The 72,089-nt window shown below is 36.0% G+C and overlaps 1 protein-coding gene and 1 long non-coding RNA gene across 6 annotated transcripts in view; both read left to right on the forward strand.

Moving 5' to 3' along the window:
• The window catches only part of LOC114385425 (probable E3 ubiquitin-protein ligase HERC4), an 11,938-nt gene extending 11,314 nt beyond the window's left edge, over positions 1–624 (forward strand). For all 3 annotated transcript variants that reach the window (XM_028345498.1, XM_028345499.1, XM_028345500.1), the window contains exon 5: positions 1–624. This exon is cut by the window's left edge and continues 946 nt beyond it. In XM_028345498.1, the coding sequence (XP_028201299.1) occupies positions 1–335 (335 nt within the window). In that variant the 3' untranslated portion in view covers positions 336–624.
• Positions 625–4,427: 3,803 nt separating this feature from the next.
• Positions 4,428–19,290, forward strand: LOC114385068. Of its 3 annotated transcripts, XR_003660835.1 has the most exons (4): positions 4,428–4,589; positions 4,664–6,733; positions 14,097–14,179; positions 15,283–15,450. It is a non-coding gene; the product is annotated as an uncharacterized LOC114385068 (long non-coding RNA). The 3 variants fall into 3 exon arrangements; XR_003660834.1 differs by lacking the exons at positions 14,097–14,179; positions 15,283–15,450 and adding an exon at positions 18,738–19,290 and having other exon boundaries at positions 4,429–4,589; XR_003660833.1 differs by lacking the exon at positions 14,097–14,179 and having other exon boundaries at positions 4,429–4,589.
• The last annotated feature ends 52,799 nt before the right edge of the window (positions 19,291–72,089 follow it).

Consider the following 72,089-nt stretch of genomic DNA (forward strand, 5'->3'; position numbering starts at 1 on the left):
AAATAGATGAGAGACTATCTTCAGCATTGAATCAACTGAAGCTGCTTCAAACAAAGCTATCCATAATAGAAAGATATGCCAGTATACTTCATAGTTCCCTATTTGGTGAACCTTTTGATGAGCAAGATGTTCCTGCTTCATTGAAAAATTCAGGTGCATTTGACATTGCAAAGGAATGGGAGAACATGTTAGAGGCAGCAGATGGTACAAAGCTGATTAATTTGGAAATGCTCTACCGAAACATGCATGCTAGTGTGAAAGAAAAGCTAATGAAAAGAAGGATCAAGGCGATTATAGATGAATGCCTACTACAATCTTCACAGGTGAAAAATTAGTACATATAAAAGTAAGAAGTGAACCATTCTGGTCAAAGGATTGCACATACAAATTAATAAGCTAATTGTCTCCAAATTATTGTCTTTATTTTGTGTCCGTGAGAATATTTTTGTAAGCCTCTCGTGTGATTGAGTTCTGTACAGAGTTGAGCACCAACTGGCATTGATTTTTATGCCATAAATGTTTAGTATGCCATATCCATGAGTAGTTGTATCCGTCCTCTTGTTGTAGTATGACTTACTCCCTAATCTCCTTATTCAATTGAAGCTATTCTTGGTTGTTATTTAACTAGTTACCCTACCCAGCAATGCCCAGGTATTATGTGTTTCAAATAATGGTATAATTGTCATACATTAATTAAATAAGAACATCAGAGAAATAAAGAAAAGTTTTGATATACAGGATTGATTATAATAGTACTCTGGAAGTTTAACAAATGAATGAAAAAAAGAAAAATTCAACACACCTGCAACGTAATAATGCCTTTCCTTGTTGCATACAATAACATCAAGTATAGCTCCAATGTTTGTTTGCCAAACTCATAAGGCTGTAAGATGTATTCATAAAAAATAGTCATCAATAGAGTATGTGAAATATTTTTCGTGTAAAAAAAATCAAAATAAAATATTAAGTTGGATAAAAGTGCACTAAACCTTAAACATGTGTAATATTCTTTGAAAAAATTCTTTGTAGATCATATTTCTCGCAGTTGATACTCTTTGATTTTCTTCGTCAATAGCTTCAAACCTGATTTAGTGTAACATATTGACCATGTGATCATTAATTTGGTCTTGGCAAAAGTACTCCACCAACTTGAGACAAAGTTTGTCCATGACTTTTATTTATTTTCATGGTGTAACACACAAGGGAATTGACATCTTGGAATTTGAATGAAGCCAAGCGATCAAATGATATTAAATTTAACCTTGGAATATAATGTTAGAGATAAGTGTTTATGTTTGAATCTATCATGTAACCAATTCCTGTTCTAGTAAAAAAGTATTATTAGAATTTTATTACTATAAAATAGTTTTTCTATAACGTTGTTAAGTCAAAAGATATTTGTTTCTTAAGAGGAATTAGGATTCTTAATTATTTTTGTTAGATGTAAAAAATACAAAGATTAAAAGTTATGTCTTATGTGTCATCAGAACATGTTTTGTGAGTTTGTGTTTGATTTTCCAGACGATAGCAAGCTTAGATCATGATCTGATAGGACATTAAAGACAACATTTAAAGACTCTATTTAATACTTTGCATCTAAGATTTGTTTTACAGATATATTCTCTTGAGATTTTTCGAATCCCATAAAGAATAAAAAAAGCTCATGCTCTTAAATTCGTTAGTCACCATTAAAAAAAGTGTTCTACTATACAAACATGCTCTGACACAAAAGGAAGTGATTTCTTGTTGAAGTGTTCAACATGTTAGCAAAGAATAGTGGTTTTTGAAGAAGTACATGCTAGCAATCAAGCATTAAATGCCCAATGACCACATTTTTCAAACACGAGCTTAAGAGGAGAAATCTATCCATTTAGAGACATTGAACACTTGTTGAAGACATGAAGAACCAACTAAAGCACTCATTCAAATTCTTTTTTGTAAAAATCACTTTATGTAAATTCTTTTGAAGTTTAAAATAGCTCTCAAAATACCTTGATTTTTTTGAGAGAAAAGAGTACGTGCTAAGATTGTTTATCTGTCTGTAATACGATTGAGTGTTAGTCACTGTGCAATCAAACAAATATATCTTCTTCTTTGTGTTTGAGCCTGATTTGGTAGGATAAACAATACTGGTTGTAACAAGCTTGCTATAAAGTTTGAATTAAGGAGTTAAAAGTGACTGTGATAAACACTTGTAACTTGTTAAAGTTAGTAAAACTTAGTGGTTTGTCAAGAAATGGACATAGTCTCGGTAGTTGAGACGAACCAATATAATTTCATGTGTCTTATTTTGTTTATTTTCTCTTATGTGCTTTAAACTGATTCAAGGTTCAAATTTGATTTTTGTAATTAAAAATCTCTATTTATTTGCAAGATTTGAAACTATCTTCTAAATCGTTTTGCAAAAATATGATGTATGCTTTCTTTCATAATTCACTATTAGACAATAATATTGTTGTTTTAGAAAAATGTTTTAAATTTTCTAAAAATCATAATTCAATCCCTTTCTTGTGATATATGTCTCTACAAAGGTTCATGATTAAAATTATGGACTTGTTATCATAATATTGAGAAACAAATCCTTTTAAATTTTAATCTAAATTGGTTTTTTTTATCATATATGATTATTTTGAATAGGACATTAATAATTAAAATAGATTAATATATATATATATATATATATATATATATATATATATAATGATCTTTATTTAGATAAAGATTTATAAATCTCATAAATTCAATAATAATAATAATAATAATGATGATGTAAGAAAATTAAATTAATTCAATATTAATTCTAGTATCTTAGAGTGCATGCAAATAGTAGTAGAACTAGCTAAAATCTTGTGCGATGCACGATTTGTTTGTTATTTACCATATTCATTGTTTTTTTATCTCGCTTTTTTTACCTCACATACTTGTCTATTTTATAGCACTTATGTCAAGTTTATTTAAACTTATTTCTAAAAAAAAGTACTTATTTTCATAACATAAGCAATTTTTATGTTTTTTCAATGTATTTGTGTAAACTGTTTCTACTTAAAATAAGCGGTTTTTTTGCTTAATTTAAAAAGAAAATATTATCCACTTATTAAAAAAGTGTTTATTTTAAAGTTGTTTATTTTAAGTTTTAAAAAATCGACGGCCTGTTATTCTAGTTTAATTTAGTTACTCTTAACCTGCATTTCTTTGTGTTTTTAACACACCAATTTTCGTATTTATATTACATTTATTGACATTAAACATTTTTAGCACATTAAGGATTATATTTATATCAATATATATATAATTTAATTATTATATTTTTTTAGAAATCAATTTATCTAATCTTTATTTCTTATTTATATATATTCATTAAGAATAATCTTTATATTTAATAATCATTATATTTAACATTTATTTAAATGTTCTTTTCTATTGTCAAAAATACATTTAGTTAGTTTACCGTGTAGCACGGACTTATTTATCATAAGATTAAGTCATTTACGAGTGTTCATCGAAAACTTTTATATATATATATAAATTATTTTTTCATTTCTGATTCATTTATTTAAATGTTCTTCTATTCATCACAAATACATTTAGGTATTACCCTATGCTATGCACATTATTCATTTATGATATCAATAAAAAAATAATATATATACAAATAATTTAATGATGATATTTTTAGCAATAAATTTATCTAATATTTATTTTTTGTTTTTATATTCATTGTGAATAATATTTGTATTTAATAATCATTATAATGATTATATTATCATTCAAAAAAATCAGTAATCATTATATTTAACAACTATATTATTAACCACGGTGGATGTAGAACATTTTTTTAAAAAAAAAAACTCTTATCACCGTAAATGAAACTAAAATGAATAAATTAACTCACTTATGCTTCTTTTTTTCATTTATGAGTACTCATTTTATATATATATATATATATATATATATATATATATATATATATATATATCATATCTAACTCATTTATTCAAATGCTCTTTCTATTTATCACAAATCCATCTAGTTAGTATCCCATGTTATGACACCCTTTACCTTAAAAGTTTATTTAATTATTATTGCAAGAAAACAAGTAAAAACATACATAAAAATATATTGACTTTTAAAATTTTTTGCAAGTAAACGGTCCGCATCTTAAATCTCTTCAACATTTATGCATTGAATTAAGTAAACATAAACATAGAGGTTGGCACTCCAAAGGCCATACAAGAATAAAGGAAATTCACTATTAGAAAATATGGATTCATCTTTTGTTTAACATCAATTTTAAAAAAACTAATTTTAAAAAAATACGACGACATTTTTGTAAATAAGATGTTATCGTAAACCTCGCTTATAAAATAATCGATTTTGGTTGGTTAAGAACCAATATTGCCAATGCTATATTTATCCCTCTAACATCGGTGTTTTTTTTTTAATGTTTTGTTTCTAATACCTAATTTTATGTCAATTTCTATTGCCCAAAGCTCTCGTACCCTCACTCTAAAACTCTCGCTATTGTGAACTTTGTTGCTGCGTTTGCCACTCTGTCGTTCCCCTCTCCGTGATGGCACCTTGTGTGACAAGTATGCTTTCCCTTTTTGCTTGTGATTATTTCAGGCTTGAACTCGGAGTTAGAGCTTCAATTGGATCCCTGCAGGGTCTTTTGCTTCCTTCTCATGAGAAATGCAAAATGGGATCTGAGATTTGAGGGGTTTTAATCTGTTTAAAGATATAAGAAGTGCAAAATGAGATTTGAGATCTGAGATCTCTCAAACTCTATTCAAATTTGAGATATGAAACCCGTTTTGGTGTGAAGATGCACTCACAGGGGTGTGATGCGCTGAAGGTGCGGTGCATGAAGGTCGTAGTGAAGACATTAAAGGTATGTGTTGTGACACTCAGATTTGAGATATGAAACCCGTTTTTGTTGTAGATGGAAACCATACTGCTAGAAGATGACAATGTTGCAAAAGCACTTCTTAGCTTTATTTCAGAGTCCTGGGTTCTGACTCCTCAAATTTTATAACAAGGTATGTGTTGCTAAATATTCAAAGTGTTAAAGGTTAAAGCAAAAACTATTGCCATCTTTTATAACAAGGTATGTGTTGCTAAACAAGAAGGACCTCCATTGATTCAGTTCTAGAGAACCCAAAATTTCAAAAACTATTGCCATCTTTTGATGAGTTACTTTGTGCTCTTTCGCTAGAGATAAAGGTGAATACAGATGGGAAAGTTGAAATTTGTTTGGTTGGTGACCCTGTAGTAACTTCTTTAGCATTGCTTGTTGCGTTAGATGCTCTGGATGACATGATTTGCAATCTTAACAAGTGTGAAATCTATGGGAAATATATGTTTCAGTTGCCACTTTTAAAGTTAAATAGAATACATTCTGGTTCAGCAATTGCAAGTTCAAAGGAGTTGCCTTTTGAATTGTGAGTTTGTTTATAGCTGGCTATTTTATGTGTTTACCATACGTATGCCTTATAGCATCCATAAAGTTGTCCCTGTTTTATTAAATTTCATATAACATCAGCATTTGATGGCACTCGAATGTCTAAATGGGAAGAACCAAATGGAGCAAGAGGTATGGTTAACCAAATAAATAACTTACAACATCAAATTATGGTTCAAGCTTAAACATAGTTCTATAGAATTCATTAAGGTGTTGCTATCTTTCACCTACAAATGGAAAAACATGATTTCTACTCTCCCATTAGAAAATAACAAGTTGTTATATGTCACCTACCATATGGTTATACTATATACTAATTGCTGAGCAAAAAAAAATACTATATACTAATTGCCATTCTTAATAAATTATATATTAATGAGATTTTATTGGGGCTTTTTCTTTATTGTAACTCAGTGGATGATTTTTATGCCAACTACATCAAACCAACCATTGTAAATCATATGTTGACTACTTGGCTTGGTATTTTTCTTTGCTATTATTTTTCTGTAGTACCTCAATAAATAGATTGTAAACCAACCGCTTACAATTTATAGCGTTAAGCTGCTAATAGTCAAATGTTAGTAAATTGACTTCTAGTTAGTTTCTCTGCAATGTTATGCAATTCCTTGTTAAAATTCTCGTGATTAGGAGTTTTGCTTTGTTGGTTTTCTTTCTTCAAGGCATAGATTTAATATTAATGAAAAAATTCATAATTATGAAAAGTGTTAGGCACTGAAGCTATAGTCTATTTAAAAGAAATAAGGGGTAGAGAAGGGATGTGAGGGAGGAAGCAATGAAAAATATTTAGTGTGCCCAAATTGACTAAGTGGACTCTAATCATAATAGAATAGATAGACATCTTGCAGTGTGTCAATGGAAATGACACTCGAGGGAAAATGTTGAATGTTTTTCTAGGGGGTTGTGAGAGGAGGAGGAGAATTTTGGGTAAAGTTGGTGGTCATTTTGCCTCGGTAGAGATTGCTTATTGCAATCTGTTAGTTTTGTTTTTTTCCATCTTTCTATTACTACAGGACTTTCCTCTTTTTGTTGGATAAATAATATTTAGATATTTTCATTCCCTATCAAAATGCTAGTGCCAAAAGTGTAATTCCATTTGATTTCTATGTCCACCCTATTCTAAAGGTGCAGACACTTGCTCTCTTGCTGCATAGGTTGTTGGGTCGTGTATTGAACATTTGATAACATGATGTTTGAGCTTGTAGCATATGAGTTGATGTCAGCCAATGATGCACCAGAGAGGGATCCAATGGACTGGTATGGACTTTGGGATGTATGCTGAATTACTCTTGATTCTTTTCTTTGTTGCTATTATTGTTATTATTATTAATTATTTTGTAAGTAGTTGAGTTACTCCGCCTTACCTTATAGTGTTCTCTAATACTAATAAGCTTAACTGCTCCAAATTAAAGTAATGTAACTGCTTCGCTCTCCAGATATGATTAACCATGAAAATTTAGTCTGAATTTAATTTGTAGTCAATTTAAAACTTACTTGATTGTTGTAACTTTATTTTACATTTCAAAAAAGGATTCCAAATGTTTTTTAAACATAATATAGTTTGTTGGTAGTATAAAGCTTATGCCACCGTCTTATCATAATGAAATCCTCAAAATAACATGGAAGCCAAGCCAAACAAATTGTGTCATAAGTGTGTGCCCTGCATTTTCTATGGAAAACTCTATCTCTCTCTCAGGTGGCAGACCGGATATAGCCTCAGAAAACACTTCAGGAAACTCTCTGACAACAGGGAGGTCACACATAAAAACCTTTGTCTCTATTTCCAGGCTAGACAAGATCATGTATACTTGAGTATCTTCCTTTAAAGATGTCACAACTTGGTTGACAGAGATAAACATCATATCCTTACTCACTCTAGAATCATCAAACACCACACTTTTATCAAAATAGTTCAACAAGACATGGTTGGAAGATAACCAGTCCATACCAAGAATAACATCAAACTGACTCAAAGGCAAACAAATCAAATCAATTAAGAATGTTGTACCAGAAATCTCCATAGAACAATTCAAACACACATTAGAAGTTAACACAGAACCACTAGTAGGGGTTTCTACTACTAGATCTTTATTTAAAGAAGACACATAAAGCTTAAGTTTTTCTACACACAAATAGGATATAAAGGAATGGGTTGCACCGAAATCAAACAACACAAGCAAATGAATCCCATTTATGAAACATCTACCTTGGATTAGATCTTTGGATTTTGAAACTTTAGCACCATTAAGGGTAAAGACTCTTCCCGTGGCCTTTGGGTGTCTAGTTTGGTCACTCGGGCCTCCACCATTTTGCTCTTTCTTGGGTTGTGTACAATCTCTTTGAGTGTGTCCCTTTTGTCCACAATTAAAACATGCTATGCCTATATCGGGACATTTGGAGGAGATGTGCCCTGGTTTACCACATCTGTAACAAATGATATGAGTGGAGAAAGTATTGGGTTTGCTACCACTACCGCCTGCAAATCCCCTAGCAGCAGTTCTCTGATTGTCATGGCGGTTACCATATTGCTTAGGAGGAGTCGAATATGGTTTTCCCCGATGTTGAGGCCCATTTTTTTTGTTCCTCATTGGGCATGTACTCCTATAATGGGCCGCCCTGTCTCGGGAGTCTTTATCCCAAATCCGACACATGTTAACCAAAAGTGGGAACTGACGAACACCTTGGTAATTCACAGCTTGCTTCACTTCAGGTCATAAGCCATTAAGAAACTTTACACACTTAGAACTCTCACCATCTCTCCCTTGATAATGGGGAAAGTATCACACCAGCTCCTCAAACTTGGCTGCATATTCAGCCACAGTCATACTTCCTTGCTTAAGCTCCAAGAACTCTGTCTCTTTCTTGTTCCTAACATCCTCGGGAAAGTATTTCTAAAAGTGGGAACTGACGAACACCTTGATAATTCATAGCTTGCTTCACTTTAGGTCGTAAGCCATTCAGAAACTTTACACACTTGGAACTCTCACCATCTCTCCCTTGATAATGGGGAAAGTATCTCACCAGCTCCTCAAACTTGGTTGCATATTCAGCCACAGTCATACTTCCTTGCTTAAGCTCCAAGAACTTCGTCTCTTTCTTGTTCCTAACATCCTCGGGAAAGTATTTCTAAAAGTGGGAACTGACAAACACCTTAATAATTCACAGCTTGCTTCACTTCAAGTCGTAAGTCATTCAGAAACTTTACACACTTGGAACTCTCACCATCTCTCCCTTGATAATGGGGAAAGTATCTCACCAGCTCCTCAAACTTGGCTGCATATTCAGCCAGTCATACTTCCTTGCTTAAGCTCCAAGAACTCCATCTCTTTCTTGTTCCTAACATCCTCGAAAAAGTATTTATCCAAAAACACTCTCTTGAAAATGTTCCAGGTCACATCTTGACCTTCAGCCTCTAGGCATTGGCGAGTATTCTCCCACCAATACTTAGCTTCTTCCACTAGAGTATATGCACCAAAAGCAACCTTTTGCCCCTTCGGACATGCCATAACTCGGAAAATTTTCTCAATTTCCCTTATCCAATTCTGAGCACCATCAGGGTTGTATCCTCCATTGAAAGAAGGAGGGTTGTTTCGTTGGAAGCGATCCAACCCCTGGTACCCAACAGCTCCACCAGCTTCTCTATTCGGATTCCCTATATCCTGAGCTAAGGCTTGAAGGGCATCCACTATCGCACGATCATTCCGTCCAGTCATCACTCCCTATACACACCAGGGAGTTAGACTTGGAAGGAATACACACAAACAAAGAACCACACAACAATTACAACCATCACAAATTCCTACTCAGTTACTCTTGAGAGTTGATGCCTCAAGACATTAACACCCACTTTCCATCATTTGCATTTTCTGATTGCTTGTCATATCATTCCATTGCCCTTCACAAATTATACAGGTGACCAATCTAATAATCCATGACTCAGCATTGAAATTCATGGTATAGCAGACATCAGAAAAACAAATTCAAGGAACATAGGCAAACATGATGAGCATACACAACAATCATTATTCAACACTCATATCCAACAAATATTCGTCATCCACATCCAACAATTACTCATCATCCATCCCTGGACCTATGAATGTATGTATACATGATTTTGATGAAGTCAAAGAAGAATCTAACAAGGCTGCTTCAAATGATAAGCATTTGCTTTAAGAATAATTCAAGATTGCTTCAACAAACAAAATCTTGTTTCAAGATTCACTAAAGACCAAAGTCTTGCCTTAAAACAAAGTGCTTTCAAGACATGCAAGACTCTGGTAATCGATTACCAGGAAGTGTAATCGATTACCAGAAGACAGAGTTGAGAAATAGCTGTTGAAAAAGATTTTGAATTTGAATTTTCAACATGTAATCGATTACCATATATTTGTAATCGATTACCAGCAACGAAACTCCTGAAATTCAAATTCAAAAGTCATGACCCTTCAAATTATAACTGTGTAATCGATTCTACAAACATTGTAATCGATTACCAGTGAAGAGTTTTCAAAAAATCTGTCAACAGTCACATCTTTTAATTAGATTTGTAAATGGTTATTAAAGGCCTATAAATAGGTGACTTAGGCACGAATTTTGGAGAGAGTTTTGCTGGTCCAGAATGTCTTATCCTCTCAAAAGAAAATGAGAGAGATTTCAAGAGAACTTTATTGTCAAATTCTCTCTCAAGAACTCTTGGACAAACACTTGCAAATCCATTAAGAGTTCATCCATGGATCTTCATTGTAATATTCTTTTCTTGAAGAGAGAATTCTTCTTCCATTCTTCTTACTCAATGAAATTGATTAAGGGACTGAGGGTCTCTTGAGTTGTAAGGATTCCTGAACACAAGGGATGAGTTGTCCCTGTGTGTTTCAGAAGTTGTAAAAGATTTTACAAAAATAGTGGAAATCTCAAGTGGGTTGTTTGAGTATTGGACGTAGGCACGGGAAGTGGCTGAACCAGTATAAAACTATGTTTGCATTCTCTCTTCCCTTATCTCATTTATTTTGTTGCAATCAATCTTGTATTTTATGTTTAAAGAACACTATCAAATTGATTGTTGCTTCTTCTGCATTCTAAGCCTATCACTCTTAAGTTATTGAGGCCACAAGGTCCAACAAGACCCAATCAAGACTGCACAGAATGATGCATGCACCTGACTCAACACTCAGATGCAATGTGGTACGTACCAACAACTACCAAGTCTCAAGAAATAGTCTAAGCGTGTTCACACAACACTCTCACTTAGGAAATTGTGCTGAGTTTGTCGAGACCACCCGGGTGTGCACGTAACATCCACCCTCCCATAGGTGATCAGCCTGGGAGCCAAAAGGTGTTCCCTACCAGGTGACTAGCCTCCTAGTACAAAGTACACTTGGTCACAGTTACTCTATTTCTTGTGTCGTATGAGCTATGATCACGGCCAAAAGTAAGTGCCAAAGACCATGGACCAATTAAAGCGCCTAAGCATCCCCTCAGAAATGCTTAGATTCTTTAACCACGCTAGTTACCCACGTCTGGGTCATCCGCTAAAGTCAGTGCACTCTACCCCCCATGACATACACTCCATACAACGTATGATCGTGACCAAAAGCTAGTACCAAAGACCCTGGAAGGTCAGTGCATATTGCCCCCCACGATCGTACACAACATCCAATGTATGAGCGTAGCCAAAAGCTAGTGCCAAAGACCCTGGAAGGTCAGTGCACAGTGCCTCCCACGAACATACACAACATGCATATGCCAATGCATTTCCAACATCAATCAACATTCCATTTCCATGTCATTTTCAACATAAATATCATCTCGTCTCAATGATGTTATTAACAACAACAACCACACACACACACACACACAGGCATTCCATGACCCTAACTATTGTGTTAAAACGATAAGTTTTATAATAAACTCCCCTCACTTATCGTGAGCTACCCCGCGGGTTCCTTTTCGCGTCACTTGAAGATTCCTTTTCGTCCTTGCTCGTCGATTCCACGCAAGCCTCTACGATGCCAAAACGAAGGAGACTTAATATGGATTTCAGAAAATAAAACTAACACCAATGCTCTGGGTCAAACACCCACGTTACTTCGTGAAAGAACTGAGAGCATTTCAGGTTTTACAAAGGGATATCATCTGGAAATTCCGACCACGCCAATGTGATCGGGGTTCATTGTAGGTTACAAAAATAACATGCATTTCATGAAAAGATAACGTTTACAAAGTCTCTTTCTCTAGGATTTTTCAAAGGAAATGTAAAACATGCAATGATGGTTCCAAAGTCAGAAAAGATACAAAGACAAGCTGAAACTAACAATAAACAAGCGTAGAACCATGGTTACCTCGAAGGAAAACGAAAGGTCAGACTAGGGTTTCGTCCTCTATCGAAATCGCGAGCCAAGTTGAAAGATTTCGCTTTGGTTGAAGGGTTCCTCTCAGTGTGGGGTTGCAACGGAGAACAATAGCAGTTTGTGGTGGCTAATGGTGGCTGTGGGTGATGGAGAAAGTGCTTGGGACGTTAGAAATGGCTTTGGAAGAAAGAAAGAAGAAAAAATGGTGTTTTTCCTAAGCTACACGAAAGCAAAGGCTGAAAACGTTCAAGTGAGAAATGGTCTCGGACACGGAAATGTCGCGCACACTCCAGACATCTTCTCGAAGATCCCAACGGTCAGATCGTGGACAAGTGTCTTGTGAAGATGTAGACTAAATTTTGAGAAGATCCAACGGTTAACAAAGGCTGGGAAGCATTTGTACCGAGACAGCTCATGTAGCTTCCTTGAGAAGCTTCATTAAGAGGCTTCCTCAAGAAGCTTCCTTGTGGCTTCTTTGAGAAGCTAGATCCTTATCTACCCACACCCCTTTATTAACTAAATTAACCTCTTTAAAAATAATTATGGATAAAAACAACACAACAAATATAATCAAACATCAAACATATATATATATATATATATATATATATATATATATATATATATATATAATATATATATAAGGATGTTACATTGGTCAGAGCCCGGAGAAAGCCTTACCTTAGGACCAGAAGTGGTACAGCAAACTATTGAGAAAGTTAAGTTAATCCAGGAAAGGATAAGGACTGCTCAGAGTAGGCAGAAAAGTTATCATGATAAGAGGAGGAAAGATCTGATATTCGAGGTTGGTGATCATGTATTCTTGAGAGTCACTCCGTGGACTGGGGTTGGTCGAGCATTGAAATCCCGAAAACTCACACCTCGCTTTATTGGTCCTTTCCAAATTCTTAAGAGAGTTGGCCCTGTGGCATACCAAATTGCATTACCCCGTCTCTTTCTAATCTTCACAATGTCTTTCATGTGTCTCAACTACGTAAGTATATTCATGATCCATCCCATGTAATCTAATGGGATGATGTACAAGTGAAGGAGAATTTGACATATGAAACATTGCCTTTGAGGATCGAGGATAGGCGAATAAAACACCTAAGAGGGAAAGAGATTCCGTTGGTCAAGGTGATCTGGGGAGGTGCATCAAGAGAAGATGCCACGTGGGAATTAGAAAGTCAGATGCGAGAAGCTCATCCATCCTTGTTTGAATAAGGTAAATTTTGAGGACGAAATTTCTAAAAGGGTGGGAGAGTTGTAACACCCTGATATATATATATATATCTCTATATATATTTAGTAATTATGCTTGATGTTTGATTATATTTGTGTGTTATTTTTATCCGTAATTATTTTCAAGGAGGTTAATTTAGTTAATAGAGGGGTGTGGGCAGATAAGGATCTAGCTTCTCAAAGAAGCCTTTTGAGAAAACTTCTCAAAGAAGTTACAAGGAAGCTTCTTGAGAAAGCCTCTTAATGAAGCTTCTCAAGGAAGTCACATGAAGTTGCCTCGGTAAAAATGCTGCCCAGCCTTCGTTAACCGTTGGATCGTCTCGAAATTTGGTCTACAGCTTCACAAGACACTTGTCCACAATCTGACCGTTGGGATCTTTGAGAAGATGTCTGGAGTGTGTGCGAAGCTTCTGTTCCCGAGAGCATTTCTCATTTGAGCGTTTCAGCCTTTGCTTTCGTGTAGCTTAGGAAAAACGCCATTTCTTCTTCTTTCTTTCATCCAAAACCATTTCCAACGTTCCAAGCTCTTTCTCCATCACCCACGACCACCATTAGCCACCAAAAACCGCCATTGTTCTCTGTTGAGACCCACACCGAGAGGAACCCTTCAACCGAAGCGAAATCTTCCAACTTGGCTTGCGATTTTGGTAGAGAACGAAACCCTAATTTGACCTTTCATTTTCCTTCGAGGTAATCATGGTTCTATGCTTGCTCCTTGTTAGTTTCAGCTTGTCTTTACATCTTTTCTGACTTTGGAACTACCATTGCATGTTTTACGTTTTCTCTAAAAAACCCTAGAGCAAAGAGACTTTGTAAAAGTTATCCTTTCATGAAATGCATGTTATTTTTGTAACCTACACTGAACCCCGATCACATTGGCGTGGTGAGAATTTCCAAATGATATCCCTTTGTAAAACCCGAATGCTCTCAGCGCTCTTAAGTAGTGACGTGGGTGTTTGACCCATAGCATTGTTATTAGCTTTGTTTTCTGAAATCCTTATTAAGTCTCATTCTTTTTGGCATGGTAGAGGCTTGCGTGGAACCGACGAGCAAGGACGAAGAAGAAATTTCCAAGTGACGCGACGAGGAACCTGCGGGTAGCTCACGATAGGTGAGGGGAGTTTATTATAAAATTTACCATTTTAACATCATAGTTAGGGTATCTGTCTGTCCCTGTTGCATGTTGAATTTTCTTTCAAGAAAATTATGTTTTTAACTAATGGGTTGCGATAAAATTGTTATTGATATGCATGTTGGTTTTTCAGGAGAACCTATGTTTTTACGAATGGGATGCGATATATATATATATATATATATATATATATATATATATATATATATATATATATATCAATTATTGATATTGTTGTGTTTGTTTGATTTGTGTTGTTTGAAGACCTGTGACTGTGAATCTAAGACATGAAATATATATATATATATATATATATATATATATATATATATATATATATATATATATATATATATATATATATATATATATATATTTGTCTGTCTTTGGCAACATTCATACGTTGTATGGACTGTATGTCATGGGGGGTAGAGTGCACTAACCTTGTCGGATGATCCAGACGTGGGTAACCAGCGTGGTTAGAGAATCTTAGCATTTTTGAAGGGATGCTTAGGCGCTTTAATTGGTCCATGGTCTTTGACACTTACTCTTGGTTGTGATCATAGCTCATACGACACAGGAAATATAATAACTGTGGTCAAGTGTACTTTGTACTGAGGGGACTTGTCATTTGGTAGGCAACACCTTTGGGCTCCCAGGCTGATCACATATGGGAGGGGGGCTGTTACGTGCACAACCGGGTGGTCCCGACGAACTCAACACAGTTCCCTAAGTGAGAGTGTCGTGTGGACACGCTTAGGCTATTTTCTGAGGTTTGGTTGTTGTTGGTACGTACCACGTTGCATCTGAGTGTTTGAGTCGGGTGCATGCATCATTCTGTGCAGTCTTGATTGAGTTCATGGATGAATGATGAGTAATTGTTGGATGTGGATGATGAATATTTGTTGGATATGAGTGTTGAATAATGAATGTTGTGTATGCTCATCATGTTTGCCTATGTTCCTTGCTAGTTGTGGTTATTTGGAATTGGTATTGATTCTTTTTATAATGAACTCACCCTTGCAATTTTGTATCGTGTGGTTGATACCTGTGATGATCACGAACATTGTTCGTGGGAGCAGAATGACAGCAGCAGGGTGCAAGAAGTGAAATTCTGGTGAGGAGTCGCCGAGCCGACGTGATGACGTTGACATCATTTTGGGAGAAAGTTGTGTTTTGTAATCAACTCCTCCATAGTTGGTTTTCAAGTTGTATTTTGTTGGGTTAAAAATGTAAAACTTGGATTTTAATTATACTTATGAACAAATTTAATTTTCGTTATGTGTATGACGTGTACATAGTTACTGTTCTATATAATTATGTATATTCACTTAAGTAATGGTGTGTTGTTGGATGAATGTATGTGAGACGAAATTACTTCTATTTTCATAAGCAAAATTAAGGGAGTTTTTTTTATAAAAATTGAAATTATTGCATGTTAGAGTGTGGATATCGTAGCGACGAGGCGGGTCGTTACAGGGCTCTTTTCTCGAAATAGGCACTATGGTTGTTGTGCCAATCTATGCCAATCATCAGCTTCTACCCTAATTTTGCACAGAACAAGCTTTAAATAGGCTTTGAAATCACGACACTTCGCTTAGCGCCACCTGTAGAAGCAAAGCTTCATGGTGAATCAAAGGTGATTCAAAGGTGTTTTGATGATAACAAAAGATGATGGCAAAGGTGATGACAAAAAGTTCAAAGATCAATGAAGAACAATTCAAGAGTTCAAGATAAGAATCAAGAAGAATTCAAGACTCAAGAAATTCAAGGTTCAAGATCTCAAGAATCAAGAACAAGATTCAAGGCTCAAGATTCAAGAATGAAGAGAAGACTCAATCAAGACAAGTATTAAAAAGTTTTTTCAAAACTTTGAATAGCACATGAGTTTTTGACAAAACCTTTTACCAAAGAGTTTTTACTCTCTGGTAATCGATTACCATATTATTGTAATCGATTACCAGTAGCAAAATGAGTTTGAAAAAGTTTTCAAACTGAATTTACAACGTTCCAATTATTTTCAAAAGACTGTAATCGATTACAATGTTTTGATAATCGATTACCAGTGCCCTTGAACGTTGAAATTCAAATTCAAATGTGAAGAGTCACATCATTTCACTTAAAAGCCTTGTGTAATCGATTACACTAATTTGGTAATTGATTACCAGTGACTGTTTCTGATAAATCAAAAGATGTAACTCTTCAAAAAGGTTTTTGACTTTTTCAAATTGGTTTTAAGTTTTTCTAAAAGTTATAAATCTTCTAAATGGTGTTCTTGACTAGACATGAAGAGTCTATAAAAGCAAGACTTTGTTTTGCATTTCAATAATCTTGAACACATTCATACAATCCTTTACAAGCCTTGAATCTCTTTGAACTTCTTCTTCTTCTTTGTACCAAAAGCTTTCTGAAGTTTTCTGGTTTTCTAAACCTTGAAAACTTGTACCATTCATCTTTTCATTCTCTTCTCCCTTTGCCAAAAAGAATTCGCCAAGGACTAACCGCCTGAATTCTTTTTGTGTCTCTCTTCTCCCTTTTCCAAAAGAACAAAGGACTAACCACCTGATTTCTTTTGTGTCTCCCTTCTCCCTTGTCAAAGAATTCAAAACGACACAGTCTGAGAATTCTTTTGATTCTTCCCATTCCCTAATGCAAAAGTGTTCAAAGGACTAACCGCCTGAGAATTCTTTTGCATCCCCATTCATAAAGTATCAAAGGTTTAACATGAGATCTTTGTCTCAACACATTGGAGGGTACATCCTTTGTGGTACAAGTAGAGGGTACATCTACTTGGGTTTGACTGAGAACAAGAGAAGGTACATCTCTTGTGGATCAGTTCTAATGAAGGGTACATCCACTAGGTTCAAAGAGAACAAGGGAGGGTACATCCCTTGTGGATCTTTGCTTGTAAAAAGATTTTTACAAGGTTGAAAGAAATCTCAAGGACCGCAGGTCACTTGGGGACTAGATGTAGGCACGGGTTGTTGCCGAACTAGTATAAAAACTCTTGTGTGTTTGTTTCCTTCTTCCCTACTCTTTTACTTTCCGCTGTGCATTTAATTTCCGCTTTTACTTTCTGTTAAGTTTCTCTTCTACTCCTCATTCTCTTAACAATTTAGTAAAAACCTTAAAAGAGTAATTTTTAATTAGTAAAGGTTTAGGAATAATTAATTCAATCCCTCCTTCTTAATTATTCTGAGGCCACTCGATCCAACACCACCCTCGCGCTTAGCCTGGCTGAAGGCACCTACTGCGGTTAGCGCACTGATCTTGCGCTTAGCGCGCGACTTTGATGCTAATGCTCTGCCATATTCTCCTTTGCGCTGACGTTGTACTTAGCGATAGATATGCGCTTAGCCCAACTGCTACTTTTTGCAATTCAAAACTTAGCCTCGTTTTCACCTGGAAATGCACAAATTTCATCATTAAATCCAATGAAAATGTTCTAAAGACAACGTTAACCATTAAACAAGATTTATTTACAAAATTTACTCCAAAATGACCATAAATTGGGGAACTCTATAAGCTTTGGAAAATGATTTCTATACAAAAGTTAGTCGTATAAAGCGACTAACAAATATGGAACTGAATCTCATTTTGACATTTTAACTCTTCCCTAAATTCCAATATAGATTTGTGATTTATCCAAAACTATTTGTGTAAACATATATATTATACTTAGAATTATATTTTTAATAGTTTTGTACACTTATTAGTTTTTATGCATATAATAAATATTTTTGTAGAAAGTGTCTAGGTCTATTTTGAATTTGTAGGTTGAGTTCTTTGTGAAATAAAATAAATATTAAAAGAATGCACTTAATGTTTGGATCTATTTTACTCAAAATCGATGTTGTAAAGACACTTTCTACATCAGTTGTAGTCGATGTAGAAAGGTGTTTTCAACATTGGTTTTGAACTGTCATTGAAAGTTGTCCACTTTCGACGACGGTCAATTCAATATCGATGCTAACTTGATGTTAAAAGTCCTCCAAAACCGATGTTGAATACTTTTTTTTGTAGTAGTAAGTAATTTACAAAAATCCATAAAGAAATTTTATAAACATATAACCCTGCCCCAATGTCACAACGATTAAAACACAAGTCCTAACTTAAAATATATCTAAACACATGAAGTTAAGCATGTTCTCTAGCATCATCTTTACTACTTTGATGATCCTTACGTGTGTGTGGCAATCAACCCAAACACATACAACACAAACAGATTGGGGAGTGTGATACATCTCACCATATATGATGTTATAAGAATTAAAGGCAATTTAAAAACATACATCATTATACGTAGCAACTTATTCACTCCATAGTCTCACAATCATATACCTTCTCATAGACACATGCATTACGATCGTTTTAAGCATGTTTTATTTGTCGCCAGTGTATACATTTTCTCAATTATTTTTTTCATTGATGTCTTTACACCTCATATCATGGTTGATTCCCATATCATCGTTTTTAGCATGTTTTATTTGTCGCTAGTGTATTTTACATGTTCAATTTGATTCCCATATGATTGCAGTATTTGTTTCCTTTGGGAGCAGTTGAAGCTGCTTAATTGGCAGGAATGTTCTCTTCTAAGTGTCTCTGAGACCAATCTTTTGTTGAACAAACTTCAAGAGTTGTCTCTGGCAAAGTTGCGACCCCACTACATTGAACCTTGCTTACCCCCTGATGCACTAAGCTCTATAGGTTGGCTCTAGCCACAAATCTTGGTCGAGCCATACTTGATGAATAGTCTTACCAATATTTATATGCTAGTGATGGATAAATAACAATATCATTCGACCATAGTAGGCACGTGGAAGAGGTTGTAAATTGCTTTTCTCCTATAGGTGTCTCTTGTTGTAAATTTGTATGGACATGGGACAGTTGGGGCATTAGTTGTATGTTTATTTTTCATTTAAGTATTAATCATTGTATCAGCGGGAATTTTAACCTAATTAGGTGTGTTTGGAAACACGATGAAACCATGTTCAACAAGAAATTTTTGCGTTCCATGCAAAAATACCGAAGCAATTTGGGTGTTGCTTCTGTGTTGCCTTGCCTTTTAATTAACGCTTTCACAACCACAATTGCTTTTCTTTTCAAGAATCAAGTTTTTAGTAAATCAGGGAGTTTAACTAATTTTACTTTTTCCTATGTCATTGTAAAGCTTGATAAGCATAAGATGGAAATTTACCATTGACTGGAATTGATGTATTTTTTTAAGCAAGAAATTAATTACCCACAAAAAATCTATTGATATCAATTTATCAACGTTTGTCTCTTTGAAGAAATAGCTTTTGCAAGATTTTAATTATTAAAAAACTGCATATGGAGAAGGATACAGTGCCCTTTAAAAGATGATATAAGATAATAAAAAAATCTTTAAATTGCAATTTATCTTTTAATATATATTAACATTATTAATTAAGGTTATTGAATTCAAGAATTTAAGTAAAGTTGTAAAAGTTTTGTAAATTTGATTTGTAAGAGTTTACTTTGAAAAAGATGATGGAATTTACAATCCAATAGGGGGTGTGGGGATTGGTTTTGGAATCAAATCAAACTTAAAATAAAGTTTTGAAAATTTTTCGTTTTCAAATATCATATCATAAAATTTTTATTTAAAACCAATATTTAATTAATCACTCGTATACAATATTCTTTTGTTAAAATTCTTTACAAAATAAATATTTTTAAACTCAGCAAATTGATAAAAAAATGTGAGAGAGATAAGATTACGGAGAAGAGGAACAAGAAGATTTATACTGGTTCACTATTTATTTTTAGAAAAAAGCTATTTTAGTTATCTAATTCAACTTAAATTAGATTTTCATTATGCATTTTGAGTTCTTACAAGTAATCACAATTAATCTCAGTTCCTTCTAAAAAAACAAAAGACTAACACACCTAACCCTAGGGTTCTTTGTGACTAAAAGCCTAAGAGACACCTACCCTTAGCCCAAACTAGAGAATCCTATTCGAGCATGATTTAAGAAGTTCATGCATATGTTGTAACAACATGTAAAAACATATGAAAACTGAGTCCAAGAGACACATAAATTGGTCATTCAAATACGATAACCAATGTTTGATTGAATGGATCTCTTCTTGATCTCCTAAAGATATTAACAACTCACTTTAACTATGAATGCTTGAGAAACGAAGACTAGAGTGAGTGAGTCTCAAAACCTCATCCTAAAACACTCATTTGAATTCATGAAAGTGAGAACACAAGGTGACTATTTATAGACAAAACAATTATAACCGTCTGTAATAGATTAAATTGCTAATGTAATCGATTATCTCGAAGAAGTAATCAATTAAAGTGTTCTTCCCAAAATCTGGAAAACTTTCAAGAACAATGTAATCGATTAAAGTGTTCTTGGTCATTCCTAAGAACACTTTCAAGAACGATGTAATCGATTAAAGCAAGGACTCGTGAAAACCAGACATGGTCTCAAATGAACTGTGTAACTAATTATGGATAATTGGTAATCGATTAAACTATAACCAGGTTATCTCTGCAAGCTTCTCAAAAGACGCACAATCGATTACAAAAACTAGGAATCGATTAAAACAGAGTTTATGCATTATACATATGATGATGCATGATGTGCATATGGATATATTAAGACTAAGATGCAACAACCAATACAAATGTCACTCAATGAGTTGGGCATGTAAAAAGACAAAACTCTTCAAACATCAAGGCTTAATCTTCATGTTGCCCCCTATCTCTAACAATCTCCTTTTTTTGCCTAGATGATGCCAAACTTGAATTGTCATTTAAGTGCATTTGGAGAGTCTTAAGAGTAGAGACTTTTCTTGAGATAAACTTGAAATTATCTAAACACTATTGCCAAGAGATGTGTCAAATCATATCATCATCATCATCATCACAAAGTAGAGTTGTCAAATGACTGAATAAGAATGTATGTATGCAATGCACTACTTCTCCCTAATGCAATGCTTCTCCCCCTTTTGGCATAACAAGGCCAAAAAGTGACAAACACTCATAGAGTAAAAACAGACAAACATAAGATGTGAACTAGGAAAAGATCATAGCATTTCATTCAAGTCATTAACTAGTACAACAAAAAGAAACAACTTAAAAAAAAACATAACAACTACTAAAACCAAAAACTGATATAAGTAATCAATTAAATATGATACTAAAACCTTCCTCTTGGTTGTATCCTTTAGCAACCAATCGGGCCTTGTTCCTAACTATGATGCCTGATTCATCAAGCTTGTTTCAAAGCACCTATTTGGTTCCGATTGGCTTGTGAAAGGCAGATTTAGGGACTAAATCCCACTCTTCATTCCTTTTAACCTAATTTAGTTCTTCATGCATAGCCAACAACCAATGCTCATCATACAAAGCTTCATCTATGTTTTTATGTTCAATTTGAGAAACAAATGTCATGTTATTGCATAAAATCCTAAGTCTAGAGAGAGTAGATACTCCCTTGGATATTTCACCTATTACGTTGTCCAAGGAGAGGTCTCTTGGAGTTCTTCATTCCTTTGGGAGGTCTTTAGGAGGTGTGACAGTGATTTCCTTGTTTTTTGAAGATCCTTAACCTTGGTTTCATCTTTAAGTGCAATGTCCTTATCCTAAAAGCATGCATTTCCATCTTCCAAAGCATTTTCTTGAACAAGAGAGTTAGTTTCATCACACACAACATGTACAGATTCTTCCACACACAATGTTCTCCTATTAAACACGCTATATGCCTTGCTTTACAATGAATAACCAATAAAAATTGCCTCATCGACTTTTGCTTCAAATTTTTCAAGAGATTTTTTTCCATTGTTTAAAACAAAGCATTTATATCCAAAAACCGTTAAATGAGAAATATTTGGTTTTCTTCCTTTGTAAAGATCATAAGGATTTTTCTTTAAAATAGGTCTTATAAGAAGCCTATTGAGAGTATAGTAAACAATACTCCAACATTAGCCCAAAAGTACTTCGGCAGATTTGTTTCATTTAGAAGAGTTTTAGCTCCTTCTTCAAGAGATCTGTTTTATCTCTCCACAACACCATTTTGTTGAGGTGTTCTTAGGGTGAAAAAATTGTGGTGAGTTTGATTTTCTTCACAAAAATTTTCAAAATACACATTTTGAAATTCACCTCTATGATCACTTCTAATTGAAACAATATTAAGATCTTTCTCATTTTGAATAACTTTGGCAAGTTTGCAAAAAACATCATTTTTTGTTCTAAAAAACAAAGTCCAAGTGAACCTAGAATAATGATCAACAATTACTAAGTCATAGTAGTTACCGCCTAAACTCATAGTTCTTGAAGGTCCAAATAAATCCATATGAAGTAGTTCAATGGGCTTTGAAGTACAAACAACGTTTTTACTCTGAAAAGAGTTTTTAATTTGTTTCCCCTTTTGACACACTTCACACAATTTATTTTTCTCAAACTTGAGTTTTGGAATACCAATTACTAAGTCATTTTTCACTAGATGATTGAGACCATTCATGTTTACATGTGCAACCCTACGATGCCGTAGCCAAGAATCATCAATCTTACTTACCAAGCAACTAAGTTCATGAAATGATGCATGTTCAATATTAAGGATGTAGATATTACCTATTCATTTACCTATGTAAACAACCTCACTAGTTTTTGCTTCACAAAATGAGACAACAATTCTTGTTGAATTCAATTTTGAAGCCTTTGTCATATAGTTGACTTATGCTCAATAGGTTGTGCTTAAGTCCATCAACATACATAACATTTTTCATTTAAGTCGTGTGATGATTTTCAATATTTCCTTCTCCCATAATTCTTCCCTTATTGTAGTCTCCAAAAGTGACATATCCACCTTCCCTTAACACAAGGTTAGTAAGTCTAGACTTGTCACCTATCATGTACCTAGAGCAACCATTATCCAAGTACCATAGTGAGTCTCTTGCTTTTATGCATACCTACAAGACAAAATCAATTAGAGAGAAGTGATAACCAATTGAGGTTGGGTCCAATGGGGTTAATTTCCACAATTAAATCTTTAGGAATCCAAACACATTTACCTCTAGGATTATCAAATCTCCTAACATAGCATTTATAAGATGTCTGCTTTCTTTTCATGCAATAATGACAAGTCTTTGCTTTAGGCTTAGGATGCACTATGTTTTTCTTTTTGGAGACCTTGTATGGGTTCACCTTTTAGGAGGAAGCAAACTTGGTTTTCTTAAAAAAGTTAGTTTGCTTGTTATACCTCAAACCAGTCTTATCGGTAGTATGCTTTTCATATTGAGCAAGTGACTAAGATCACTCTTTCCTTTGTTTATTTTCCTAAAAATATCTTTAAGATAGAAAAGCTCAGTTTGCAACTTCATACATTCTTTGTAGTGATCTTTTTTAAACTTTTCAAACTCATTTTGCAAAGATTTGTAATCATTCATATTAAGAAAAGTGAAAGCACAAATACAACCAATGGCTTTATAACTTGAAACAAGTTTTTCATTTTCTTGCCTCAATTTATCAAGCTCACTTTGTGTTGAAACCAATTTAGTGATATGCCATTTTAGATCACTTTTTAGCTTATTGTTTGAAACAACAAGCCTTTGCGCTTCTTCATGCATTTCATTAAATGCTTTTAAAACTTCTTCAAATTCAAAACTTACCTCAGTTTCTTCAATGGTTGAGGAGTCATCCTTTGAATCAGCCATTAAGCACACATTTGCAACTTCTTCTTCACTAGAAGAATTGGAGGATATGAATGCATTGTCTTCCCAAGCTACATAGGCCTTTTTTTTTGTTTTCTAACCTTTCCTTTCTTTTCAAAAAGTTGTTTTCTAAGGTAGATAGGACAGTATGATTTGGTGTGGCCTTGCTTCCCACATTCAAAGCATGTGAAGGCATTGTTGTTGCTTTCCACCTTCTTAGAATGTTTAGAGAATTTTCTGTCTTTGGATCTTTTGAGAAATTTTCCAAATTTCTTCACCATCAAGCTTAAATTCTATACGTATTCATCATCACTAGAGCTTTCTTTGTGATCTTCCTATGTGGAACTAACCTTTAGTGCAATCCCTTTCTTTTTCTTTTTTGTATCTTTTGCAAGATATTATTGAATCAACTCGTGTTCATACGCAAGCAATTTTTTTAAGAGAGTTTCCATCAAAATTAATGCCAAGTCCTTGGATTCCTTGATCACTGTGATCTTTGCTTCCCAAGTTCTTGTAAGATAGTTGAAGATCTTGATGTTTAGCTCATCATCTTCAAACGTTTTTCTGAGACCTAGCAAGTGATTCACTATATGGGTGAATCTTGTTTGAAGTTGTGAAATGGTTTCACCATTCTTCATTCGGAAAGCTTCCTATTCGGATACAAGAGTGTGCTTTCTTGCCATTCTTACACCCGTAGTGCCTTCATGAGTGACTTCAAGCATTTTCCGTATCTTCTTTGCACTTTTGCAACTTGCAGTATGAAAAAATTCATTAGAAGATAAACCAGAAGTTAAAACATTTTTAGCTTTTTGATCATCTTTCATCTCATCATCTTATTTAGGAACCAATTCACCATTGACTTTTTTAGTCGGTATAAATGGCCCTTTAAAAATAGCATTCCATGCACCGAGATCAATTGACTGAACAAACATTTCCATTCTCTTTTGCCAAAACGAAAAAGGCTCGTCCTCAAACAATGGTGTTTGATTGAGAGAAGCACTCTCTTTAAAAGTGATTTGTTTAGAGCTTATTTTAGAAAAACCATGATATTGAGAAACTTTCAAGATATAGCTCTGATACCAACAGGCAACCACAATGCATTGTTGTCGCCCACAATGCATTGTTGTCGCCCCAATTTACAGCGGTGACAACATCAACCAAGTAATTTGTGTCCTTCTCTCCCCTAAGACCACCATCACTGTTAACTTCTTGGTTAACCAATGTTGATCTTTATTGTTGCTCTGAAATAGGTCGTGTCTTTGTCTTCAAGCAGAGTGAATGAAGCCAACAACTCACAATCGCAACAACGATGGCTTTATCTTCAAGTACAGGGGTTGCCAAATAAACGCTTCGTTGTCGTCGGAGGTGTTGTTTTTTTGTTCTTTTCTTTTTCAAATCTGGTTGTGGCTCAATTGGCTAAGGATGATACATGAGATGGAAAGAGAAAAAAGGAAACAAAAACCACTAATGACGGTGCAGGGTGGAGTGCAACATGTTCAATCACCCAAAATTTAATCTTTTCTCTCAAATTACAACCCCAACACACCATCTTTGTTGCACTGTGAGAAATACAAGCTGGGTAATAGGTTCACGTTTGGAGTGGGAGAGCATAGGCAATTTCATGTGGGAAGAGTAAAAGCATTTTCTATAATTGTGATTGCTGATGATGCTTTGTAATTAATTATTGCTTGGATAACCTTGTTTGTTGGAAAACTTATGTAAATTCGTGAGTCCATTGATTGAATTTTTGTATTGCCAAATTGTTTTTTGTCTTTAACTTCATGATCCATGCCTTCACTTCACTGGTATGGCACCACCGTTGTCCTTGTAGAAGTACAGAGGGCGATGAAAAGATGAGGACAATATGCTGGAACTAGGGGTGGGAATAGGTCAGGCCGGCCTACAGGGGCCTATGACCTAGCCTACATAAAACCTGGTCTGAACTGGTCTATTTAATTAAAAGGTTAGGCTCAGGCTTTTTTAAAAACCTATTAAATTAAATAGATCAGGCTTAGGCTTGTTAAAAAGCCTTATAAGCTTGATAAGTCGGCCTATATATATGTATATATATTTATATTATTTTTTGGTACCAATTTATACTTATATTATTTTTTGGGTACAATTATTTTTTTTTGAAACCAACAGACTTTGATTACACATTATTGCTCTATAACTTCCATTCCTATAATCAAGTAAGACTTTAATCACAATTTAGGTGTGAGTCATGTGCCCCTTTATATTACTCATTATTTTTATTGGTTTTCCTATTCTGGTTAACGTTTCCTTTTCCATTAACTTTTATATTACGTTCCTACCCCAAAGCAAACAAATATAAAAAGGCTTTTAAGAAGGCTATCAGGCCAGGCTAAGCTTTTAAAAAGGTCAGGCCGAGCCAAAATAAAAGTCTTTGATAGGCTATAGGCCAGGCTCAGGCCTCAAAAATTCATCGTAGGCTAGGCTCAGGCCTTTTAAAGCCTGGCCTGACCTGGCCTATTCCCATCCCTAGCTGGAACCAATTGAATCAACTGAAACCAAAAGAATCAATTGTGCCAGTATGCTCGAACTAATTCAACTAAATGAAAGCACATAAACCAATTCTAGAACTTATCAACATTTTCATTTGATTCACTTGTCACTAATTCAACACCTACCCCAACCACCATTAATATGATTTTATTTTTAATTTTTATTGATTTTTAAAAAATAACTACAATGTTTATTATCTATTAATATTACTTAATTACTTAATTAAAACACTCCATCATAGATGTATCTCTTTAAATTGGCCAACTCATCAGCTTTGTCACATGTCCACAACCAGTTTGCCACCTGCCACAACACATTAACAAACAACAGAGGAAATAGATCGTAGGGATAAAAACCACAAATAGAACAAAAGTTCATGGACCAATACTAGTCAATTTTTGTTTAGGGATCAAAAACAAAAATTCAAAAAGGATAAAAAATACATCAAAATCTTTTATGCTCTTCAATCTTTAACACTTACTATATTTGTGTCTCTAATCTCTATAATTTAGGTTGTGACTTTATAAAATTGATTTACAAGTTAAAGATTGTCCTAACTTTTATATATATATATATATATATATATATATATATATATATATATATATATATATATATATATATATATATATATATATATATATTAATTTGACCTTATTTGATAGAATGTTTTTGGAATTAACCAAAAAACTACTACTAAGCTATAAAGAGACTAAGGAAAATAAGATAAAACATCGATATTTCATTCATTCCATGATGTTTTTTCATAAAAGAATACATTTATAAAGTCTTAATTAATGCCAATCGATGAATACTAATTATCCATGTCAACATCATTTAATTTTAAATATAAATAAAATAAAAACCATAGTTTTAAATAGTGCGGTATAGTGATGCTTTAGCATAACATTTTAGTGTAGCAGTTGTAGTAGACCAAATAGTAGGCTCAATAGCGACACATTAGGGCTTTCTTGAAGGATTATTTTTGGAATTTTAACTTCCAAAAATGAAAAGTATAGATGTAATAATAGGGAAAATGACAATGAAGACTTGGATTTAGAAGATAAGATAATTGATGATTGATAGTTCCTACCTGGGAAGCATGTATTTGACATTTGTGGAAGTTTACTTGTATGTCTTTTCTAAAATACCTATGACTTTTTGTTTTTAATTATGAACACATTAATTTTTTTTTTTTTTTTGTAATTTTCATCATTTTGAGAATTTATATGTATATAGAAAACATTATATAAACTATAAAAAATTTTAAAATAGCGGCCATCCTACTAGACGCTTTCTCGCTATAACATTTTTGGAGTTAGCCGCTACGCGTCGCTATCCGAGACTTAAAAAACTGATAAAAACTACAATGTTAACATTTAACTCCACCCATTATAATATTTTAATCACTTTAATTCTAAGATATATTTGAGTCTCCCTAGGTTTTTCCTAACATTATATTTCGACTGTCAAATTTGCAAGATTGAAATCTACTAATGCCAAATGATTCAACAATGGTCTCATAATGGGTGGTTTAATACATCCAACAATAATAGTTAGGCTTTGATACAATTAAGGGTGAGTGGATCTCACATGCTTGCCAAACATGCCATAAAAGCTTTTGAAAATTAGAGTTTGACTCCATAATTGGTCCGACGTGAGACATAAGGGCCAAACAACTGTTCATGGGGTGGCAGAGGAAAAACACCCTCCATGTCCTTAGCTGATCCCTCTCTTACCACAAACTGACACACATAAAAGCAAATAAATATTTCAAATGGCACTATTTAAGGCTTTACCGTTTACTTTGGGTCTCTATATGGATCTGCAATCAGGCCCGTTGCATTTGTCCTCACCATCAACTTTTCTTGCAATAGTTTTGCAGTCATCATCATCATATCTATTTTCAACCCAACATGCATTTATACAATTAAATTACTAATTTGGTCCAATTTTATAATTCTTATTTTTTTATTCCTATAGTTTGAAAATATTTTTTTAATTTATATAATTTACATTTTAATTCTCTTTTAGTCCCTATAGTTTTGAAAGTGATTTTTTTAGTCTTTATAATTTGTATTTTAATTTTCTTTTAGTCCCTCTATAATTTGAAAGTGATCATTTTTGTAAAAATATCACTTTCAAACTATATGGACTAAAAGAGAATTAAAATATAAGCAATGATTAAAAAGAACACTTTTATACTACAGAGATTAAAAGAGAATTAAAATGTAAATTATAGAAGTTAAAAAGACTATTTTCAAACTAGAGAGACTAAAAAGGTAAAAACCATAAAATTATAGGAACTAAATGAGTAATTTAATATATGGTGGTAGCTAGGTGGCATTTCAATTTCAATATATATGATTTCAGTGCGACACTAAGTCTTTCCGTTCAGCAAAAAGTGCACGGTCTATTTTCACATGAGACGAGATATTCTGTAAGTAATTTCGTTACAAACTCAACTAATGATACAAACTAATGAACGTAGTTCCGTTAGTAGCATACATTATATTTGTGAAAAAAAAAATTGTTTGATTTTCATAAATTATATCCTTAAAGAAAGATAAAGAATTTAAATGTGATTAAATTGGGCCGAAACATATGAAAATACCTCAGAGGGACTATTTTGTGTGTGCTAAGTTTATAATATGTAAATTCTACTCCTTCGGTCAAATATATATTCAAAAAATTATTCACGCTAATTAAGAAAATTAGTTAATCATATTTAATTCATTTAATTTTAATTAAAAAATATTTTTTTCATCAAATTATCCTTCATTAAAATTTGATATCAAGAATAAAAGAGTTATTAAAACTAACACCTCAATTACGTAAATAAATGATATTTTAGAAATAATAATATTAAATAAGATAAAATTAGTTGAAATTATTAAGAAAAATATTTTTTCCTTATATTTGAGAATGGAAGGAGTATATATTATTATATTTTAAATATATTTTATTTTTTTAATATATATATATATATATATATATATATACATTATATATTTTAATTCCATGTCAGTAAATATATTTTAAACCATATTATTATAAAAAATATTCATGGTAAGTTTTATACTTAAAGATATATGATAATTTTCTTTATTAATTTCATCATTATTTAAAATAAATTGTATTCATTATCACATGAAAAAAATATATTATAATGCATATAAATAAATAATGCTATAATATATATTAAAACATGATTTGTAATTTAATTAATATTTTAAATAATTTTTTTTATCAATAAATTTCTATTTTAGTATATGTTAAAAATATATTTATTTTAATTTAGTATTGTTGGTAAAAAATAAAAAATCAAAAAAACAAATTCAGAATTCATATTAATGCAATCTTTAAATTATTTTAAATTTTCTTATATGTTAAATCCTCTGTCTATACATTCTTTACTCAATACACTTTTATTATACTTTAAATGTATCTACTTTGAATAATTAAGTATATTTTTTACTTGTTAGACAAGTTAAAATACATTGAATATATTCAATAAAACAAGTCTAATTATATATATATATATATATAATAAAATAGGAAGGTCGAAATAATTTATTATACACACACAAAATTAAAATAAATATATTTTAAACATATATTAAAATAAAAATTTATTGATAATAGTTTCTTTAAAATATTAATTAAATTACAAATGAATTTTTAATATATTATAGTATGTATTTGCTTATATGCATTATAATATATTTGAATTTTTTAAATGTGATAATGCAATGGTTAATGTTGGTTATTTATCTAAATTATCTGTACATTGGAAATAAACTTTATAATGAAATATGTAATGAATTACTTCAATATAAATACTTAGATATATTTCATTTTTAATCATATCCTTGTTAAGAAAACTCGAGAATTTTATATTAGTGGTTTTACTTATAGTTGTAAATATTATGCTAAACACACCACCTACAATAAATTATTTATAAAATAATTAAGTATTTTTCTCAACATACTTATTTCTATTTTAAACTAATAATTTTTAATGAGAAAGAATCAAGTTATTCCAAGAATAATTTTAAAAGAATTATTTTTCATCCTTATCATTCATTTTTTAATCTAATGAACTAAAAAGCAACTGACATTCAAGAGTTAGATTATAACAAAATGAATGATGAAAATAGAGACTAACTATTTTAAAGTTACTCTTGAACAACTTAAACCCTTCTATTTTTAATATGTAAAAAAACTCATGTAGTGCAAGTGTGTGAAATATCTCACTAAAGATGAAATGAGTCTCATGTAACACAATTATGACTTGGCTAACACTCTATAACTTGGTTCCCTATGCTATTGTGCAGTGACCGTATGGAATTTTGTTGCCTTGAATTTTGAATCATTTATGCATATTTTGAAATTTAAGACTTATCACTTTGCATTTTCATTGTTTTTCAAATCTTTGTCAAACCAGTTACACTTATGGCATGCTTGTGTTTTAGGGTCAACTTTTGGACTTAAAAGTAATGAATCTAGAAGGAAGAAGCATTGCTAACCTTTAGGATTGAAGCTAGTAGCCATAGACATTTCTGAAATGGGTCAGTTGGTCGCTTGAAGGGAGTTAAATAAGAACACACAAATTGATTTTGGCCTTTTTTGCACAAACAAAAAAATTGCTTCAGATTTTATCTTTTCAAGCAACTACTTGGAAATCAGAAGGTTGGTTAGGAATAAGGCTTTCCTTCTCAAGTGTTAGAACCAAAGACATTGATGATGTATAATTCGTTAAAATCTCATAGTTTTGATGATGACAAAAATATTAAAATTTGATATACTAATACGATTAATTAAGTTTTATATGACAATATGCATCCAATAAGAATAGAGGTATTGTAATTCTCACCTTAGATGCTTAATTATGTTTATTCATTATGTATCCAAAGGGAAACACTGGATGTAACATGTTTTCTAAAGGTAAATCTAGTGCCCAACACACTATTAAGAAACATGCATCCAAAACATTTCTGAAAACGAGCATCCAAAGTGCTAGATCTTTTTATTGTCCAATTGGATCTATGAAATTTTCATTTTGATCTATACTTATATTAAATTTTCTTTTGTCTAACAAATATGGATATATGTGTGCTCTAATCAAAGTAGATTTTGCTTGAAAAGTATGTCCTTTGTGTTCCCTCGCCCTTTTCAAATTATTCATCATTTGAATTTCAAGTGTATGTTTATAAGGTAGGATAAAGACACAATCAACATATACTCTACATAATTGTTGTCGTACAAGTAGTTGAGACAAGGTGAACGCTGCTCAGAAAAAGAATTGTACTTTCTTTTGTTTCTCTTTCCATCCCAAGTTGACGCATTGCATAAGAGACAAACTATGAGTAAATGGATAAATTTGAAGGCTCCAATCCCCACAATGGTCATATCAATTGATCCATATAAAATCAAGACTGAAGTTTTGGGGAAGTGACTTCTCTGCTATAAGAAAATTCAAGGTGTTGATACTCTCTCGAACCTCATTTATCTCTGGAAGATCAATGGCTTACAAAATGTTGTTATTCTTTGCTTAACAAAGTTTTTGTTTTTGTGTGTAGTAATTGTTTATCCTCTTTGTGAGAGTTGATTGTAATCTTTCAAACTTATTGTTTGGAAAAGTGACTTAGTGATAAAATAACATTTTGATGTTTTCTAATCTTAGGTGAGATTGAGGGTGCGCTAGAAGTGACATAGAGAATACTTGTTGTGAGCTAGGAGTGGCAAAAGATAATCCTCGTTGTAACCATTTTTGATTAGTGGAACCCTTCTAAGGTTAAAGGTAAACTCGACGTAGCTCACAGATTGAGTGAACCAAGCCAATATAAAAACAAGCATTCTTGTTTCTATTGTTGTGTGTTTAACTTGGCTTCTTAAGAACACACCTTTGGATGCACAAACTTTTTGAAAACTTGTTTTGTGAAAAAAATAATTTTAATCTTTGAACAATCCTTTCTAGAATTTGTTTACAAGCTTTCTTCCCATAACTATTTTTGAAAAAGTTTTTAATTTTGAGAAAAAAGTGTTGGACAAGTGGTCTCAATAACTTAAGAGGGGGGGGGGGGGGTTGAATTAAGTTTCAAAATTTTCCTACTAACTTTTAAATGATATATGATAGGCTCAGAGTGCAGAAGAAGAAGAAGCAATCAATTTAATAATGTTCTTTTAAATGCGCAAGACAAAGTAAACTGCAATTAAATAACTAAGATAAGGGAAGAGAGAATTGAAAACTTGTTTTATCCCAGTTCGGTCACTTCCCGTGCCTACATTCAGTCCTTAAGCAACCCACTTGAGATTTTCCACTATCTTTGTAAAGACTTTACAACTTCCAAACACACCTTGGGATTCCTCTCCCTTGTGTTCAGGATTCTCACAAGTCAAGAGACGAACAATCCCTTGATCACAACAATATTTTTTAGAATGTACAGAAGAATTTTTGTCTTTTAGAGATGATAATACAAATTGAAGATCTTAGAAGAATACTCAATTGATTTGTAAGTGTTTGACCAATAGTTGTTTAGAGAGCATTTGACAATTAAGTTCTATTTTCAAAATCTCTCTCTTACTTTTTGAATTCAGACACACACATATATAGGCCCGCTATGCCTTTTTAAAATGGTTTGAAGAGATGTATCTTTTCAAAAATCTTTTCTCACTGGTAATCAATTACATGATTCTGGTAATCGATTACACAGTTATATTTTTCAAGAGTCATGACTTTCAAAGGGTTTTGAAATCTCTTTATTGATATTTGATTACAGGATTCTGGTAATCAATTACACAAATCAAAATTCTAACAGTTTTGTGTCGTTAGTCAAAAATATCTTCACAAACTCTGTGGTAATCGATTACACAGTCTGGTAATCGATTACCAGTTCAAAAATATCTTTTTGAACTGATTTAGCCTTTGATAAAAGAGTGTTTGACACTAAAGATGTTGAGGTCAAACTAAAGCAATCAAATTGAGATTCTTTAAGAAAATTTACTAAGTCTTATCTTAGATTTACTTGATCTTGTTCTTTTGACTTGATTCAATCCATGCTCATCAAGTAACCTTTTTGGCATCATCAAAACCTGCATGATATTCATTCACAATTTTTTTTAGTTTATACTAACAATATTCAACCCCCCATCTAGTGTATTTCATTTATTTCACCAAGTACTTGGATAAAATGAAAGTCATACAAAAGATCTCCAAACTTATAACAATGAAATGACATAATTTGTTAGATTCTAGTTTTTGTTTTAGTGAAACTAGATGATTGTTTTGAAAGCTAAAATTATTTTGTAAAAACATTTTGATGACATATCAGAATTATACTTTTATGAAATAAGATTTTACAAAAAAAAAATAAAAAATGAATGCAATAGGTATTATGGGTGTAAGCGAGAAGTTAGTCTATTTTTCAACCTAACCTAATTAAGTTCGGTTGGGTTTATCTTCTTGTTTTTTTGGTAACCCAACCCAACTTTAATTGGGTGGATTGGGTTAGGCCATCAGGTTGAGTCGTTATAAACATTTCCGCCGCTTTAACTCTAGAAAAAATGCCTTAAACTAAAAAACAATTAGGGATATTTTAAAAATTTATTTTACAACTACTCTTTGAAATGAGGTCCTAGAGAGGAAGTCAAACATAATCTTTTGTTAGAACATTGACATTTACCTGTAACAATGTAACACCCCTAGTTGCTATTTGTTTTTTTTTAATTTTTTTTTCAAAGTTATGAAGTAAAGGAATTAATTTAAAACAAATTTTCCAACATCCTTTTACAAAATCTTGAATAACCTTTTTTCCTTTGATTTAAAAATATTTTTACTTGAAATTTTGAAACGAAGAGTCATTTGTAATGCACTCCTCATTCATACTAAAAGAAACATACATTAACAAAAATTGATCTTAATGAAACAACTTAGTTAAAAAGAAACTTGATTTCCAATAAATCATTAATCTACATTAAAAGTTCATTAGAATGATCTCATTTCCATCAATAAACAACTTCGTTATATACATATGAACACACTTTTACATTCTTGAAACTGAAAACAAAATACAATTGAGGCACTTGTAGGAATGATGCATCAATATAATAAATCCTAGTCTACCCTCTTTCACACAAGAAAAGACCGAGACTCAGAGAGTGAATCTTAGCCTTTATATACCCTTTTCAAAACTCTCGGGGCATGCCCAATAGATCCTTCTTCTTTTCGAACAAGTACAACCACATTCTTTGTGCTCATCATAGCTTTTCCATGCAATCCTTGTCATTGACATTGAGTCATTCATCTTTCCATGGAAAACAAATGGTGTATGGAATGAGTCACCCATTTCTTCTAAAACCATAAGAAAATGACCTTTATGGTCACAAACATACATACTAACCACTACGAGGTGGTTCTCTCATAGTCTCACTCCTAATCCTATTCACATTTCTAACTAATTCTTAATGTATCACATCACAAGCCCACTACCATTAGAACCTCTAAAACTCAGTGGTCTTACATCATTTTAAATTGTATGAGTATTGGGAGTACATCCCTTTCCATGGTACAATGAAGGAGCTCTCACCAACAAGATAATGTCTCACATTCAATCGGGGTTTCTAAGTCAATATGTGGCCCAAAGCCATAACCTGATGCCATAGCCCCATTGACAGTCACACCATGCAATTATTTCCTAGGTACCACGCTGTGGTTATCCAATCTCTGAGGATTGACTCCTCAATGGCTTTCACCATTGGGATTGTATTTGCTTGTTCGTGTGGTAATCCTCTGTCAAGGGTACTTCATGGTGGTTAGAGAATAAAAATTATGAGTTCGAGGCCATGCCTTTGACTTTGTGACATGTTAATCACCACAGTAGATGATTATTCTAACCTTATCTCTCACAACTCAATTACTTATTACACACAAAATTTCCCATGTGACAAATTTATCACTTGCTTCCACAACTAGATTCCATAATTTGTCTTGCATTCCTAAAAAAATGTGCGATCTCGTTGTGTGACATCACAAATATAACATGTCCACCATAATTCTCACACTGTTAGGGAAAAGGGAACCTTTCTTCCTTTCCCTCCAACCAAGTCATTAAACAACTCAAACACATAATTCACAAAAAAATGCCTCAAGGCAGTTTTACACATTCCATGAATTAATTTCATGTCACATCCCTGTTGGATCAAGTGGCCTCAAAATAATTAAGAAGGGAGGGTTGAATTAATTATTAATTTACCTTGACTAATTAAAAAACTTATCCTTCTTAATGTTACTAGATTTAATTAGGATTTTACTACTAAGTTAAGAAATTAAGGAACATAAACAGAAACTTAACCAAAAGTAAAAGCGGGAATTAAAAGTCCACAGCGGAAATTAAAGAGTGTAGGTAAGAAGAAGACAAACACAAGATTTATACTGGTTCGGCCATAATCCGTGCCTACGTCCAGTCCCTAAGCAACCAACGATTCTTGAGATTTCTTTCAACCTTGTAAAATCCTTTACAAGCCAAAGATCCACAAGGAATGTACCCTCCCTTGTTCTCTTTGAACAACCAAGTGGATGTACCCTCCACTTGAACTGATCCAGAAGAGATGTACCCTCTCTTGGTCTCAGTACAACAATCCAAGTAGATGTACCCTCTACTTGTACCACAAAGGATGTACCCTCCAATGTGTTAAGACAAAGAATTCTCAGGCGGTTAGTCCTTTGAATCTTTGTAAGGGGAAACAAAAGATATCTCAGGCGGTTAGTCCTTTGAAATCTTTTGTTTAAGGGGAAGGGAAGAATCAAAATAATTCTCAGGCGGTTAGTCCTTTGAATTCTCTTGGAAAAGAGAAGGGAGACACAAAAGAATTCAGACAGTTAGTCATTCTATTCTTTTGGCAAAAGGAGAAGTGAATGAAGAAGAAGAATAACACAAGTTTTTGAACAAAGTATTGAACAAAAACTCTTAGAAAGAAGTTGAGAAATGAATCAGAAATTTTTGTAAGAACTTGTTTTGTAAAAAGGTTGCTATTTTGAAATTCATGCCATGGTCACATATTTATAATCATTTGATGACTCAAGTTAAAGTTTGTGACTCTTGAAAATTTCTTTAAAACTAATCACTTTAAAAGATTGTGACTCTTTTGAAAACTAGTCACTTAAAGGTTGTGACCTTTGAAAAATTCTTCAGAAACAAGTCACTTTAAGAATTGTGATTTTTGGTAATTTATTTTTCGAAATCAGTCACTGGTAATCGATTACACATCAGCAGATGTGACTCTTCATGTTTAAATTTGAAAATCAAAACGTTTAGAAACACCGGTAATCGATTACAAGTATTGTGTAATCGATTACACAAGTTAAAAATGATTTGAAAATGTTTTATCACTAGTTGTGACTCTTGAAATTTGAATTCTAATGTTTTAAAACATTGGTAATCGATTACAGCTTTGTAAATCAGTTTTGAAAACAATGCTGGCTACTGGTAATCGATTACTACCTTCTGGTAATCGATTACCAGAGAGTAAAACTCTTTGGTAAAAGATTTGGTGAAAAATTCTTGTGCTACTCAATGATTTGAAAAAACTTTTTTAGTACTTATCTTGATTGAGTCTTCTCTTGATTCTTGAATCTTGAGTCTTGAATCTTGACCTTGATTATTCTTGAATCTTGATTCTTTGAAACTTGATTAACTCTTGATTCTTTGGCATCATCAAAATAATCTTGAAATTCATTGCTTCCACAATCTCCCCCTTTTTGATGATGACAATCCTGAAATCAAGAGAATACATACAAGTTTTGTTCTATCGTTTACTCATCTCTTTCTCCCCCTTTCTTTTGGAATTTATGCTTAATTTTAAAGTTTTGAAAATATAATATCTTGATTTCTAAAATACCCATTTTTCTCTCCCCCTTTGGCAACATCAAAAAGACCAAAGTGCGTAAAACGTAAATAATTTAATCATACACAAAGCATAATTTGTGAAACAAACATAAAAGATTCTAAAACATACATATAGCAAACATGAATGAAACCAAATTGAAATGCAAACCACTTAGTCATATATCACAAACCATAAAAATCAAGTTCAGTCATACTAAGCAAATATTAAAAGAAATACTAAGTGTTCAAATGTCATAATAATATAGCCAAATACACGGCTAGAAATCAAAATACTAATAATACTAAACATTAATAAATTCTAAGACGATGGTGGTGGTGGTGGTAGATCAAAGCATGTGTGAATGAAGGTGACATCTCCTTCAACCTTTGTGATCCTTTAGTCCATCTCGTCAAATCACGTGTCCACTTGTCGTTCCAAAGCATCAAACCTGTCACCAACATAGGTTTGGATTCCTAGCCATAAGCATGTTTCCTTGCATTGAAGCTACAAGTTTGGGTTCCTAAGCTTGGAATTGCATTTGGGCACCTATTTTGAATCTCCTATGTTGTACCTACATATAAGAAACAGTCCCACTCTCCCAATTTTACACAATCATATTCATACATCATTGGGGCATTTCACCGAGTACTTGGTGAGCACATGTTTGGACATAAATTGCAAGAGGATGGGGACAATGTGGCATGCCCCATTGCTTCAGAATACAGCATAGGCCTAAGGCCTTCTCATTCAAATCCTCAATTCAAGAAAACAAGCATAAAAACAAACCAAAACTGCCCCACAAATACAAGCACATTCTCTCAATTTGGAGCACCAAAAGATGAAGAAAATATACCAATGGGAAGCTGAAAACATCAAGGATTGAATACTTACTTATTGGAGTGGACAATAACACCAAAAATGAAAGCAAAAGGCAACCAAAAGTGGCTTGAGGGAGCAAAAACCGCAAGCCTTCGTAAGTCCTCTCTTTTGAATGAGGGGGGGGGGCGGGGGAGTTTTTGGATGCAAAAACGTTCCCCTCCCTCGTTTTTATATTTTGAATGCAGGGGTTGCTCGCCCAGGCGAGCTAACCTGCCATTTTTTTTTTGGGAACATTAACCATGTCCCCTCCTTCCTTATGGGTTAGCGTCTGCCCACTTGAACCTACTTAAATTAGAATTAGGTGTCGATTACTTATTTAAAACAAACAATAGCAAAAGAAACTGCGAACACAAAGGATACTGGGCTGCCCTGCAGCGACGTTCTCTGCTTGTTTAGCGCCGGGAAGGGGTGGCGCTTGGTCAGTCGCGATCCTATCCTCCATTCGCTTCCATCCCTAAGTACCTACAAGTAAGAGCCAAATGATATGCGACCAATCGTGACCGGTCATCGTCTTACCTTGGTTGATTTCTGTCATTGACTTGTCTTGACTTCTGGCCGTGGCCTGAGACGATTCTGCTCCTTGCTATAACAAGATATGCATGTGCATGTGCATGTATGAATGTTTCTAATGCGATGGTGTTATTTTAGTGAAGGATGGTTAGATTCAATTTTAAATAAGCGTTTGGGGCACCCCATACACCGAGCGAAGAGGGCTCAAGCTATAACAAATCTAAAACACAAAGTTTGAAACCAAAGGGAGGACTGAAACCTCACCCATTTTTCCTTTTCTTTTAAAGGAACGAGATAAATACAGAGGAAGGGAATCCCTGGAGGAAACCAAGAAGGACGAGAAAAAACTCAGAAATAAAAACATGCAACGGTCCTATCGATTGCCCCAGACTTCAAGCGTAATATCGTTTAACTAAATCGGAGTTCACGGGCGAGGGCAACTCCTCGCCATCCATGTGGGTGAGTATCAGAGCACCCCCAGAAAAAGCTCTTTTCACCACGAAAGGTCCTTCATAATTCGGGGCCCACTTGCCTCGATTATCTTTAACAGCATGGGACATTTTCTTCAGCACGAGGTCCCCCTCGTTCAACTTGCACGGGTGTACCTTCTTGTCGAATGCGTTCTTTATCCTTCGTTGATACAAACGCCCATGGCTCATGGCGGCCAAACGCTTACCTTCAATAAGGTTAAGTTGGTCGTAACGTGCTTGAGCCCATTCTGACTCTTCTAGGCCTGACTCCGCCATTATCCTCTGAGAAGGAACCTCTACCTCAAATGGGAGTACCGCCTCCATCCCATAAACCAAGGAATACGGCGTTGCCCCAGTAGAAGTTCGCACCGAGGTTCTGTATCCATGTAGGGCGAAAGGCAACATCTCATGCCAATCTTTGTATGACACTGTCATCTTTTGAACAATCTTCTTAATATTCTTATTTGCAGCCTCTACAGCTCCATTCATCTTTGGCCGATAAGGGGTAGAGTTATGATGCTGGATCTTGAAGTCTTTGCACATCTCCTGCATCATCTTATTGTTCAGATTGGTGCCATTGTCAGTAATGATCTTCTTGGGGAGTCCGTATCGACAAATCAACTCCTTCTTTATGAATCTAACTACCACATTCCTTGTGACATTAGTATAAGAAGCTGCTTCGACCCATTTGGTGAAGTAATCTATCGCCATAAGAATGAAGCGGTGACCATTCGACGCTTTGGGTTCGATGGCCCCAATGACATCCATTCCCCACATGGAAAAGGGCCAAGGGACGGACATAACATTCAGAGGATGTGGCGGAACATTGACATTGTCCGCGTATGCCTGACATTTATGACATTTCCTGACATGAGCGCAGCAATCGCTTTCCATGGTGAGCCAATAATAACCGGCCCTAAGATTTTTCTGGCCATAGCATGCCCATTGGCATGTGTCCCAAAGGAACCCTCGTGGATCTCCTCAATCATGAAGTTCGCCTCTTTGGCATCTACGCATCGTAGGAGAGTCATGTCGTGGTTTCGTTTGTACAGGATGGTACCACTTACAAAGAAACCAGTAGCCAATCTCCTCAACGTCCTTTTGTCATTGTCAGAAATCCCCGGTGGGTATTCTTTGTTCTCGACATACTGCTTGATGTCGAAATACCACGGTTTCCCATCCCGCTCTTCTTCTATTGCATAACAATATGCCGGCCTGCCTTGAGATTTGAATTCAATGTACGGAAGATCCCCGTGTGGGGCAAGTTGAAACATGGATGCCAGGGTGGCTAATGCATCAGCCATTTGATTCTCTTCCTGAGGTATGTGGTGGAAGGAAATGTCGTCCAAGTACTTGGCTAACCTCAAGATGTGAGTTTGATAGGGTATCAACTTTGGATCCCTAGTTTCCCATTCTCCTTTTAACTGGCGTATCACCAAAGCTGAGTCTCCATACACCTTGAGTAGTTTCACATCAAAATCAATGGCCGCCTGAACCCCGAGGGCGCATGCTTCGTACTCAGCCATATTGTTGGTACAATCAAAACCTAGCCTAGTTGTGAAAGGAATACATTGATCATCCGGGGATACAAGGACTGCCCCTACTCCGTGGCCCAAAGCATTTGACGCCCCATCGAAGCAAACAATCCATTTGTCTATGTCCTCGTGCGTCCGCTTCTCTTCAAACAGGGCCATGATATCTTCATCTGGGAACTCGGGGTGCATCGGCCGATAATCCTGGAGGGGTTGCTGGGCCAAATAATCTGCTAAGGCACTTCCCTTTACTGCTTTTTGGGTGACGTAAACGATATCGAATTCAGATAATAGTACCTGCCACCTAGCGATTCGTCCCGTGAGGGCCGGTTTTGCAAAGATGCACTTCACAGGATCCATTTTGGAAATAAGCCACGTGGTATGGCTGAGCATATACTGCCTAAGCCGATGTGATGCCTATACCAGAGCACAACACGTCCTTTCCAGCATTGAGTAATTCATCTCACATGCGGTAAACTTCTTGCTCAGATAGTAGATGGCTTGCTCCTTTTTCCCAGAATCATCATGCTGACCTAACACGCACCCCATAGAATCGTCCAACACGGTCATGTACAGGAAAAGAGGTCTTCCTGTTACAGGTGGCATGAGCACCGGGGGATTCGCGAGACTCAGTTTGATCTTCTAGAAGGCCTCTTGGTAGTCACTGTTCCATAGGACCGCTTGGTTCTTACATAACAGCTTAAAAATGGGCTCACAGGTAGGGGTGAGTTGCGAGATAAATCTCGTGATATAATTCAACCTGCCTAAAAACCCCCGAACCTGCTTCTCCGTGCGTGGTTCTGGCATTTCAAGGATGGCCTTTACTTTCTCGAGATCCATCTCTATCCTTTTATTACTTACGATAAATCCTAGCAGCTTCCCCGACTTCACCCCAAAAGTGCATTTGGTTGGGTTTAGTTTTAATTGGTATTTCCGCAACCTTCCAAATAGCTTACTCAGATTGACAAGGTGTTCGTCCTCAGTCCGAGACTTGGCAATCATGTCATCTACGTAGACCTCTATTTCCTTATGCATCATATCATGGAACAATGCCACCATGGCACGCTGATAGGTTGCCCCAGCATTTTTCAGCCCGAAGGCCATCACTTTATAGCAGAATGTCCCCCATAGGGTGACGAAAGTGGTCTTCTTTACATCTTCGGGTGCCATCTTTATTTGATTATACCCCGAGAAACCATCCATAAATGAGAAAAGGGCGAATTTGGCTGTATTATCTACCAATATATCGATGTGTGGTAGGGGAAAATTGTCTTTAGGACTGGCTCGGTTCAAGTCCCGGTAGTCTACACACATTCGAACCTTGCCGTCCTTTTTCGAGACTGGGACAATGTTGGCCACCCACTCCGGGTACCGCGCCACAGCTAAGAAACCTGCATCAAACTGCTTCCTAACTTCTTCTTTAATTTTTAAGGACATCTCGGGTTTCATTCTTCGTAACTTTTGCTTAACCGGGGAAGACCCAGGATTCAAAGGCAACTTATGTTGCACAATGTCGGAATCCAGACCGGGCATGTCTTGATATGACCACGCAAAGACATTTTGATACTCTTCAAGAAGGGTTATCAAGCCTTGACGGATAGGCGCGGTCATACCGGTTCCTACCTTTACTTCCTTCTTTTCCTCCGTGGTCCCCAAGTTTACCAATTCGGTTTCTTCTTGGTGAGGATTCATTTCACGTTCTTCCTGAGCGACCAACCTCTCCAACTCTGGTGACAGGACGTCCTCTTCCTCTTCCTCATTTACCGTTTGGCTTATATCTCGATTGAAATCGATTGTCAAACCCTCGTTGTTAGGATCCTCAAAGAATCGACCCTCATATCTATACCAAACAAGACAAAAGAAACAAAAACATGCAAAATGATATGAGAAAAGGTGGTACTGCAAGAACAGATGAAACAAGATCTCTTTGTTTATTTAATAAGGTAGGTTCTACAAAACAAAAGAGAAAGGAAATCTATAGGCTCTAATTACATTGAATTAGCGGTATAGACTTCTGACTGGCTTATCACGCGCCAGTTCCCCACTTGGGAATCGGGGTGGCATGGTTGCACAAAACTTGGTGGGTCTTGAGGGAACTCCTCTTCTATTGCGGCCACCTCCTCCTCGGACACCGTTCCAGCGCTGGTGAAACACTGGCTAATACGGCCGGGCCATACCCTATCCGCCCGAAATCTTGACGGCATGTTCCTCCTCCCTGGCATCCCGGGTTCATACCCTAATCCATACTTGTATGGATTTTCCTTGATATTGACCACGTCGGCATTCAAGAGGCAGTCCTTGCCTAAACCCATTCCGGGCTCAAATCCGTTCCTGAGCATAACACGCGCCACCATTATAGCCGCTTTGGAGAGAGAAGGTAGCGACGGACTTGGTTCCACAGAGGCGCAGCTCACCACCTCAAAGGATTGGAAAGCCGTTTCCAATGATTCTTCCGCCGCTTCTACGTATGGTGCGGAGGAGGGGCAGATCACTAACATATCCTCTTCAACCGACACTATCACTAAAAGTCCACCCACTGCGAACTTCAATTTCTGGTGAAGCGTTGAAGGGACCACTCCCAGGGCATGAATCCACGGTCTTCCCAAGAGGCAGCTATAGGCAGGATTTATATCCATTACTTGAAACACCACGTTGCAAGTGTGGGGGCCTATCTGAATGGGAATGTCGATTTCCCCCATCACTTCCCGCTGAGTACCATCAAAGGCTCACACCACCATCGAGCTTGGTTTTAAACGTGACGCACTAAAAGGAAGCTTTTCCAAAGTGGTCTTCGGCATTACATTTAAGCTCGATCCATTGTCGATAAGTACCTTTGCGACAACGTGGTCCATACATCTCACCGACACATGTAGAGCCTTGTTGTGTCCTCTCCCCTCAACGGGAATCTCTTCTTCCGTAAACGCGATATAATTGTTGGTGGTTATATGATTAACGATACCTTCGAAACCCTCCACTGAGATATCATGTGCTACATGGGCATCGTTAAGGACCTTCATCAACAGCGCACGATGAGGCTCAGAGTTTATGAGTAGTTCAAGCAGAGAGATCCTTGTTGGAGTTTTATTCAGTTGCTCGACTACCTTAAACTCGCTTTGTTGGATGAGGCAGAGGAACTCATGGGCCTCTTCCAAAGTCACTGTTTTTCCTTGAAATCCCTCTTTCTTTTCGGCCCCTCTTACCACTAGAGGATCTACTTCTTTCGAGGGGGTGGCTACATCTGTGGGCTCTTGGACCATGGGCGCTTTCCCTTTAGAGGGCAATTCCGCCGGGTGAGGGGAAGCGAACACCCGACCACTGCGGGTTACGCCACTGAGGCCGGTGATGTTGGTTACCTTAGCTGATAGGGAGTCAACTTTGGTTGCAACTTTTTCGCTGGACGCGGGAGGGGTATACTTCCACGGAACGACCTTATTACTTTGATATGCAAATGGTGTTGGCTTGGGTGTCGTCCGGGGGTATATGGGTGTGGAGTCGGTCCCTTTCCTAGTAAAACATATCACTACGGCCTTGGGGGTTAGAGGAACCTTCTTCTCTTCCGACTGCATGCAAATTTGTGGTTCTTCCCTCCCTCCTATGGACACTTCAAGCTGCCCACAATCCATGAGCCGCTGAAGCAATTCTTCCACCGCGGGACAGGTTTCCATGTCATGCGACTCCCCGAGGTGAAACAAACATTCATCCCTTTCGTCTCCACCTCGGGAGACCATGCACGCCGCTTGCAGTGATTGATAGATGAAGCGTCTAGAAGTAACCACCTCTCCTAACCTCTTTGCCCGCGATGGCCCGTCCTCTTCGACGGCGTTCACGCTAGCCCCTCCATGACTAGCTAGCGGGTTGGTTTTAACATTTGGGGCTTGCTCCTGAAACGCTAGCCAGCCGGAACTAATCAGGTGATGCACTTTATACTTGAACGGGATACAGGAGTCAATATTGTGTCCGGGAGCTCCACTATGGTACACACACTTGGCACCCGGGTCGTACCACTTGGGGTAGGGTGGCTGGAAGACCTTCCTGGGTATGGCCACCACCAAATGATTCTCCAATAATGAAGGCCATAACTCGGAGTATGCCATGGGAATAGGGGAGAAGTTATCTTTCGAGGGCGGGTGCTGTGCATATTTATAGCTTGCGCCAGGGGCTGTATTATTAATTGGCCGGGGAGCGGCTGGAGCTGTGCGTTGGGTCGGTGCTCTTTCTACTGCGGGTGGTCCTTTTACTTGAGTCGGGAGAGAATTCCCGGCTTGGATTAAAAAATTTGGGGGATTGGGCTGGTATGAGCTTTGGATATTTTGGGGTGCTTTCATCCACGTCGGGGCGGTGGTGACTGCATGGGCGTCTCCTTCTTTTTTCCTCGTGCCCACTACTGGGGCTCTTCTGCTGTTGTTGGAAGCATATTCAAACTTGCCTTTTCGTAATCCAGATTCAATCCTTTCTCCGGCGAAGACGAGATCCGCAAAGTTAGCTGGCATGTAGCCTATCAGCTTTTCATAGTAGAACGTGGGTAACGTATCTACCATAATTGTGATCATCTCCCTTTCCGTCATGGGTGGTACGACTTGGGCTGCGAGATCTCTCCATCTTTGGGCATATTCCTTAATGGACTTGTGCTCTCGCTTAGTCATACTCTGAAGCTGGTTCCGATCGGGAGCCATGTCCGTATTGTACTGGTACTGCCTAATGAAGGCAGTTGCCAAGTCCTTCCATGATCGGATCTGGGAAGCTTCCAGATTGGTATACCATGCTACAGCTGCTCCAGCCAAGCTGTCTTGAAAGAAATGGACCAACAATTTCTTGTCCGCAGAATACGCCCCCATCTTTCGGCAATACATCCGAAGATGCCCCTTCGGACATGTCGTCCCTTTGTACTTATCAAAGTTCGGTACTTTGAACTTGGGAGGAATGACGATATTGGGCACGAGACATAAATCCGCTAAATCCGAGAATAGGTAATTGCCAAGACCCTCGACTACTCTTAACCTCTCTTCGAGCGCCTCAATCTTTCCCTTATCTTCCGCGAAGGGAACAAATTCTTTTACGGGTGTGGGTGAGGCCGGGATATGGCGGACTATGTTCAGTTGGGGTAGTTCATGTGGGGACGGATCTTTGAGGTGGAGCAGGGGGCCGAGATGGGTATCTCCTTCCTCATCGTCTTGCCCGGGATAGTCGTCATAAGGCGGGAGTTGCCCCTCAAAAGTAAGGGCTTGGCTTAAATCTTCCAGAGTGGCACGAGGAGTGAAGTCCGGAGGCAAGCCATAAGGATAAGCTTGCGGACTATACCTTCGACCAAACACGGCCGCGTTTCTGTCTCGGCCCGGATTTAAAGCGGGTTGCAGCACCGGCTCCGCTTCCCTAACCGTACTGGAGGCGGTTGCCGTGGCTTTGTCCTCTATGGTTTTCTGGAGTTTTAACATGACCTCCGAGATGGAAGCCATTTGATCTTTTAAGGCCAATAGATCGGCCTTCATCTGTTCCTGCACGCCCTCTTCTTTATCCATTTTTCTGGATCGAGTGTTATAGGGGTGCCTTGGTGTTTTCTTAGTTATGATGAAATTCCCAAAGAAATAAACAACGGTGAGTATGCCACCAAAACATGAGTATGCAAATGGATGATCGGAGCACTTGGATCCACCCCAAGGTTTTTAGATAACGTAATGAGTCCAGAACTTCTCATTTTATAAAAAGAACAAAGCTTTCATCTAGCCAAGATTATACAAAGGTGTTACAAGAGAACCTAACGATTCCTAATTATATGGGCCATCAAATCTATCATGTGTTGATAGTAATTGATTAGCCCATGAATCTCCTCGGGGGTCGTACACACTTCGGCCATGGCTTTTGCTTTGGCTAATAGACGCGGGAGGTCTTGACTTCCATTCAAGGTCAAGGCGAACCTATCCATCCACATAGTCGCTTCTTGATGCAATGCATCAATCACCCTCCCTCTTGCTTCTTTTTCGGTGTACACTTGTGCAAAATCCTCCACTAGCTTTTGTTCATGGGCCACAGACTGGTTCAACTCTTCCTTGTATTGCCCTATGATAGCTAGCATGCTTTGCTCCGTGGCTTCCAAGTGTTGAGCCAAACCCCTTTTGGACCTCGCGCAAGCAACTAACTCCTCTTTTAAGATCATGCCATGCACCCGTGACCGATCTCTCTCCTCTCTTCGGAGCTTGAGCTCATTGTTGCTACCCCACAGTGCTCCTCGGAATTTCTCTCGGCCATATTCCTCCTTGCGGGCCCTTTTGGTTTCTTGTTCAAGGGCTCTTGCAGTGGCCGCGTTTTCCTCTTGTAACTCGGTGCACTCCTTCCGGATGTGTGTAGCAGCTGATTTGAACTTCTCATTGGCGAGTCTTGCCTTCCCTAGCTCTAGTTTTAGAGCTCGGACTTCTTCATCTTCCTCCAGAGCTTCGAAGTTCTCCTCATCGATAACTTTCAATTTGGAGAGCCAATCTAACCCCCACGTATGAATTCTTAGCCATCCATGATAACCTCCGATGACGCCATTACGGATGCCCCTAAGCTCCTTGTCTTTCCTCAACGGACTTCTCCACGCCTTGTGGACTCTTTGTATCGCCTTGAGACTTTGTGCGCCTAGATTCCTCACCAGGAAAGGCGAAAGACTTTCTTCGGTTGGCGCTCCCCTCATGGGGTACCCTAGTTGTCTTATGGCGAGTGCGGGATTATAATTAATACAACCCCTAGTCCCTATCAGTGGAACGTTAGGATAGTCCCCACACGAGAAAAGAACTCCTTCCTTGCCTTCCTTCCAACGAGGAAACCAATTGATCGCGTTGCCCCCTATCCCAGCCAAATGTTGGTCCCAATCGACTCTTCCTTTTTCGGCGCATGAGCGATAGCTTTGCAGCAGACACGGGTGTCTCGTGTCTTGTCGGAATAGGTGTGAAATCAACCACACACAGAGAGCAGGTAAACAACAGACAATCCGTGCACTGTTTTTCTCACACCTCCGGTCAAAGGTGTCAAACAAATCTGCCAAGATAGCCACCACTGGACTTTCCTTGCTATGGTGATATGCGAGGAAAGCATCAATGGCGGCTAAGTCTACCAAACCGTCAACGTTCGGAAAGAGGACAACCCCAAAAATCAGCAAAGCTAAATTATCCGCAAACAGGCCCCACTTCTCTTGGCTCGCCATATCCCTTGCTTTTCCTTCCAAGTATTTCCGTGGCAGGCCCACTATTCCATTGCGAGTTTGTTTCATGCGAGCCAACTCTTTTGCTGAATCTCCAATCACAACTACAATCTTGCTCAAGGAAGGAAGAAAGCCGGAGAAAAGATACGGTTTTCTCCCCCCAAGAGGGCATCCTAATATCTCCTCAAACTCTTCAATAGTTGGTACCATTTGGAAGTCCCCTAACGTGAAACACCTCAACGACTGGTCATAGTATTGGGCGAGGGATACGACAGCTTCCGTAAATACCTCCGCTGCGGTCAAATCTAGAATCTTCCCGTAGACTTTGCGGAAGGCTTGCCTTTGGAGGGGTCCCATCAATCGTCCCAATTCCTTAAGGCTAGTGACATCTAGACCTTTAACCTTGACTTGATAAAACCTTTTGCCGTTTGGATTTGTCCCCATCATTTACCTAAAAAAGGGGTGGATCAAGACTCCGACATGAATGATGCAATGCGTATGCATGAAACAGAAAGAAAACAACACAAATGGGTAATTCACACATACGAGACTGCAGAGATCCAACTTTAATGCTACGTTTGGGCATGATGGCGCCTCGACGTAGCATTTAAAAAGGTTACATATTACTCTAAAGAAACCAAACATCACTAACAAAACTATAAATTGGTGCTATTTACCAAAAAATGCATGAGGACGAATGGCACAGAGCGTGTTTGCTCTTTGCCCCTATTTGGTAACCTATAGGACAATATCTAGGGGTCTCTAATAACTACTTCCCAACAATTTATAACTCACACGGCCGTTCTCTAGAGGTATCATCACTCAAGATAATAATATTGTGGCGGTATGGAATACCAGCGACAACACATTATAAAGAGAGAAAGCTCTAGATGAGGTTTCACTATTATCAAGCAAGTCGGAGACCTAGCATGATGATAGATTCACCTCCACTCCTTAAATTCCCATGAACCCGGGTATAAGGCCCCTTTTTTACACAAACCCGTGGGTGCTTAGAATGCAGTGTAAAGAATGCGAAATAGACAACAGTTATTTACATTTTACACAGTTCAACAAATGCACACACGAAGTTTCACAAATCCACAATTCCTTAAAATAGGCCTAACTCACAAAAATAGTCCCCAGTGGAGTCGCCAACTGTCGCAACGTGCCCTTTTGCGGGTGAGCGAGGGCAAGGCTCACGGGTGCGCTTTCCAAAGGAGGAAAGGTGCGCGGAGTCGCCACCAACGTTTATTTGTGGAAAACGTCGGAAAAACCGAAGGAAACCGGTCAAAATGAAAATTCTAAGTTCGGGAGTTGTATTTACGCTTGAGGAAGGTATTAGCACCTCTCACGTTTGTCTCAAAGGACAACATCCTATTTTTTAGAATTGTGGAAGTTGTGTTACCTTAACTTTTATTTCTTTTAATTTTTTGAGGTCGACAAAAGCGGGGCTCTTGCTCCTACGTACCCTCCATCGAAGAGGAAATCAGACCTACGTAGTTCTTCCTTAAACGTGAATCAAGCGATTCTTTTTACTTGAGAGGTGATCATTTTAAGGCGTTGGGCCTTAAAAATGATCCATTTTACTTGGTAAGAAACCGAAATGATAAATTTTCAAAACCCTATTTTTGTGGACGAGCTTGACTAGGCGAGTTGATTTTAGCCTTAGTTTCACTTTAGTTATTAGTCAATTCAATTAAGAATGAGAAATCCCAAAGAGAAAACGTCCGATTGTTTTTTTCGCTTTATTTTACTAAAAGACATTTTTTTTTATTATATTATTATTTTACCTCTTTTTTGATTTCCAACGTGGTTACGGCACGACCGAACGATCGGAATTCATTTTAACAGAAATTAATGGATGATACAATTCAAATGATCGGTGGAAATTTATTTTATTTTTAGATTAGGCGAGAAATGACTTAAATAAATGGCTTAAGCACATCAAAAGGGGGTATAAAAAGCGAATGAAAACGAGGATAAAAATACATGAAACAAAATGTGGACCACCACGGGTACATAGAATGAATTGAAAAGCTCGGTTTGAGGTACTTACTCGTTGAAGACTGAAGAAAACGAAGAACGAACGATGAATCTTGAAGAACGGTCGAGAATCTTCGCGTAATTACTCACGGAAATGTTACGGAAACGTTACGGAAGTGCCTCGGCTTGGATTTTCTTCACGGAAACAATTTTTCTCAATAATTTTGAGAGAGGGAGAAGTGCCAAGAAGGCTGAACCCTTTTCTTTTTCACTCCTCCCCCTATTTATTGCAAAATAGGGGAGGAGCTTGCCACCCAGCTCGCCCAGGCGAGCAAGGTTGCTTCCTCCAGAAGCAACAGCCTTCTGGAGGAAGGATCTGGAAGGCCCAAGTGGGCCAGATTGCTATTTGTACCCCCCCTTTTTACTAAATGCACACCCTTCTATTTTTTTGGTAATTCTTTTTCCGTAACGTTACGAAACTTTACGAATTTCGTAACGATACTTATTTTCCTTCCGCAAGGTTGCGAATCCTTACGGATTATGTATTTACTCTTTTTTAGCTTTCGAAGAAGTTACGGAAACTCACGGATTGCACAAAAACACATCTTTTCGATTTCCGCCACATTACAAAATTTCACGGATCGCGCAAACCTGCTTCCTTTTGATTTCTGACACATCTCGGGACTTCATTTATTGTGCAACAAAGGACGCCAAGTATCTCAAAGCGGCTAACAAAGGTCGCATGTCATCAAGTAATAATCCCCGGACGAAATTAGGGTATGACAGCAATGATCATTCGCTATGGCATAAAAGGATCGCTCACATAAATATGGAAACATTCTTTGCCATTAGAAGAGAACTTGGTCTTTTAGATGCTAGTGACTTAGATAAATAGGTGTTCAAAAGGAAAGAACACGCTTTACGGTGCCCATACCGAACGCGTGCTAGAGCAAGAGTAATGAGCGAAGTAAAGGAGGTGCAAGAGCATATGAAGGCAGACTTGGAGGCAATGAAAAACCAAATGGCCACCATGATGGAGGCCATGTTGAGCATGAAGAAATAATGGAAAGCAATGCAGCTGCAGTTGCTGCTACCAGCGCTGCCACTGAGGTAGACCCGACTCACCCATCGGGCCTCAATCAAGAAAATAATCCAACCTCGGATATGTAGTGTTGGATCAAGTGGCCTCGAAATAATTAAGAAGGGGGGGGTTGAATTAATTATTAATTTGCCTTGACTAATTAAAAAACTTATCCTTCTTAATGTTACTAGATTTAATTAGGCTTTTACTACTAAGTTAAGAAAGTAAGAAACAAAAACTTAACCAAAAGTAAGAGCGATAATTAAAAGTACACAGCGGAAATTAAAGAGTGTAGGGAAGAAGAAGACAAACACAAGATTTATACTGGTTCGGCCATAAATTGTGCCTACATCCAGTCCCCAAGCAACCTGCAGTTCTTGAGATTTCTTTCAACCTTGTAAAATCCTTTACAAGCCAAAGATCCACAAGGGATGTACCCTCCACTTGAACTGATCCACAAGAGATGTACCCTCTCTTGTTCTCAATATAACAATCCCCAAGTAGATGTATCCTCTACTTGTACCACAAAGGATGTACCCTCCAATGTGTTGAGACAAAGAATTCTCAGGCGGTTAGTCCTTTGAATCTTTGTAAGGGGAAACAAAAGATATCTCAGGCGGTTAGTCCTTTGAAATCTTTTGCTTAATGGGAAGGGAAAAATCAAAATAATTCTCAGGCGGTTAGTCCTTTGAATCTTTTGTAAGGGAGAAGAGAGACATAAAAGAATTTAGGCGGTTAGTCCTTCATTCTTTTGGCAAAGGGAGAAGAGAATGAAAAAGATGAATAGCACAAGTTTTTTATCAAAGAACTTTTCTTGAAAGAGAAAGTATTGAACAAAAACTTTTAGAAAGATGAAGAGAAGATGAATAAGAAAAAATCTGTTGAAAGAGATGAAAGAAAATATTGAAGCATAGATGATAGATCATTGATTATTTATGCCATGGACACATATTTATAATCTCTTGATAACTCAAGTCAAAGCTTGTGACTCTTGTCAATTTCTTTAAAACTAGTCACTTAAAAAGTTGTGACTTTTGAAAGAATCTTCAGAAACAAGTCACTTTAAGAATTGTGACATTTGGAAATGTATTTTTCAAAATCAGTCACTGGTAATTGATTACCATGAAGGTGTAACCGATTACACATCAACAGATGTGACTCTTCATTTTGAATTTTGAAAATTAAAACGTTTAGAAACACTGGTAATTGTTTACAAGTATTGTGTAATCGATTACACAAGTTTAAAATGTTTAAACACAAGTTGTAACTCTTGAAATTTGAAATCTTAACATTTTAAAACACTGGTAATCGATTACTACCTTTTGGTAATCGATTACCAGAGCGTAAAATTCTTTGGTAATGATTTTGTGAAAACTTCTTGTGCTACTCAATGTTTTGGAAAACTTTTTTAGTACTTATCTTGATTGAGTCTTCTCTTGATTCTTGAATCTTGATCTTGATTATTCTTAAATCTTGATTCTTGAGTCTTGAATCTTGAAACTTGAAGCTTGATTCTTGAATCTTTGGATTTTGCTTGACTCTTGATTCTTTGGCATCATCAAAATAACCTTGTAAGGCATTGCTTCCATAATCTCCCCCTTTTTGATGATGACAATCTTGAAATCAAGAAAATGTATATAATTTTAGTTCTACCGTTCACTCATCCCTTTCTCCCCCTTTGTTTTTGAATTTATGCTTGATTTTAAAGTTTTGAAAATATAATATCTTGATTTCTTAAAATGCCCATTTTTGTCTCCCCCTTTGGCAACATCAAAAAGGCCAAAGTGCATAAAACATTTATTAAAATGTAAACCACATAGTCATATAACACAATCCATAAAAGTTCAGTCATTCTAAGCAAATATTAAAAATACTAAATGTTCAAATGTCATAAGCATATAGCCAAATACAAGGCTTTTAGAAACAAAATATAATAATAATAATAATAAAGTCTAAAGAGATGGTGGTGGAGGTAAATCTAGGCAGTCGCGAATTATGGTGGCATCTTCTTCAACCTTTGTGATCCTTGAGTCCATTGCATCGAATCACATGTCCACTTGTTGTTCCAAAGCATCAAACCTTTCATGAACATATGTTTGGAGTCCATCGAACCTGTCCAAAATACTTTGAAGGAGAGAAGAGTCCCCTTCAACTGGTAATTGTCCTTCATCATCATTTGGTTGAGTACCCTTTTTTACCCAAGAGCCATCACGCTCTTTGCGGTAACCAAAGGATGCAACCACAGCAGCACCGATCAAGAAAGATCTCTTGATTGGAACATAAGGTTCAGAATCAATAGGGATGTTGAAATGTTAAAGGAAAAGAGTGACTAAATGTGGATATGGTAAAGGAGCATTTAATCGCAATGCCTTATGCATGCGATATCGGACTAAATGTGCCCAATCAATTTGTCGGTCGGTATGAAAAGCCCACATAACTATAAGATCTTTTTCAGAAACCTGAGCAAGGTTTGAAGATCTTAGAAGTAAAATACGAATAATAAGATAGTAAAGGATGCGGCTTTCAAGAGCCAATGAACCGGTAAGTAGCCTTCCGGTCATATCCGCTTGGTTGGTGCAAACCAACCGGCGAGCATCATGCACAGAAAAATCAAATTTCCAATCATCATCCAATGTACCTTCAAATGGTACACCAGCACTAGATAATTGGGTCAAATCACAGAAGAAGGATTGGTCAATGACCATCTTTATCCCATAAACTTCTGGAATCAAGGTACTTTCTTGAATTTCAAGGTTAGAATAAAAAGTTTTTACCAATTCAGAGTATACAGGCAATTTCAGAGACATAAAGGGAATGAGATTTGAGTTTTGAAATGCTTGAATGCATTCGAAACTCTCATAAAAAAGAAATCCATATCTATAAACTTAGGGTCAATGATAGAACGAGAGGGGAATAGGTTTATGTACCGTATACGTTGTTCTTCCGATGAGAACAATGAGGAGGAGGAAATAGAGGAAGGAATAGGAATATTCTGAGTCTCGGAGTGCCGTTGGCTTCTACTTGAAGAACCTTTGCGCTTCTTTGATGGTTCCACCATTTGAGAGATTTTTTCGAAATTTCAATTGGTTGAAATGAAAGAGAATGAAAAAAAGATGAAGTTTGGGCTTTGTGGGGAGTGATTTGGATAAGAAATGAGTGAGTTATGGCAAAAAGAAGAATTGGGAACAAGGGTTTCGCAAGAGAGAATGGGTGGTTTCTTATTTCTGATTTCGAAATCTGAATATATAGGAGCAGGGATGCATTGTAATAGATTACAACATTTGGTAATCCATTACACTCTTCCTGACTTGCTGTAATCGATTACAGTATTGTAGTAATCGATTACCAGAGTGTTTTTTAGGAAAAACTAAGTGTTGATTGAATTCTTAGAGTGAAAGGATTTGAAAAGGAGTCAAAGTACCTTATATCTTAAAACTCTTATATAAAAATAAATATATATAACATAATTGCTTTTAAAAAAAAACTTTATGAATGATCACATATCATACAAAAATCATGCAAGAATCATATGTACTATCAACTATTTGTTTTAATATTAAACTTCATGCTTCAAGAAAGAAAATAACTCAATCAATCATATAAGCACATAACAATCAATCAAGACAAACAAATAAAATTTTGTTAGTCATCATATAAACATGTTAATTGAAAGAAAATTTTCAATCAACTAAATTTAAAAGAGAATGGTTTTGATGTTACCTTTTTCATGATTCAAGTGTCTAGATCTTTGAAGGTAGAAGTCAGACTTTTGCTTTTTTGCTTAATCTTCTTGAGTGATGTTCTCATCGCTTTCATAGTCTTTGGATAGAAGGTTGATCTCCTTCTCCAAACCATCGGATGAGTCATTGTCATCCCAAGCAATATGCGCCTTCTTGGATCTTCTTTCTTTATAGCTTTTCTTCTCATTCTTCTTGGGCCATGACTCATTTGTGGGGCAGTTTGCTTTTATGTGACCGGGTTGATTGCACTTGTAGCATTTAAGTGTAGGAGAAACTTCTTGGGATCTCTTCCCATTGTTGAAGTTATGGCTTCTCTCCATTCTTCTATTTTTGACAAATTTATGAAACTTATTCACAAAAAGTGAGAAGTCCTCTTCATCATCAGATTCTTCTTCTTCTTGCATTGAGGAGGAGACTTTGAGTGCTATGCTTCTTTTCCTTTTGTCGGTCTCTTTATTTTGGTTGAGGCGTTGAAGTTCCATTTCATGTTCCTACAATTTTCCAAACAAAGTGGCAAGAGACATAGAGGAAAGATCTTTACTTTCAGAAATGGCAGTTACCTTGGGCTGCCATTCCCTACTTAAACATCTTAAAACTTTATTAATTAAATCTTCATTAGGGAAGATTTTCCTAAGGAGGCAAGATGGTTGACTATGTGTGTGAATCTTTTCTGCATACTTTGGATGTTTTCATTAGGGTTTATCCTAAATAATTCATATTCATGTGTAAAGGTGTTGACTTTAGATCTTTTCACATCAGTGGTGCCTTCATGTGTAAGTTGGAGAGTATCCCACATCTCCTTTGCATTTGAACAGTTTGAAACTCTAAAATACTCATCTATTCCTTGAAGTGATAATGTTTTTGGCTTTAAGATTATATTGGATTCTTCTTCTATCCTCTTTAGTCCACTTATCTCTAGGTTTTTGTATTGTTGTACTAGTGCTTGCATCTACTATGGTGGGTATGTAAGGTCCTATTTCTATTGCTTCCCAAATGTTTAAATCTATGACTTCAATAAAGATTTGCATTCGGGTTTTCCAATAATGGTAACCCTCACCATTAAAGATAGGTGGCCTATGGATGGAATTTCCTTCAGGAAATAGAGAATTTGAAGAGGCCATGAATCTTGAAGTTGTCAAACTTTCTACAAGATACCTACTCTGATACCACTTGTTGGATCAAGTGGCCTCAGAATAATTAAGAAGTGGGGGTTGAATTAATTATTAATTTGCCTTGACTAATTAAAAAAACTTATCATTCTTAATGTTACTAGATTTAATTAGGCTTTTACTACTAAGTTAAGAAAGTAAGAAACAGAAACAAAAACTTAACCAAAAGTAACAGCGATAATTAAAAGTACACAACGGAAATTAAAGAGTGTAGGGAAGAAGAAGACAAACACAAGATTTATACTGGTTCGGCCATAAATCGTGCCTACATCCAGTCCCCAAGCAACCTGTAGTTCTTGAGATTTCTTTCAACCTTGTAAAATCCTTTACAAGCCAAAGATCCACAAGGGATGTACCCTCCCTTGTTCTCTTTGAAAAACCAAGTGGATGTACCCTTCACCTGAACTGATCCACAAGAGATGTACCCTCTCTTGTTCTCAGTATAACAATCCCCAAGTAGATGTACCCTCTACTTGTACCACAAAGGATGTACCCTCCAATGTGTTGGGACAAAGAATTCTCAGGTGGTTAGTCCTTTGAATCTCTGTAAGGGGAAACAAAAGATATCTCAGGTGGTTAGTCCTTTGAAATATTTTGCTTAAGGGGAAGGGAAAAATCAAAATAATTCTCAGGCGGTTAGTCCTTTGAGTATTTTGTAAGGGAGAAGAGAGACACAAAAGAATTCAGGCGATTAGTCCTTCGTTCTTTTCGCAAAGGGAGAAGAGAATGAAAAAGATTAATAGCACAAGTATTTGATCAAAGAACTTTTCTTGAAAGAGTAAGTATTGAACAAAAACGTTTAGAAAGATGAAGAGAAGATGAATAAGAAAAAATCTGTTGAAAAAGATGAAAGAAAATATTGAAAGATAGATTGAAGGATAAATGATAGATGTTGGATCAAGTGGCCTCAGAATAATTAAGAAGGGGGGGTTGAATTAATTATTAACGAACCTTTACTAATTAAAAATCTAATCCTTCTTAGTGTTACCAAAAGTAAAAGCAATAATTAAAGTGCACAACAGAAAATAAAGAGTGTAGGGAAGAAGAAGACAAACACAGGAGTTTTATACTGGTTCGGCAACAACCCATGCCTACATCCAGTCCCCAAGCGACTTGCGGTCCTTGAGATTTCTTTTCAACCTTGTAAAAATCCTTTTACAAGCAAAGATCCACAAGGGATGTACCCTCCCTTGTTCTCATTGAACAACCTAGTGGATGTACCCTCCACTAGAACTGATCCTCAAAAGATGTACCCTCTCTTGTTCTCAGTCACAACAACCCAAGTAGATGTACCCTCTACTTCTACCACAAAGGATGTATCCTCCAATGTGTTAAGACAAAGTTGTCATGCGGTTACTCCTTCGAAACTTTGTGAAGGGGGAAACAAAAGAATTCTTAGGCGGTTAGTCCTTTGAAATCTTTTGTTTATGGGAAAGGGATGAAACAAAAGAATTCTCAGACTGTGTCATTTTGAATTCTTTGAAAAGGGAGAAGGGAGACACAAAAGAATTCAGGCGGTTAGTCCTTGGCGAATTCTTTTTGGCAAAGGGAGAAGAGAGACACAAAAGAATTCAGACGGTTAGTCCTTCGTTCTATTGGAAAAGGGAGAAGAGAGACACAAAAAGAATTCAGGCGGTTAGTCCTTGTCGAATTCTTTTTGGCAAAGGGAGAAGAGAATGAAAAAGATGAATAGCACAAGTTTTTGAACAAAGAACTTTTCTTGGAAGAGAAAGTTTTGAACAAAAACTTTTAGAAGGATGAAGAGAAATGAAACCATAAAGTTTTGTTGAAAGAAATGAAAGAAGATGTTGAAAGATAGAATGATTGAAAGAAATGATGGATCTTATTCAAATTCATGCCATGGTCACATATTTATAATCTTTTGATGACTCAAGTCAAAGTTTGTGACTCTTGGCAATTTCTTTTAAAACTAGTCACTTAGAAAAGTTGTGACTTTTGAAAGAATCTTCAGAAACAAGTCACTTAAAGAATTGTGACTTTTGGAAATGAATTTTTCAAAAACAGTCATTGGTAATCAATGTGACGGACGTGTGGGGTGCTAATACCTTCCCCGTGCGTAAATACAACTCCCGAACCTTTCACTTAAAATTTGTAGACCACGTCTTTTCTGGTTTTTCCGATGTTTTCCTCAAATAAATGTTGGTGGCGACTCCGCGCGTATTCCTTTCTTGGAACACGCACCCACGAGTCACGCGTCGCCCTCCCGCCAAAGGGTAGGTTGCGACAACCGTACTAGGTAAATGTCACCCCTATGAGGGGCGTTGGGAAGACGCAACTCAAGATTGCATCGTCATTGGTGTATGGATTATTCTGTGTGAGGAAAGCATCCAGATGTTCATCTAGATCAGTGGTTCCATCGTACCACTCTAGGTTGAGTGGTTTCCAACCTAGGGGTATGTCAGCTTCCATAATACGATCAACAAAGGGTTTTCAACATGTAGTCTGCTTTTTAGGACGGTGTATGTGGGATAGACTAGGATCATCTTGAGTGTTGACTGTGTGTCGAGGGTGTGATTCCCTTTGAGTGTGCTTGGGCAGTGTGGGAGCAGAGTGCTCGTCGCCTTAGAGGCATCTCACACAAGCCTCCAGTTGATCATGGTCAGCCTTTTGCTTTCTGAACTCCTCCTAATTGTGCCACTCCTTCTCCACAATGCGATTTTGGTGTTGTTGGAGGGTATCAGTATCTGTCATGGTTGTTGGAGAAGGATTGAAGCCTTTGGAAGGGGTTTTTCATCTGAGGCCAGACCGCGTGCTCACCATGGGTGAAAAAAAGAAAGGTTGCAGGGTATGTTTTACCACGACCCCACAGTGGGTGACAAATGCACTTACCAAAATTGGGAGCTTCCTCATGTCAGGGTGGACATGGCTAAGGTAGGCTAAAAGATCTCGTATGTCAGACTGAGAGTAGCCTTTGTTAAGAGGACAAGAGGAGGGACCTATAAAACAAAGGACTTCGACGCTCAAGTAACTACGTGAGTTAGGAAAGTATGAGTGAGTATGAAAAGAGTGAGATGGAACATGGTACTTATAGAGTGGAGAGGGAGCTCCGGGTCCTTGTTAGTAGGGGCTGTTATGATGGTGTAACATCCCTTGTAGATAATGACTAGCTTGTAGGTAATAGCTAGTAGATAATAACTAGCTTATAGATAGTAGCTAGTAGATAATTGTAACTTATAGACAATGTGTAGCTTGTAGATGATTAAATACTTGCCAAGAGATAAGGAGATTGCAATATATTCAAATAGTAAAGAGGTTAAAGATAACTTGTCAGTTGAGAGCCGACTGTTAAGGACTTGACATCTGTGCTCCTGTGTCAAGGTTGACGTGTGTCTCAAAGTGCTAGATAGCTTGCCACATTTATTTTGTGGACCCTAGATAGTACAATAGTTATCTAAAATGATGTTTTGTAATTTTGTCTTAATCGGTCATCGTCTTCTGGAAAGTGGTAACAACATATATTTTATTTAGAGAATTGGATATGCATGAAATACTTCCATCTGGGATGGGGAAGAGATTTTGGATATCTCCATCTACGATGGGGAAGGCAGTGGGACATCATTTCATGAATATGAGCTCATAAATTCTTTAAAGAATCTTAAATTCACACTAGTTCTAGGAATGAAAGAGTTGAATCTAGTGATTTTGGAAATCACTGAGTTGTGTCTATGATATTTATTTTTTCAAGAATAGAATGTAGTGAAGTATTGGTGTTTATTTATTGGAGTATTAATTTTTTGTGTGAATAATATGTGGTTGTTTATATGTATATATTATTTTTAATTTAATTTTACGGATACCATGATTGAATTTTTCCAGTTACTGTGTGGGTGGAGAACAACACTATTTACAAACTCTTTTAGGACATGTTTTATTTATTGAGATTATTATCTCATTAAAATAATATTGTTTTAATTAAACTTTGTAGATGTTCATATTTGAGAATAAATTTAATTATTTACGTACGGACCTATTCATTTGAAATTATTTATAATATTTTAATTATTTCAAACCATTATAATTTCTAAATTCTTATTTTATGGACATTTTAAAGTATATTTTTCTATTAGGGTTGTTGTTGTAACGAATGACATTACAAGGGATATAAGTGGAAAAAAGTAATTGATGATACATTGAAAAGTTAAAATGATAATTATTTTAAAATAATTTTTTTCTCTTACACGAAATTATAATGAGAGGGAGTATTTTTATTGTAATATTTAATTAAATAAGTTAATTTCAAACAACTTAAATAAATTCAACTAATCACTTGATTTGCAGCTTAAATAAAAATTAGTTCTTCTAAATGCTTTGTATGTCTATATGGTGTCTAATTTCTAATTGTTCTTACCAAAATCCAGAACTGTGACATGTCAAGGTGAACATGGTTGAGTGGGGTCTCGGACTTCATACGTCGGCATTGAAGGTGCCTTTGACAGGAGGGGGGACTTGCAAAACAGAGGACTCCGACGCTCAAGTAAGAATGTGTGTAAAGAGAGTAAAGCAAGTATCTTCTAAAGTCAAGCTTGTATGAGCAAGAGAGAGAGGGGGGCACAGGCTCGTTGTCGTGTGCTGAGTGTGAGTGCAGGCCATATATGACTATTGTGTAAAGAGGTTCAATGGAACCTGTATTTATAGTAGATGAACGAGGGTGTTGGTCCTCGTTTGTAGGGGTTGTTGTTAGCCTTGTAAATAATTCCTAGATTATAGATAATAGTCTAGAGCTTAAAGATAATGTTATAGATAAACATTTGAATTAAAGATAAAGGTAGAAGATAATCATACCTTGTAGATAATGTGGCGTTATAGATAATTTAATACCTGTCAATAGACAAGATATTTAAATGCATTTGAATATTAGTTAGGTTAGAGATAACCTATTTGCTACGGAGTCTTGCTGCTAAGGGTCAGGCATCCGCGCTCTGGTAGCAGGGTTGACGTGGAGGGTGGACTTATGTCTCTGAGTGCCACATAGGATGCCACATAGTATTTGTGGGTCTTGGACAGTACATAAGCCTCGCAAGCTCTGAGTCAGTTTACAGGCGAAAGAGGTTGTCTAGTGCTGAATGAGCTTTGTCCCGTATCGAGGGAGTTTGTCCTGTGTCGAGGGAGTTTGTCTGGGGCGATAGTCTTGACAAGCAGAGGGTGATGAGTTTGTCGAGCCCCCAGTAAGGACGAGTGTTGTCTGGTGTCAAGCGTGGTAGCCTTGACGAATGTGAGAGTCACAGTTCGATGTGGCTTGTCAAGCCCCTGAGCCTGGGCATGCATTGTTCGTGCTGCTTGTGTCATGTCATCTGTGATGGACTTGTTTTTGGTGTTCCATGTGAGGTAAGTCATCAGATTTGGCAACTTTTCCCTTTTTTTTACCATTGGAGAGTGCATTTAAGATAGCTCGTAACAGTTATCTATTGTGGCGTGCACGTGCGGCATACGCACCATACTCTTGGCTACGTGTCACATGCAGAGTGGGCACGTACTAGAGTAGTGGTCGTGCATGAGTGGGGGAATGTTATGGTGCAAAATTTTAGAGGACCTCTTTAGCTCCCACCAATTACCGAAAAGTTCATCTCCCCTATAAAATGGAGTGGACATTTGATTCGAGTCACTGCTCATTGTCCTCCTGCTTTCTTGCTTTTAGATTTTCGGCTTCCCCTTCTTCTTTCTTCGTTGCTTAAGGTACTTCTTTCATCATGTCTTCTTTCTTTTCTGATTCTGCCATTGGTCTGGTCGGTAATGATTCAGGGGGCTCCATTGAGTAGCCCATTAGAGATTGGGAAGTCATCTTGATAGGCGGTTCCTGGTCTAAGGATACTCACCGTGGTGCCTCTGACAGTGAGTCCTTTTCCTCGAAGAGGGTGAGGACTTTGCACAAAATTGGTGGGGGTACTTTTCACCCTCGCGGAAGGGCACGACCTTCTTCGACTGCCTGGGAGCTAGTCCCGGTTACTGTAATCCTCCCCCTTCTGCTTCTGGGGTGCGAGGAGAGCTAGTGGTGGTGGAGAGGATTGACGAGAGGCTGAGTGCTCACCATGGATAAGTGGTAAAAGATTGACGAGAGGCCGTGGGGTATGTTTTACCGCAGCCCCACAATGGGCGCCAAATGTTCTTACCAAAATCCAGAACTGTGAAACGTCAGGGTGAACGTAGTTGAGTGGGCTCCCGGATTTCACACATAGGTCGTTGAGGGTGCCTTGACAGGAGGGGGGACCTGCAAAACAAATGACTCTGACGCTCAGGTAAGAATGTGTCTAAAGAGAGTAAAGGAAGTATATGCTAAAGTAGGCCTCGTATGAGCAAGAAAGAAAGAGGGGGCATAGGCTTATTGTCGTGTGTTGAGTGTGTGTGCTGGTCATATATGACTGTCATGTAGAGGGATTCGATGAAATCTGTATTTATAGTAGATAAGCGATGGTGATGGTCCTTGCTTGCAAGGGTTGTTGTTAGCCTTATAAATAATTCTCAGCTTGTAGATAATAGCTGGGAACTTGAAGATAATGTTAGAGATAAACATTTGAATTAAAGATAAAGGTAGAAGATAATCGTACATTGTAGATAGTATTCAAATACATTTGAATATTAGTTAGGTTAGAGATAATCTGTTTGTTGGGGTGTTAAGGGTTAGGCATCCGCACTCCGGTAGCAGGGCTAACGTGGAGGGTGAACACGTGTCTCTGAGTATCACATAGGATGTCATGTAGGATTTGTAGGTCCTGGACAGTACACTAACTTATATTAATATGATATGTTATCGATAGCAACACTTTCTTTCAATTGAGTCCGCTTTAATTTACGCATTATATCATTTTGAACTCGTCAATTTTCAGTGATATAATAGCATTTTATTTCAAAATGTAATAAAATTTAAGTTACATAAAGATCAACACTTCTTTCTTACAAATGAATATGAATCATTAACCAAATTAAATCCATGAACTTCGGTCTTTATTAAGTGAATTTCTATCTCCTAAAATAGTCTGTAATTGCTACTTGCTAGAGTAATGAGAAGACAACTAAAAGCAACAGCACAAAAGTCGTAAACCTTTTTTTTTAGGGTGCAAAAGCAACAAGCTTAAAAGTGAATGGGACTTTGAATAAGTACAGCAAACAGACCAGCTTCTTGAGATAATATATTTTCAACCAGTACGGTAGATGATGCAATCCTACCCCGCAAGGGCATTGGGTAGAAGACTCCAAGTAGATTGGGCTAGAGATCCAAGGGAAGGCCCTAGGGTTCTCATGATCCTTAGGGTAGATTTCGAGCCCATGGGCTAAGTATGAGCCCGCTTATCTTTGTAAATATTAGAATAGGTTTTTCCTTCGTCTGGGCCTTGTATTTTGGCCATTCTAGTAGTATAGGGTTTTAGCCTTGTATCTCGGGTCATTTTGAGTAGTCTTTGTAATAAGGACTTTTTTTTGTATTTTCATGTTTTTTGTCATGGGGTGAGCTTAGCTATTATAGGGGGTGTGTAGCTAAGCTCTAGCTTCTCATCTCAAGGAGGTGAGCTTAGCTATTAGAGAGGTATGTGTAGCTAAGCTCTAGCTTCTTTAGGAATCTTCTTAAAGAAGCTTCTCAAGGAGGTGAGCTTAGTTATGAGAGGGGTGTGTGTAGCTAAGCTCTAGCTTCTCAAGGAAGTTTTCTCAAAGAAGCTTCTCAAGGAAGTTTTCTCAAGAAAGCTTCTCAAGGAAGCTACCTAGTCTATAAATAGAAGCATGTGTAACACTTGTTGTAACTTTGATGAACGAGAGTCTTGTGAGACACAACTCAAAGTTCAAATTCTCTCCCTTTTTCTTCCTTCAATTTCGTGCTCCCCCCTCTCTCTTTCTCTCCCTCTTTCTTTTCCTCCATTGAAGCATCCTCTCCAAGCTTCTTATCCAAGGCTCATCTTGGTGGTGAAGCTCCTTCTTCCATGGCTTATTCCCTAGTGGATGGCGCCTCCTCTCACCTCTTCTCCTTTGTCTTCCGCTGCATCTCCATGGTGGAAAATCACCATTAAAGGACCTCATTGAAGCTCAAAGATCCAGCCTCCATAGAAGCCCCACAAGCAAGCTTCCATCAAGTGGTATCAGAGCACAAGAGCTTCAAGTAGGTGCTCCTTAAACCTCCATTAATTTTTTGCTTTACCTTCTCTTCCATTGTTGTTTCTTCATTTTTTTTCTCCATGTGTCTCCTCACATGTCTTGTGCTAAATGTTGTTAACATGATTCTTTAGATTTTCCACCAATTAAACTTGCTATAAAAGCTAGATTTGATTTTCTATGGTTCAAATTTCTTGTTCTTGTTCTTGAACCATGAATTGTGTTGAGTTTAGGTTCCTTTGAGTTTTGTCTTGTTATTTTTGTGGCTGAAAACTAAACCATAAAATTCTTACAAAAATATTAAAGTAGAAGAAAACCTCAAAAATCTAGAGTGACTTATTCACCTATTGTAGTTTTGTCATAGAAGTCATGTCTAGTCATGAAACTTGTCACTTAAGATTTCTTATGTTGTGCTGAATTTTATTTTCTTGTTTCTTTGTCTAACTCATTTGTTGATGAGTGTATGAAATTATTTTAGCCTATTATTTGATTTGAGTCAAATATTTCATGTTAATTAGTCCTTAACATGTTCATGCAAAATTCTTAGAGAGTCTTTGATTGTGAACCTTTTCTTGAACTTTTAGGTTTCCTTATGATTGTGTCTATTGTGAATTTGAGTTTTGGTGATTGAATTGCTTGCTGAAATGTTGATCCTAAGTGAATATTGAACTCCTAAAACTGTGGTAAACAATTCTAGGGAGTTCAACATACATAGGAAGGTTGAAAGTAAGCCCAAGGCAATCAATATACCATGCTTAAAAAAACAAATTGCTGGTGCTGGCAGCTTGGACATACAAACTTGTAAAAATTACTGAGAATTGTTTTCTTCGAATTTTGAGCTGAAATTTTTACTGAATTTTCTAGACATCTGGAAAAAAAGTTATAAAAAAAGAACCAAGTGATTTGGATAAAATAAAAAAATAATAAAAATCACACAAGTTGGCAGAAAAATCAGTATCCAGGAAAAAAAAAGTGAAAGGGAAGTGTGCTTGTTGTTTTGGCTCAAAATTTATTCTATAATTGGTGCCTATGTTATACCAATCTTAGTTCCGAAATTTCAATTGAAAATTACTGTGAAAACAAGTGCCAAAGCTAGAGTGTTGTTGAGTCTTTTTTTTTTATAGTTTTTTTACTCTACTCTAAAGCCATTCTAAGTTTCTCTTTGAGTCCTAGCTTGCTTCTATGTCCTTTTCATTGCTTTAATTATTGAATAATCCTTGAAAAATTGTCTTGTTAAAAATCCATTGGTTTAGCTTTCATTTCATTTTTTTTTGGTCTTTGGTTATTTCTTGTCTCTTTGTTTCCTTGTTTGTGGGTTGCCATATAGGGAATTGGAAGGAGGATTGCTTCTATGTCCTTTCCCTTGAAGAATTCGAGTCAAGAATAAAAAGGCTAACATTAACCTCTCATATTTCCATGGGAAGGACAATGTAGAGGCTAACTTAGATTGGGAAATAAGGGTAGAGCAACAACTTAAAAAGAAGTCTACTTCAAAATCTTATGGCTCTCACTCTTATCCAAAGAAAGACCAAGGTCAAGGCATCTTAGGGGTGACACCTTCTAAGCCCAAAGATGATAAGGGGAAGACAATAGAAAAGCAAGCCCCTAAGGCTAGTATGCAAGAGAAAACTAGCTCTATAAAGTGCTTTAAATGTCTTGGAAGAGGACACATTACTTCTCAATGCCCCACCACAAAAACCATGATTATGAGGGGCCAAGACATTTATAGTAGCCAAGATGAGGCTACTACTTCACCTTCCTCTAGTGAAAGTGAAGAAGCAAAAGGGAAAAAATCTAGTGAAGAAATCTACCCCCAAGAAGAAGGACAACCATTAGTGGTTTAAGAGAAGTGTAAGGAGGTAAGTGTCTCCTCCAAGAGTTTAGCTAAGAAGAAAACTCATTTTACAATAAAGACAAACATTAAAGAAACTTTCCCTCTTAGACAACCTCCACATTTTCTCTTTTGTAAAAAGACACTTGCTAGCATTGCCACACCTTTTGGGCTTGAGTTTATTCCTCAAGTAAAGAAGTTGTTGGATGAGGGTTTGGTTCGCAAGAGCTTAAATCCTTGTGCTTTGTTGGCGCCCAAAATAGGTATTATTAGGCACCAAGTCCCTAAAATAGGTGGTATGATGAATGTTTTGAGTGGTGCAACCCTCTTTTGTAAAATCACTCGTACACCTAACATCTTCATGGTGTGCGTACATAGGGACCCATTAGGTAGGTTTGTTCTTATTTTTAGTTTCAATACAAACTTAGGTACTCATATGGGACACCTTAGGTTTGTCATACTTTTTGGTAGGAATAATCAATATGAAAATACAAAAAAAGGTATGTTTTATTGCGTTACTTTTCTTAATTTTTCAAATAGTGATCAAGGGGTTCCCATAAACCCTAAGAGAATAAAGGTCATTCCTGAGTGGCCCACTCCACCAAGTATAAGAAAAATTTGGAGCTTCCATGACTTAACAAACTTTTACAAAAGGTTTGTCCCATATTTTTCTATACTTGTAGCACCACTCATTGAGTTGGTGAGAAACCATGTTCCTTCATGGGAAGATGGCCAGGAAATGGATTTTCAGACCTTACCTTACTTCAACATACCAAACACCACTAATACATATTTTTTTTTCTTTTTACAGGTGTTGAGGGAAGGAGCCTAGAGTATGAAGAACCTCGGGATTTGAGGTCAAATCCTTTCCAAGGTGGAAGGAATGATGCAATCCTACCCCGCAAGGGCATTGGGTAGAAGACTCCAAGTAGATTGGGCTAGATATCCAAGGGAAGACCCTAGGGTTCTCATGAGCCTTAGGGTAGATTTCGAGCCCATGGGCTAAGTATGAGCCCGCTTATCTTTGTAAATATTAGAATAGGTTTTTCCTTCGTCTGGGCCTTGTATTTTGGTCATTCTAGTAGTATAGGGTTTTAGTCTTGTATCTCGGGGCATTTTGAGTAGTCTTTGTAATAAGGACTTTTTTTTGTATTTTCATGTTTTTTGTCATGGGGTGAGCTTAGCTATTATAGGGGGTGTGTAGCTAAGCTCTAGCTTCTCATCTCAAGGAGGTGAGCTTAGCTATTAGAGAGGTATGTGTAGCTAAGCTCTAGCTTCTTTAGGAATCTTCTTAAGGAAGCTTTTCAAGGAGGTGAGCTTAGTTATGAGAGGGGTGTGTGTAGCTAAGCTCTAGCTTCTCAAGGAAGTTTTCTCAAAGAAGTTTCTCAAGGAAATTTTCTCAAGAAAGCTTCTCAAGGAAGCTACCTAGTCTATAAATAGAAGCATCTGTAACACTTGTTGTAACTTTGATGAATAAGAGTCTTGTGAGACACAACTCAAAGTTCAAATTCTCTCCCTTTTTCTTCCTTCAATTTCGTGCTCCCCCCTCTCTCTTTCTCTCCCTCTTTCTTTTCCTCCATTGAAGCATCCTCTCCAAGCTTCTTATCCAAGGCTCATCTTGGTGGTGAAGCTCCTTCTTCCATGGCTTATTCCCTAGTGGATGACGCCTCCTCTCACCTCTTCTCCTTTGTCTTCCGGTGCATCTCCATGGTGGAAAATCACCATTAAAGGACCTCATTGAAACTCAAAGATCTAGCCTCCATAGAAGTCCTACAAGCAAGCTTCCATCAGTAGAGCTAAAGACTAGGGTGATCCCCTAATAACTTTATAGTATATAATTTCATTAACAATTAATTATCCTTATATTTACATTTTTTTATCATTTCATAATACTATATATATATAATACATTAAATGCAAAATTAAAATAAATACTTTTTACTGTCTCCCTTTATTGTTCATAAAATATTTTTAAATCAATATGTTGATCCAAGTGAAATTTAATAAATAAGATTTTGATTTAAAGGGAGAAATCCTACTAATAAAGGTGATCAGTAAAAATTAGTTATCAGATTGGTAAATACTTTACAATAATATAATAAAAAATAGTTTTTTCAAGTTCATATAAATTTGGAGTATCTTATTAATAAAAATTCATGTTTTTGTTTCGGTTAAAAAATCCAAAAATATTATTATAAAAAATAATGACAGGATATATTAATAAATATTGTATGCTTCGATTATTAGATAATGTGTATTATTATATGGGGAGAAGGCAATAATATATGGTTGGCTTACCAGAAAATGTATTAATTGGCAGTCTGTGATGAAATAAACAGCGAACAAATTTTATCATATCCACGTACGGAAGTTGAGTTTATTGCCGTTTTTGGAATATTGGTCTCATTATGTTAGTTGAAATGACGAATCAGAATCAGTTAAGTAGGGTAAAGGACAACCATTTGACTCCTTTGATATTTTATAGAACTTCATCATATTAATTATTTTGCAAATAACGACATCCTAACTGTCGTGGCAATGACTGATGTAGACACGTTCTTATATTTATGTGTGTGACACAATGGTTTTAAGAGGAAATGTTCTTATATGTATTCGATGTCATGGCAATAGCTACGTCTAAAGTAGAATGCAGTAATTTATAAGTTCTTTAAATTTATTTTACTAATATTATTTTTTTTTGCAAATTTTTTATTAAAATATTATTAAGATTTAAATTTCATCCGGTAGCCAACCATCGAATATTTAACACAAATACTGACATGCTATTTTATTGCGAGTCAGTATTTTCATTAAATATTAAATACTTTTTTCTACATAATTAAATATTAAATGATAGTTAACATAATAACTAATATTGCACAAAAATAAGCAGAAGGAGAAAGTTCATATTTTTATTTTAGAAAAAAGGAACTAAATTGGAAAAATAACAAAAATATGTTTGTTTCACGGATTATAAGTGTAATCTCCTGAGAATGTATACATGGAAATGTAATATATTCATGCTTTCTTCATAAGTATTTTTGGGTACTATTGATTCCTTGGAATGTAATAATTTTTTATTATTATTATGTTTTCCTACGTTTCTATTCTTACGAGGAAAGGGTGGGAAAGTGATATTCCCATGGGAATGTGAAAATTTAATACACATGTAACTTTTTTTTAATATTTAAATTATTTTAAATTTCTAAAATTATTCTAAAAAATATTAAAATGTAATCAAACATATTTTTAAACACGAGAATAATATTCTCATGTTATATTTTTTAGAACAATATTCTTGAAAATGTAAGAAGATTCCATGAAACAAACATTTCCAATAGTTGATGACACGTTTAATATCTAGAGTTAGGAAGAGCAATTTATTTTAGAAATAAAAAATAATTACTGTAAGACTAAAACAATAAACATTATTATAAGGAGTCACTATTAGATAAACACTGAATAGCAACTAAAACTAGAGACCAAGAAAGGTCGGTAAGAAATTGTGACTAATTTAGCAACCGTAAATATCATTTCTCATTTGTCCAAATCAGTGACCGTGTTTGTAACTGAAATTCTTAGTTGCCAATGCATATAGTCACTATTTCGGTTGCAGCATGGTTTAACATTTAAAAAATAATTTTTGAAAATACTTGAGACTGATTTTGCGACCAAACATTTTAATTGGTTCAACTACGAATAACAAACATCTTTTTAAATACATGAGAATAATATTCTCATGTTATATTTTTTAGAACAATATTCTTGAAAATGTAAGAAGATTTCATGAAACAAACACTTCCAATAGTTGATGACACATACAATATCTAGAGTTAGGAAGAGCAATTTATTTTAGAAATAAAAAATAATTACAGTAAGACTAAAACAATAAACATTATTATAAGGAGACACTGCTAGATAAACATTGAATAGCAACTGAAACTAGAGACCAAGAAAGGTTGATAAGAAATTGTGCCTAATTTAGCGACCGGAAATATCATTTCTCATTTGTCCAAATCAGTGACCGTGTTCGTAACTGAAATTCTCAATTGCCAACGCATATAGTCACTATTTCAGTTACAACATGGTTTAACGCTTAAAAATTAATTTTTGAAAATACTTGTGAACTGATTTTGCGACCAAACATTTTAATTGGTTCAGCGACAAATAACATGTTGGTCGCTAACTCTTGGGAATAGCAACTCTGTTTATTTTGATCATTGGTTAATAGATTTCTTTTTTTGCTTAGCAATTAATGATTGTCCAAGGCCCAATAAGATATATTGATAATTGACCAAGGTCCAATAAGATGTAAGTGTAACACTAGTGATTCATAATGATCCAAGATGGCCCAAGTTTAGCATTGATAATTGATTATGACCTAATAAGACCCAAGTGTAACACTAATAATTGGTGAAGACCTAATAAGACCCAAATATAACACTAATGATTGACTAAGACCCAATAAGGATCAAGTATAACACTTATCATTGATTAGTGTCGATGTGGGGTCTAAGTGAAACATTGATGATTGACCAAGTTCTAATAAGGTGTAAGTGTAGTACTAATGATTGACCAATGATCAATAAGACTCAAGTGTAACCCTAATGAATGGTTAAGTTTTGATAAGGTCCAAGTGTAAAACTGATGATTGATTATGGCTCAATAAGACTCAAGTGTAACAGTTATGACTTATTAAGGCCCAATGAAGCCCAAGTGCAACATTGATGATTCGTAGCAAAAATTACTGATGGATAATTCGTCAGTAAAGATCCATTATCGGTCGAAAATTACGGATGGGAATGTCTATCAGTAACAATCAACTAAGTTACCAACATGTAAGTAATTACCGACAGAAGTATTCATAAGAAATTCCATCGTTAATATTTTTTATATAAATATAATAATCATTCTAATTATACATTATTATATCCTAAAGCTTTAATTTCTTCAATGCAATAACAATAAAAAAATATAAGTTTAAATATGTTTTTAGTTTTTCAAAGCTGAGTCATTTTTTTAAGTCCTCCAAATTCAAAGTTGTTTTTTTTTTGTATTGAAATCCACAAAATGCTCTTTTTAATCCTTCTGCACAGGCATGAGCCAATGTGTAATAAGAAATTTGTAATTTGTGACAACTTTTGACTACCAAAATTTGATTTTCTATTTATATTTTAAAGTACACTTCTGGTGATTAAAAACTGTCATAATCAAGTTAGTAAAAAAATTAAAAAACCCATTGATTGTTTAAAAGCTGCTTGAATTTTTTTATTAACTTGATTTTCATGGTTTCAAACCACTAGAAAATCTTACTTTAAAATATAGAATATAAAATCAAATTATGGCGATAAAAGATGACAAAAATTGTTAATCTTTTATTTTTGTTTGCTCATACTTTGCAAAACGACAAAAAGAACATTTTGTGGATTTCAAGGACTAAAAAAAACTTTAAATTTGGAGGACTAAAAAATTAATTTGCATAAAAAATTACACTAAAAATTTGAATATTCAATATACAAAATTCAATCGTAACAATTGTCTAACTAATAAACATATGCAAAACCTCTAATAATCAATAACCTAAACACTTAATTTTAAAAAGAACATCAAATGTTGCTAACACTAAATGATAAACTCACTTGAGACATCAGTTAACAATGATTATTACAAGACAAGGACTAATACTTTCAATTGTGGACTAAGATAGGAAATGCAATGTAAAACACACACACACACACACACACACACACACACGACTAATTTTGTGTTTTTAATTTAATTTTAGGAGAATTATAAGCAATTGGGCTTGAATCCGGAATTGGGCTTGGACTTGAAGAGAACAGACAATTTTATTCTACCAAATCTTATCTTATCTAGATTTTATCTCGTCTAGATATTATTTCATCTAGATTTTATCTTATCATATCTAGATTTGATCTCATCTAGATATTATTTCATCTAGATCTTATCTAATCTAGATTTTATCTCATCTAGATATTATTTCATCTAGATCTTATCTAGATTTTATTTTATTTGTGGGTTTGGACTTAAAACAGATTTGTAAGTTTTGGGGCTGAAAACTATATAATAGCAACAAGGTTCTAGTTTTAGAGCTCTCTCCTTTTTCGTTTTTAGTTTTATGCTTCTCTCTCTCTTTTCGTTTTTAGTTACTTTTCGTTTTGATGAGAAGGAATAAATTTAAGTTTTGCGATTCCAGTTTTTACTATTTACGTAGCAATAAAATTTCGTTTTCTGCTTCAATCTGCAATTTCATTCTCTACTGATTAATGGAAGGCTAAGTCTCCAGTGTTGTTTTCTCTTGAGGA

This window comes from Glycine soja, chromosome 14, assembly GCF_004193775.1.
Source record: "Glycine soja cultivar W05 chromosome 14, ASM419377v2, whole genome shotgun sequence".
NCBI classification, from domain to species: domain Eukaryota; kingdom Viridiplantae; phylum Streptophyta; class Magnoliopsida; order Fabales; family Fabaceae; genus Glycine; species Glycine soja.